Consider the following 72,089-nt stretch of genomic DNA (forward strand, 5'->3'; position numbering starts at 1 on the left):
TTTTTCTATTCCAGGACACAATATTTTGTATTAGTTCTGATCTGGATGGCAAGGATTGGCCTAATTTTTCCTCTGGCTAGTTTAGGTAGAATTGGGTATGTCACTGTGTCTATAGGATCCTAAAGAATTACAAAACCATTTTGTTCAGGCCCTATCATCTTGTTTCCAACGTATCCTTTGGGCTTGTCCCTGTGAGTAGTGATCATCTGTGGGTCTGCTTGCAGGCAGACCTGTTTTGGAACCACCCTGGTGAGCTTCCTCTACTGGAGCTCTTCTTCCTGGTTCTAATAAGCTCTGGTAGTGTAGGTAGTGGATCTTCTTCAGTGATTAATCACATCCTCCTTTTCATTTTCAGTTGTGAAGGCAAGGGGCTGAGTATCCACGATGAATACCCAAAAAGGGAGTGGAGTCAAATACCAGTTTACCTTTGCTTTGGCCACCGCAAGGAACACTGAGACTTCTGTAGTTGACACACACACACACACACACACACACACACACACACACACACACACACACACACACACACACACAGATGCTCAGGTGCATGCCGGACAAAGGACAGAGAAGCACATTGGCACTCACACTGTCCCTCCACACATTTTCACACATGCATTGGCCACCATGTGATCAGCACATTTGATCACATATTCCAGATTGAGGGAGGTCACTCAGGATAAGGGAACAGGAAGACTGTGAGGTAGAAAGAGAAGTGAAACCCAGTGTCCCACCCTGTCAGCAGTAATTGTGATATAAGGCATGGGTTTTGACAGACACACAGACTCCTGTCAAAATGTCCAGGGAGCTTCTCCTCCTCTGGCTGGTGATGGAGCTCTGGTGGCTTTATCTGAGTAAGTGTGCTGGAGGCTTCCTTTTCATGCCCTGGGGAGGGTAGCCTGTAGGGTAATGGGGTTCCACTAATGCCTGCCTCCTTCTTTACTTGAACATTTATAGGATGTCTTCCTTGCCTTGATACATGGGAATCTTTTTTTTTTCCCTACAGACTAATTTGGGAGTCCCAGGGGTGAGTTAATCTGTGCTTAGGTTAGAAATAACAGTTTAAGTGATGGTGTAGAAGAAACAAGGTGACGAACGAACGTGTGAGAAATTCCATCTGCAGGCATTACAAAGCAAGAGGCAGGGGCTTTGTTCTGCTAAGTTTTTAAAAAAAGTTTATTGTTCCCTTTGCTTTTAGGAGATTTTATTTGCTTTCTATTTTATTTTGTTTTGCTAGCAATAGGGCTGCAAAATGGGTTCTCTCTTCTTTTCTTCTCCCCGCCTCACCCTTTTTATATTTTGAGGTAGGGCCTGTTCTAGAACTCACTATATAGACCAGGCTGGCCTCAAACACACAGAGAGCCACCTGTTTCTGCCTGCCCCCCCCAAGTGTTGGGGTTAAATGTGTGTCCCACCATGCCTGGCCCTTGCTTTTGTTTCTTTGAGGTAGGCTCTCACTGTGTAGCCCAGACTGCTTAGAAGGCAAGAATTACCCTGCCTCAGCCTCCTGAGTGTTTACAGGTAGGTGTTTCTGTACCCAGCTAAGGGGAGGTTTCTCTTTGGCACATTGTTTGCAAGCTTTGTATGACACAGGGTATTCAGCTTGCATGAATACCCTGAAGTGCCCAGCAACCACTCCGCTTAGGGCTGTAGCCCTCCCGGTCACTATTGGTGACAGTGTGAATATGTCTTGCATCATTCCACTTCCCCCTCTTTCTCTCATTCTTGAGGGAGGTCAAGCCAGGTCTCCAGTAGACTCAAGCTTTTTTTCTGTTTACCTCATGTTTCCAGTTTGAGGGGTTTCTGCTGAGTTCTTATCTTTGAGGTTCCCGGGTTAGAGACCTTGTCGCCACACTAAGTGTTCATTCTACTGCCTCTACCCCTAGGTCCTCTGTACCACCCAGGGGGTGGGTAAGGACTGCTTCATCTCCTGTAACTTGGCACTTGATGGCAGGAGTACAGACATTCTAGAAGTAATTCATGGAATGGAAGCAGTCCTTTTTGTTTTCACATCTTCTCTTTAAATTTTGCCTGAGCACTTCTTTATTACTTACATACTTACATTTATTTGAGACAGTGTTTAACAATGTAACCCACATTGGACTTCAAGTTGGGACTCTCCTGCCTCACCCTCCTGGTTACTGGGATAACAAGTAACCTGGTCTAAGAAGCTTTTGTTATATAGCAAAACTACAGGAAATATTGCTGGGGCTTATGTCCTCATGTCCTATCTGTGGCTGTACAGTGACTGATAGGTTGTTCCAGCCTCGTTTGAAGGAGTCAGTGCCTGGTGAACTGATCTTTTTGTTTGCTTATTTCAGTGTTGTTTAGTTTTGACATAAAGCCTTGCTAGGCATTAGGAGCTCCCTCCAGCTTGCAAGGCTCCTGTCTCTACCTACTGAGAATAGGGATTACAGGTGTGTATCACTATGCTTGGCTTATCTATCTATCTATCTATCTATCTATCTATCTATCTATCTATCTATCCATCTATTGTCTTTACTTAAATGGTCAACTGCGAAGACCGTCACCACTCAGAGTTTTCAAGGATCAAAAGTAGATATGTCTGAAGAGGTGGTTCATGACATCTTCACGCTGGCAAAGTGACATTTGGATTGGGGAGGAACCTAAAGCTGGAGAAGGAGCAGGCTGGCAGTGGCTGGGAAGTTGCATTCATACACACCTGTAATCTGGGGAATGCACATGAGAAACTGATTTGGTTGCTGTGATTTCTTTTCTCCCTGGTACTTCCATAGTTGAAGGAAACCATTACCATCCTGTTTCTGTATTTAATGTGTGTGGTTCTTCATTCTGAAGCTGTTAGGACTTCCACGAGGGTTAATTTCTCTATATTTCTTGGCATATGAGCCTTGGCATTCCTTTTGTGGAAAGTACTACCGTCTAGTATTATCACATACTTACATATGTGTATGTATGTGTAGCTTTCTTTCAAGAACCCCAAAACACACACTGGGGGAGAGTGACGCACACAGTGTTGCTCCAATGGGGATTTTTCGGCCACACTAAGTTTCATGCTTCCTTTTTTTATAGTAATGTTTTATCAGGTGAGTAATATGGAAACTTCTGGGTAAAAAGTTTAAAGACAGTAAAAAGTATAAGTCCCTTTTGATCTTTGTGCCAAGTGCCAGTCCTTTCCTTTCATCTGGTTACCGAAGGTACTGGGCACACATGCAATATGTTTGCAGCATACAGGCAAAATACTCATACACATTAAATGAAATCACATAAATCTTTTAAAAAAAGAGTAAATAAGTGAAACAGAATCTGTGACTGTGTGCATAAGACCCACACAGGATCAAGCCAACAAAATCATAGCATGACTGTTAAGCTAGTCATCAAGTACCACCCCTAGTAAAAAAACTGTTGGCAATTGATGACTGCCAGGAGAGGGACAGGGTTGTGGCCCATGAGAGGCTATCCATGCTCTAATAGATGACCCTACATGTACGTACATACTGGCAGCACTATGTGAACATACTTAGGTTTTTAAACAAGAGAGCACATGATGTTGGAAGGGTGTGGGGGCAACTGGGGAGAGGTTGGAGGAGAAAGAATAGACAATTAGATTTTTATCAGAAATACAACATATGCAGGAGAGAAATTATTAAACAAAATTTAAAAAGTATAATAAGTTAGGGTAAACAAGATGGCTCAGTGGGTAAATAAATTAGGGTCAGCAAGATGGCTCTAGGTATATGCACTAGAGCCATGGTTCTCATGGTTCTTCCTAAAGCTGTGACCCTTTACTACAATTCCTCATGGTACAGTGACTCCCCACCACAAAAATCATTTTGTTGCTACTTCATAATTGTAATTTTGCTACTGTTATGAATTGTCATGTAAATATCATATGCAGGATATGTGATATGGGGCTTCAAAAGGGGTTGTGACCCTCAGGTTGAGAACCAATGTTCTAACGCCTAAAGACCTCTGTTCAATCCCCAGAGCCAATGTGACTGTGGAAGGAAGGAGCCAATTCACAAACACTCTCTGACCAGCAAACACTCATTGTAGCATGTATACAACCCCTCCCAAATACACACACTAATAAAATTTAAAAACAGTAAAGAAGTGCATATTCACGAACTCTCCCTAACTTCATATTACCTAGCAGCAAACAGATGATCCGGAGTGAGCAAGTCCCACTTCCGTTTCTGAACATGGAGTAGGAAAATGGAGTCCACCTCAGCAGCTTTCTTTCCTGTCGGAATTCTGTCTGGGCTGGGTAACCCATGAAAGACAGTCAATCAACAGCATGCAATGTCTGCTTAGTGAGATGCTGGGGCTGGCATAGTTCGGGGTGGCTTTAGGTGAAATATATGACCGAGATTATAGGGTGCAGTTCTTCATTTGGGAGTTGTCTTACTCAATGGCACTCGAGAGCAAGAGGAGAGAGAAAAGGTCTTTCCGTGGAGATGTGTTTAGAGATTCCAGACCAGCTGTCAGTAATTTTTGGGATGGACACTTATGGACTTAGGTGCCCAGGGGAACAGGAAAGCACACTGACATTTGTGCTAAAGGAACTAAGGACCCTCCCTCGTCTTCCTGGAAGCCTCTGTTTGTATACAAATGGTGAAGTGTATTCCGGAGATTTTGATCTGCAAAACTAACAGCTCTCTCGTTCTCCCCTTAGCACCAGCTGCCTCAGAGGATAAAGTAATAGGGCTTTTGGGCCAATCAGTGACATTGCCTTGTCGTTACTCATCCTGGTCCCAGAGCCGCAACAGCATGTGCTGGGGCAAAGGCGCATGTCCCAATTCCAAGTGCAGCCAGGAGCTTATCCACACAGATGGAAGAAAAGTTACCTCCAGGAAGTCGCTAAAATACACACTTCGGGGGAATATCTGGCAGGGCGAGGTGTCCTTGACCATCTCAAACACCAATCAAGGTGACAGTGGTGTGTACTGCTGCCGTATAGAGGTGCCTGGCTGGTTCAATGATGTCAAGAAGACTGTGCACCTGGAGCTGAGGAGAGGTAATGGAAACAATGGGGCTCAACCCGAGAGAGAGCTCTGTGGTTTGTGGTATCAGATTAGTTCAGTGGGTGCTGGTGGAGAAGCAAGGTTTACTTGAGCAAGGCGGGGGAGGGGCTGGATTTCAAGTGGTGAGCCGCAGAGTGTGAGCAGGGAAATCCACATATTGATCACAGCCAGGACAGCCACAGAAATGAGTGAGGGGATCCAGCTGATAAATGGAAGAGTTGGACGGAAGACGGGAGGTACTATCTATCTGGGGACAGAAATTCAGTCCAATGTTTTTGGGCCTCCCAATTATGTGAATCATATTTTTTTGTATTGACTGATTTCCACATGATAATAAAAAATTACCATGTTAACTGTATAGTATCCATGGATCAGTTTTAGTCTATGAGCAGATGATTTGTGACTCCTGGCAGAGAGAGGATGGGCATGGCATTGGGCACCAATCCCTGGCTGTTTTCATGCCCTCCTTCTTTCCATTCCTATCAGATGCCTTGGGTTAAATTTGGGATGTGAAGGTACTCTTAAAGATTGGGGCTGTGTAGAACAGGCCACATGGAGTTTATGGCTGACGTCTGTGAACAATAAGCATTTTTAGGAAATAGGTCTTCTCAGATGGCTCTCATGTGCCCTAAATTTGGAACTGGATGATTTTAATTAGTGATCTCCCGTGCATAATTGCATATTTTACTCTTACAGCAACTTTATGATATCAAAGAGGAAAGAGAAATGTATTGATGTTAGTTCAACAAGAGTCATCTCTTTATTGACATGGTATCTTAGCTAGTTACTAGTTTATAAATATTGCTGGCCTTAATACTCTGCAGGAACAATTCCAAGTTGAGTGGAACAAATGTTATCATTTTGCTTCATTAAAGCCTAAAACAACTTGGCATATTCTGGAGAGGGAGAGAGCCATACAATAAACTGCATATAATGAACCCCAAATCTATGTTAATGAAGCAAGAGAGGTTGACACAATCACATAGCAGTCTTCATTCTCACCCAAAGTCACATACACAGGTCTGGCTTACTTTCTTTATGGTTGGGATAGATTCTCACTACATAGCCTAGGCTGACCTTGAACTGGAGATCCTCCTGTCTCAGGTTTCTAAGGATTAGGACTGTGTGTGTGCTCTGTGACTCCTGGCTATGGGCTCACTTCTATGTATTGATTTATTTGTACAAAACCAGACACTGTGATAGGTATTGGATTCATGGCAGAGAACAAGAACAAATGCCTGGTTTCCTTGTGCTGATAGTTTGGTATGAGAAGTAGACATTAAGAATAATAAGCAAATAAATGTGTAGTTATAAAAATACAATAGATGCCATTGTGATCAAGTATTAGGGCATATGGTAGTTAAGACTTGCTACTGCATAAAAGAGAACTTTTAGATGAGATCTGAGAGCACGGTAAGGGCTAGCCTACTGAAGGGGATCAGCAGTTGGAATGAGGATGAGGTACAGCAGCTGCAGGCATTGCTGCAGCTAGAAGGTCATGGTTGCAGTGAAAGAAATACAGACAGGACAGTTGTCTGAGGAGAGTGAGAAGGTTCTCTTCCAGCAATGTGTGATTGAAATGACAGAAGCACAGGTGGCATCTTACAGGGCAACAAGCAGTTCTAAGTGGTTTGTTTTTTTAAACGTGATAGAGGAGAACGGCTGATGAGTTTTATGCAGGGTCATTTCCTGCTTAAAAATATATGCATAGATATATACATATATATATACATACATACATGCATACATACATACATATGATTTCTGTAGCTAGAGTGTGACAAATAGACCGGAAAGTACAGAAATGTAGGCAAGAAACAGCTGTAGCAATTGGTCCAGACCAATGGAGCAAGTAAGGCCAACAGAAGTGGAAAGGTCTTGGGTTGTGTTTGTGGTGTTTCCTACTCCCCATCTCTGCTTGGTGCCAGATGCAGTTTTTTGTTGGTTACAGCCCCAACAACCACAAGACCAACCACAACCACTCGCCCAACTACCACCCCTTACGTGGCTACCACCACAGAGTTTCCAACGACAGTCATGACCACACCTGAACCCACAACTGCAATACCACCCCAGACACTGGCCACCTCTGTCCTCACAACAGCAGCAACCACGTGCCCCTCCACTATGCCTGGCTCACTCTTGCAAGAAACCACAAGTTTTACAACCACTGAGATCTTCACCAAGGGGTCTGCCATCACTGCAGGTAAGAATTGTCCATTCTGTCTCCTCTGCTGGTCAGACATGTAGTTTCCTTGGAATGGATTCTTCTACTTTGGGCAACCCAGTGCACTCATGTGTGTGTGTGTGTGGGGGGTTTCTTTTCCTTTATATTTGTGCAAAGTCAGCATTTTGGGTTCTCCACTTGACCTCTGATGAGTCTTGCAAAATCTGTATGTTGAAGGTTATCCTGGGCCAAATTCTACTCAGAGTTGGGCCTATCCCCTCAGGGATAAAATTCTGTCTGAATGTTTGAGATTTGTTGAAGTAAGATGGATAATTAGTGGCCTTAAATTTTTAAGAGGAGGGGTTTCATGATACCCACTCTTTCCTAGCTCATGGTTGCTGGGAAGAGGCACTTGTTTCAGTAGTGTAGCCAGTGGTAAACTGCCCATGAAGCTGTAAGTGATCTATCACCTATGCTCCCATAAACATCTCTAATTGTTGCAATGGGTTTCTCTCTCTCTCTCTCTCTGCTCTCTCTCTCTCTCTCACAGAGAGAGCAGAGAGAGAGAGAGAGAAGAGGAAGGGGATCAACAAGATTGGGAAGGACATAAGACAAGGTAATGGGGTAAGTATAATCAAAATATATGCACATATCAAAATGTAATAAATCCATTATGTATAATTAACATATGTCAATAAAGCCTTTTAAAAGATGTAAGATATATTCTTTAACAGAAATCACTTATATACCTGTTTCTTAACTTCTTTCTATTTTGTTCTGAATTTTTTCTTCACCATGAATCTTGTAACTCTGGGTGACCTACTCCGAGACTTGGTAAGGCTCCCACAATGCTTCTGATTATGAAGTAAAAATATCAGAAAACCATTGTGAGGTAGCTTCACTGCTTTTCCAGGCAATCCAGCTGTTACAAAAAGGCCTGGATAATTTAGACAGCTTTCCAATATTGAATTGGTCAATTGTATTCTGAATAGTCACTAAAATCCTTGAGCTCTCAATTAATCTAATTTTGCATGTTTTTGTTCCTTTGTATTTTAAAACAATCATCGTGTGTGTGTGTGTGTGTGTGTGTGTGTGTGTGTGTGTGTGTGTGCACGTGCGGGGGGGGGAGGTGCCAGAAGTTGAGGTTGAGTGCCTCCCTCAATCACTATTCAACTTGTTTCTTGACACAGGGTCTCTCACTGAACCTGGGACTCACATTTTCAGCTGGAATACCTGGGAAGCATGTTCCAGGGGTCTGCCTGTTTCTGCTCCCCCTGCCGGGATTACAGGCACATACCAGTATGACCAACTTTTTACATGAGTACCAGCGATCCAAACACAGGTCCTCATGCTTGAGTGGCAAGCACTTTACATTGTCTGAGTCATCTCCCCAATCTAATAATCATCTTGAAACAAAAAAATATAACCTGTTTTTTTTAATTTTAAAATCACCTCTAATTATTGAGGTTTTTAAAAACTGGAGATGTGTCAATAATAACAAAGATGATAATAAAAATCGTCCTGAATTCCATCACCCACCACACTGTTGATGCTATTTTTTTTTTAGCAGCTTAAGAAAAATTTTTTTCCTGCAGAATCGGAAACTGTTTCTTCATCCAGCGGGGTGACAACGTCTGCAGGCGCAGCCTTGCTCATACCCACAGGTATGCAGAACATACTGCTTGTGTCTTCCCTTCCACCTTGGGCTGGGGAGATACAAATGCTGAAGAAAAGTGATCCAGCAGTGACCCAGTCCTTTGTGTCAGCATGTCCACCTGGAGCACATTGGCATCAGGACAGTGTGTGGTTGCAGGGAGGAGGGTAGGTCAAGTGGGAGGAGGGAGATAACGCCCTTTAATCCATGGAGTTTGGAGGCCTGCACATGACACCTCTGTCATATTTACTATTACACTTCTGGCTGCAAATTTAGGAGGACTTCATTCTCTGTTTTTCCAAGGGTCCGAAGCTTGGATTCTTCCATCAACTTCACAGCAGATGACACAGGAAACGGGTGAGTGTGAGACATCTCAGCATCGAGGTCAGAGAGGTCTCTCTGCTTTTTGAGTGGTTTGCCTCTGGCCCTGGGAACACTCTGGTGTCTGTCTGTGGCTCTTGGAATCAGCTATTTTGGTTCCACTGTGGTTGTCTCCCACATCCTCTAGCTAGACAGGAGGAAAGTGAAACACTCTTGCCTTTGCTTTCTCAGGCCCCTCTCTTGTGGCCCTTCTTTTTCCTCAATTTCTGACTAGAAGCCAGGGATAGTAGTAAACAAATCTCCTTTCCATTTGTTAACCTGCCATTTATTTATTTTAAACCATGTGCTTTTGTGAAGGGAGACAGAACTATGTGAAACAAAATTCCCTTACACATTTTATCCTTAATCGCAGCCCCTTCTCCTGACATAATCTATATTACTAGTTAGAACATTCTAGATAATTTTGGGGGGTTCTTTTGTTTTTTTAATTATAGATAATTTTGTACTATTGCCTTATTTATATGTGTATTTTCCTATTGAGAGTAACCTTATAAAATTTATCTCCAGTATTGATGGCATAAACTTGTTTGTAACTGGTACAAAACCCATTATTTGAGCTCTCTTAATTGATTTTTTATTTCTTTCTGTTTCCCACAAAGCCCTGCTATATGTCCATCCAGAAAAAACAAAACAAAACAAAAAAAAAAACCAAAAACTAACCTGGGACAAAAACTGTACATTCTTATACTCTATGCATTAATTAAAATTTTTTTACTTGCTATTTTTATTATTGTGAATAGTGACATGTGTGCCATGGCATGCACACAAAGGTCAGAGGCCAACGTCGTGGAGTCATTTCTCTTCTTCCACCTTTATCTGGGTTCTGGGGAGTTGCACTCATCAAGTTTGTGCTGTAAAGGCCTTTACCCACTAAGTCTTCTCACTGGCCCACATGAGATTTATATTGATTTACACGTATGTGTATGTGTTTGTGTGAATGAATGACATACATGTGTGGGTGCTCATGGAAGCATTGGATCCCTTGAAGCTGCAATTTCAGGAGTTTGTGAGCCAGGAGTGTGGGGGCTGGAAACTGAGTTCAAGTCCTCTCTGAAAGACCAGCAAATGCTCTCAGCTGCTGAGCTATCTGCCCAGCCCTACAAGATCCATTTGTTTGCTTGTTTGATTTTTTGAGACAAGATTTCTCTGTGTACTCCTGGTTGGCCTAGAGTTCTCTCTGTAGACCAGGCTGCCCTCCAACTCACAGAGATCTATCTGCCTCTAACGTCCAAGTGCTGGGATTAAAGTGTGGGCTACCACACCGGCTCTACTAGATACAGTTTTTTTTTTTTTACAAAGGGTCCTTATGAAGATTTTCTGTTGGACTGGGCAAGTTGTCCCTACTCTTTGCTTGTTTCTATTCATTTCTGTCATGATTACCCTCTCCTCCACAGTGCTACACCAGTTCTGAAACCTGTAAAACAGAATGCAGCCTTTCAGCCTCTTCCTGCCTCACACTCTGTAAACTTGACTGCCATTGTTACTTGCTAGTTCTCATTTGTTCCTTTTCCTTGTGTATGTCTTTTTTAAAAAGATCCGCTAATGCCACATGAAGGCTTTGCATCTGGTTTTATTCACTTCCTTTGTACATCAGACCGTTTCCTTTCTCATTCTGTGTAGAGATCTGCCTTGTCACATTAAGCTGCTTTGTGCTATTTCACTACCTGTTGACTGGCACTTCAGTTGCCCAGGTTTTACTATTATACCCAGTGTAACTGTGCACTTCCTTCAGCCCGAGTACTTCCTGAAGTATTTATGCAAGTATTTCTTTAGGAGAGCTGGCAATGAAGCAGAGATGCTATGTTGAAAAATGTGCACTATTAAATTTAATAGCTATTGCAAAATTGTCCTTGGAAAAGGCTGAGGCAACTTGGTTTTCCTCCCACAGATTATCTGCTTCTCCATATCCTCCCTATACTTGATACAGCCATTTGTTCTCTTTGTTCTTTCAGTCCCCCAAGAACATGTCATCGTGTTCGTCTCTTGTTCTCATGAACAGAGTCAGAGCGCCTTTGTGTTTATTAGAGAGAACTTCTATCCTCCAACTGTGTGGAGGAGGCAATGTGGCATCACTCCTGGAGGCTCAGAAGATGGTTTCGGAGGAGGGGACAGACAGTCCTGAGTGGAAGGGAGCTGATGGGTCTTAATGTAGGACTATAAATCGAGAGGAGAGGTGAGGGGGTTCTGATGTTAAGAAGCTCTGACTTGTACCAACTCATGGTGGGGGTGGATAGAAATCTGGACTAGAAGCTGACAACGTAGGGGAGGTTAGCTGTCAAGATTAGTCATTCTTTATTCATGGATTAGGTTAAAGGTGGGTGCTGTTTTCAAGTCAAAGAGAATGCAGGAAGGAGAAATGTGATGGAAGACAGGCAGAGTTGTTCACAAGACTATTACCTATCATTCCATCCAAATCTTAAACTAGTTTATATTGAATTACAAGAGATCAAGATGTCCTCTGATGTTTTCTTTACAATACTGTCCCTGACAATTGTCATTTGACTTCTTCATAGCCAAATCCCAGCAAACAGAATTCTCGCTGCCTTGTCTGTGGGCTATACTGTGAAAGAGGACTATGTTGTAAGAGGGACATATTAAGTGCTGGTTCAACACTAAGGTATTTTCATGGATGACTTCATTTAGGATCTCTTTGATAGGAATTCGGGGTCTAAATGTCCTGAGACCACACAACTCTCAGATTCCCTGTCCTGGAAGTCCATCTCTAATAGTTATCTCTTATTTGCTATTTGTGTTATATTGAATATCAAGTGTTTGGAGGCTCTCCAAAAGCTCATGTGTGAGGGAGCTGTATTCCCAGCTACTGATGCTGTTTTATTTACAAGTGTCTGTGTCTGTGCCTGTGTGTCCGCGTCCGTGTGAGTGTGTGTGTGTGTGTGAGAGAGAGGGGGGGGTTATGTGGGTTCCCCTGGAGCTGGAGTTATAGGAATGCAAAGCCATCCCATTTGCATTCTGAGAACTGGGACTCTGGAAAAGCAGGAAGTACATTTTTAACAGAAAGACTGTCTCCCAGCTCCTGGTGATGCTAGTTTGGAAGGTTCTGGAAATTTTTTTTGCATTTTTTATTAATTTATTTTTTTATATTTCAATCCCAGTTCCCCCTCCCACCTCTCCCCCCACATCTCTCATCTGCTCCTCAGAGAAGGTAAGGCTTCCCCTAGGAAGTCTACTAGGTCTATCTCATCATCTTGTTGAGCAGGACCAAGGCACCTCTCTACCCCTCACACCCCTGTGTCTAGACTGAGCAAGGTATCTCTTCATATAGAATGGACTCCTCTATTCAGTTTGTGCATTAGTGTTAGATCTTGAACCTACTTCCAGTGGCTTCATATATTGTTCCAGTCACACCATTATCACCTACATTAAGTGAGTATAGGTTCTGGAAATTTTGAGCAATGAGAAGTAGCTGGAGGAAGTACGTGGCAGGATCAGGTCTTTGGGGGTATCCCGCCTCTCACCTCTTTGTCTCTCTGCTTACTATCTGCAAGAGATGAATAACTTCATCTGCCACATTCAACTCTCCGAAACTCCTGCACTGCTTCAAACGGTTAGTAATTACAATTCACCTGTGAATACAACCAAACAACAATAAACCCTCTGAAGAAGGCTGCATGTAAGTTTCCTTTGCCTCTCAGATGTAGCTGTTGCAGGATTCTCCAACACTTTGTACCTCATAGCAGAAATGGTCCCTAGTCATGCCTTTGCAGATTCCTCCATCCCTTTCCCCAGTGCTCCTCACAGCTTTCTGAATAGCCTCCAGTAGGGATTAAAAGAGTTCTATGGGAGTCTATTGACACATGGTTATATCACCATTTCATGCTGATTTATTTTCATTTTTAATAATTTCATGTGAATTCCTTTCTTTGTCCTTTTCTAAATCACAGTTTCCTCAAAATATAAAATGTAGATGATAGTGGTGCTTATATCAGGGCTGTTAAGAATGGAAATGCAAGAGAAATGCTAGTGTGTAATTATGATAGTCATCATGAAGGATCCCTTTTTCCTTGATTCTTTACATCTCTGCCACAACCTTCCCTTTTAGGCTGATGCAGAGGGTATGTAATAAGAGGCCATTTACATCGGCTTTTGCTAAGAACATAGATATTTTTTAGTTTTATGATATTTTTAAAACTGCTAATCACATTAGGGGAATAGCAGATGAACGACAAAATTACAAATTCTGGGAGGTTTCAGAAGCCTTTCAAATCTAACAGTAGTAATTCTCCACCATCAGGGAGAGTGAGGTTTTGAAAGCTTTCCCAGCCTCCTTTCTAGACAGCTTTGTAGACCTGTCAATCACTGGTGTCATTGCTGGGGGTGGGGTGGGGCATCTTTAGTCCCCTGTTGCCTCCTGTTTGCTTTGTAGTTTTTTTGTATTTCTCAGTCTGTGGAGGCTCCACTTAACAGCTGAGGAGAGGAAACTAATTCATGGCTTTACAAAGGATCTGCAGTTCAGTCTTCTCTTCAAGGACCTCTAGATTTCTGCAATTTACCTTGTAAGGCAATTCTGTGTACATACATCTTCTAGTTCTGTGTTCTCTAATTTCCAAGTGTTTGGTCTTTAGTGGAAGAAGCCTTACCCAGGATGACACATTCTCGCCTCCATGCTCTTGCTAGGTGACATATACTAGGGCTTGCCCAACATCAGACAGCTACATTAACAGAGAGCTGAGACTTCTGGCCACATTTCAGGGATCTTCTTTTTTAGCCATAGGTCTACGAACACAAGATTGGAAAGTAGCATAGAGGAGTACTATTTGTTAGAATAGTGGAAAACTGATCGTAATGGGGGTTGGTCTTAAAACAAAAAAGAAACAAACCAAAACAAAACCTTTGTAATGTCTGCCTGTGAGAGAGAATGTGAGCATACAAGTGTGTGTGTATATTCCTATGGGGGGGTGTGCCTGTGTATGATGATAACCACAGCTCAGATGTCATCTTCAAGTCTACCATCCTCCTCTTTTTGAGACAGGGTCTCTCATTGGCCTGGAGATCACCAAGTGAACTAAACTGTTGGCTAATGAGCCTCAGGGGTCCTCCTGTCTCTGCCTCCCAGTGCTGGGACTATAAGCACATGCCATCATCCATCATCCATCATCCATGCCATCATCATGTATTCCTTTTTACACAGGTGCTGGGGATCGAAGGTCCTTGCATTTGGAAGACAAGTGCTTTCCAGACTGTCCCCTTCCCCCCATCACTTAGGATTGACCTTTTCCTCTGGGTCTGGCTGCCATTTTTTCCTTAACAGAGTTTTCTTGTGGGTAGGATATTGTATTCATTTCTAATGTTTAATTTTATTATTCTCTCAGCCCCCAAATGAATCTTTATTCTGTTGTTAGTGTATTATGTCAGAAACATAGATGACAGCATCCTTCCACAATGTCAGAATTTATTGGATAACAGATTCACAAGATAAATGTGTTTTGTTAGCTGTAGTTTGCCAAATGCTCCTGAATTCCCATGAGAATTGGCTGGTTGTAAGTCCTTTTATTTTAATTTTAAGCACTAACATTAACTCTCAGTTCACACATTATATATCATCACACAACAAACATATTTACATGTGTGTGTGTGTGTGTTACAGAATGGTTACAAAGGGCTAGATGATGGGTTCGTGGAGCCATTACCATTATAATGTTAAATGTCCTGTTTATAGGTTCAGGGAGGACATTGCACTTGTCATATCTGGTATGTTCAGTAAGTTCTCAAGCCTGTTTTATTTTCTGATATGATTTTAATGGGTCTAATCTGCTTTGATAAGTTTATTGTGCAGTGCCCCAACCTTTAGTTATTAATCTGTCTGGGCCTCATGAGTTGCCTTGGACACTTTGTGCTGTTTACTTGCATGAGGTACGGAGTTAGCCTGCATGACTGAGTCAAATGCTGCTTGTAAAGTGTTGTCTCTCAGGGCATGACACGGGATGAAAAATACATTTTACACAATCCAAAATAAATCAGAACAGGGCCCAGCTTGATCTCAACATACACCTATCACCAGAAGAAGTCAAAGTATTGTGTGCTCAGATAGATTGAGAAGTGCGAGGTCAGTCTAGTACAACTGGCAACAGCAAACACTGTTCTGGTAGCAGCACATCTTTCTTTGCTCGTGATTTTTGCTTGCCTATTCTTGGCTCCAGAGGCCAAGTGTTGGCAAAGCATGGTAAGGGTGCTGAGGAAAATATTTCTTCTTTTTCCTTTTCTTACTGTAACTTTCTTGGTAATGCCAGACAAATTTCATATTTTAAAGTGAGTTTGTTTTCCTTAGGTCAAAGGATTCTCAGAGGAAGGCATGGCTAGAGGTAGAATTTCATATCTTCATCTTATACTTCTACATTTGTTTTAGGCACGTGAAAATAGGCAATATTATCTTTAGTTACTACTCTAAATGACAAAGGGTGTGTAAAAGCAAGTAAGTTGAGACTGAGGTTGTAGTTCAACTGGTAGAATGTTTGACTAGTATGCACAAAGACCCTGGGCTCAGTCTCCATTGCCAGGTATACTGGATGTTGGGATTTATTCTTACAATCTCAATACTCAGAAAGTAGGGACAGCATGAAGTTCAGGTAATTCTTAGCTACATAGTGAGTTCAAGGCCAGCCTTAGAAATATGAGACCCTGTCTTAAAGCAAAATAAAACAAAACAACTAGTAACTCATGGTCACTTTAGTTAAAGGGGTCCCATACTTTGGGGGTTTGGACAGGCTTATGTATCAATAGCAATCATCCATCTTGTTCTGGTTTTGTTGCTGTTGCTTTTGTTTTCTGGAAAGAGTATGAAAAGGTTCACTGGGGCCTAAGAACATTTTCTGCTCTTCCAGAGGACCTAGCACCTACACTGAGCAGTTCACCTTTGCCGGTTGACTTTTTAGGGATGACTCGGGTGATCTGAGACAATGGAGGGCAGGGACCACACCTAGACTTAGTTATGCTTATTTCTTGCCTTAGATTAAAACCTGAAGATGAACTTGAGATGGGAGGAGTCTTCACGTTTCTCTGTCTGTCTTCTTAAATGTGGTCTTATTTTCTGCTTCTTGGTATTAATTTGGCTCCTGAAATTGGCTTCTGAGGGAGGGTGGATGAACTGATCCTGGCTTGGTGGGGCACAGGTTGTGCCCCATATGTTCCATAACACCGAGTCTGATCTTGTGCCCTCTGGAATCCACTCAAGTTTTAGCAACTTTTTCTCTGCCTCCTTGGCTAGATTTTCTTCTCTCCCAAATGTTATTTTCTTGATGTGAGAGAGAAAGAGGGAGTCTTACCTTTGCCTTTCTTCATTATTCTCTTCAACGCCATCTAGTCTTCATCTCACAATATCTGTAGGTGACCCAACAGGGACTTTGTTTAGTCCCCACCTCTGTCTCATATGCAATACAATAAAATGTTTTAAAGTCCAAGTCCAAAGAATCAAAAAGGCCTATGCTTCAAACCGATAAATTTCTTAATCTTTCCAAACCTGTTTCTTCTACATAATAGACAGAACAATCAAATCTTCCCTGTGGACCTAGACAATGCCTTACAATGAAACAATGCATGAGAGCCCTGAGTCCAGTTCTGGTATATAATAAGTATTGGGTAAGTGTCTTATTAGCACCAACTTCCAAAATTGTATCTTGGCCTTGAACTACCTCTTAGGAGACAATACACATGAAAGAATTGGCATTCCAGCAAGCTCTTGCTCAGTATTTAGCCTGTGAGTCATCACAGTAATTATTTTGATCAGAAAGAAGAGCCAGTGATTAAAGGCACACATCCCTGCCTCACAACCAGGTCATTTGACACCAAACTAAAAAGCTTGTGTACAACAAAGAAAACAAATGGAAGAAAACTTTGACCCACTATTATGCAATGACAGATTGGCATCTAAAGTCAAAGGAACTCAAATAACTCAATAACAAATACAGAGTTATCTGTTTATACACTTCTTAAAGATGTATCTATCCATTTCCACAAGTATGGGGAAAATGTTCATTACTATTCAAGGAAACACAGATCCAGACCCAGTGAAATCTTACCTCACATCAGCTGGGATCAAAGCTCTAACATACTGTTGGTGGGGGTCAGTAACTATGCATCCATCATGGAAAATGCTATAGATATTCCTTAAAGACTAAAAATAGAATAGCTTGTGATCCAGGGATCCACTTGAATATATACAGAAAGAAAAAGTGATTCAAATAGTTACCTACATTCCCATAGTAATCAAGAAACAGAGTCAGTCATGGGCAGAAAATTGAAAAAGTAATACCTTGATACTAAAGGAGGCCAGCACGCACTTTGGTATGCTAACAGGCACCACAGATAGACATTTGTCCCTCCTGTCTTTTGGAATTTGGGGAAATAGAGATTCTTTTGGATCTGACACCAGCTCCATCCCAGATGGCTGACATGGCTACATTTCACAGGGCAGAAAGCAACTGCTGATCTGTATCCTGTTGCTGTTTCCTGAATAACACAGTGGCCTTTGCAATACATCCCATGTGGCCTCTCACATTTTATGAAAGTGTGTGTGGGGGGGGGGGGGGAGTCAGAGGGTGCTGTTTGGTATTATGCCCCAGCGCTGATGTTTGCAAAGTGTCTCTTATGCTAGACCATTCCAATTTAAAACAGATTAGCTCTGATAAAATTGACCCAGGCTGGCTTTCTGTATGATGCCCTCAATTTCAAACTGATCCATCATGGATGATTACAGTAAAATAGGATTTTGCAGAACAAAGGTAGGAGTTTTGAATTCTTACCTGCAGTTTCCAGCCATGGGAGAGAGTAACAAAAAACAAACAGCAGCTATAGTCAGTCATAGGGGGGTGACAACACTCTAACTCTCCTCCTTGTATTCTTGTGCTCCCTGGAATTCAACAACCCAGTTTCACCAAAGAACTAATAAGCTCTGTGACACTAATTATGAGTGCTACAAACCTTTCTCCTTTGGTCTCAAGTGTTGGAAAGCTGGGGATTCGGGTAGGAGGACACAAGTGATCGATTTCAGTGATTTTTTTAGACTGAGTACTTTAATATTCAGGTCCCCGTCTCCATGTTTTCTGTGGACACACACGTGACTACATGGGTTTAAGTACCTGTACACTTGTGTATGTGGGGAACAAAACTGGAGGATGGCTGCTATTCTTTTGCTCCCCATTTTGTTGCCTTGAGACAGGGTCCCTCACTTGACAGGAAGCCCACTGGTTCTGCCAGGCTGCCTGGTTGGCCAGCTAGTTGTCAGATCTCCAATCCTGGGGGTTACAGCAATGTCCTGGAGATTTGAGCTCTGGTCCTCATGCTTGCAGAGTAGATTTCCTTATCACTCAGCCATCTCACTGCTCTCTGCTTTTTTTATGTGTCTTACTGTGTTCTTGGATGTTCTTCTCTGCTCTGACTTCTGCACTGCTTTTACTTTTTAGTCTTCCTGTTGGTTTTTCCTGTTTTCTTGTTTTTTTTCCCCTCTTCTACATCCTCAGCTCACCTTCTATTCCTGATATTTGTCAGGATTTCCCCCTTTTCTCACAGGATATGCATTCCAAAGACTTGAACTGCTTGCTGGATATTGATGATTCCCCAAGAGCACAGTATCTCTGACTGTACTCTTTTTACAAAATTGATTCAGATTCAGGTAGATCAGCTAAGTGATGGTACTTACAAGGTGTGTGTGTGTCCTATTGGTATAGTAAATACAGTGCCTCTGACTGTGTCTTAAACCCGTCTCCCTCAAAAACCCACCTCTGTCCTTCCCTCTTCAGAGTCTTCGTCAATAGCTAGTAGCCGTGTGTCTCCAGTGGGAATTTGGAGTTACTTAAGGCTCTTACTTCTCTGTAGCCCATATTTAATGTCCATATTAAATTTTTCCAATCCTCCATCAAACATTTTTGTAACCCGTCTCTTACCTTTTCTGCCTACCAGCACAGGACTTCAGACCCAGAATCAGATGAGGTCCCCCTGGGCTATTTCCTTGTCCTGATTAGGCCCCACCCAGCACAAACATCTCTGTGACTTTTAATGGCCTGAGAACCCAGTGGAGTTAAAATAAAGCCCTCCATAGCTGGGTCCTGCACACCAGGTAATCAATCTCTGACTACTCCAGTCCGGCATGCTCCATCCTCACTGTTGTCTACATGCCAGCCTGGGCACCATACTGTTTTCTGTCTTTATGGTTTGGCCGATTGTGTTCTATCGGGTGAAACACCCCATTGCCATTCCTTGCCCAGTTCGTTTTTGCACAGTCATACCTCCTCTTAGCTGTCAATTTGACAAACAGTTATTGAATACCAAGTATGTGCTAGGTCATGTTGCACAGGCAGATAGGGACTCTGTCTGTAGGGTGTGTTCTCATAGACACATTGTTGACCCTTGACCCTTGAGCTGCGTGTCTTGCGTAGGCCTTCCTTCCCCAGCAGTCTGTGAATACCCATCATTGTCATTGGTCTGGTAGGCTAACACAATCTTCTAGCTTCTGGCCTCTGACCTTTGGCATATTATCGATGTCCTAAGGGACGTAAAGTCTATGGTGCAGTCATCTTGGCATTTTAATCAGTTGGTGCTTAGAATTCCCTGAGGAAAGTTCCCTTGGGCCTCCGCTATTGGTTATGAATTTTTTGTTTCAGCTTCAATGTCTCTTTTTACAGAAGCTTTCCTGACTCTTCAGAACAGTTCACATCTTCTTGATTCACCCTGGGATATCCTGCACTCATTCTTCATGTATTTTTTACAGTTGTTTCAAGTCAACCTTCCACATTGCTTAATGATGAGGTATCTTAAAGTGAGGTGACACTTGTAAGACCATCACAGAGTGGACTTCCAGATTCCTAAATGGTATAGCTTACTGCATGCCTCAGTTACATGATATGTGTACACATCATGTGTACATATACATGGCACATGGTACATAGATGATATATATATGTATATGTGGTATGTATATGCATGTGTACACATGCATGTGCACATGTGCATACACACACAACACAGTATAGTCTGTGAGAAAGAAAACAGGATATCAAACACATGATGGTAAGCACAAGATAGATATATGAGGCTGCTGTTAGAGAAACAGAGTGTGTTGTTCTAGCATAAATATATTTTCTAAGTAGAAAGCCTATATTCTAATGATAAAAGGTATAAGACAGTGAATAGTCCATGGCAGCCATCTGTTATCAAGTACAAAATTGCCTTTGCTGTATACTCACCAATTGGTGGTGCGGTACATTTACAGCAGCAGCAGCAGCAGCAAAGTGAACAATGCATTTTGCAGTGACATTATGCTGGCTAAGACATATTAGATGATAGATTCTTTTGACTCCATTGTAGCTCATGGTCCCATTGTTGGCTATAGGATTCATTACTGACCAATATGTTGCTATGGAAGTTTGATTTTTATGCATTATGTGGTAAGTTCCAAGAGGTCTACAGTATAGCTAAAGGAGTGGCTGATAATAAATTCTTAATAAATATTTGCTAACTGAGAGACAGGTAGCTTTCCTTGCTGGATAAGAATTTTGAATGCACGGCTCAGGCATCTAGAACAATCAGAGCAAGGTCTGTCGAAATGATTTATGGGTAAAAGTACTTGTCGTCAAGCCAACCTGAGTTGGAAAGTCAGGACCAACTTGGTGAAAGGAGAGAAATGATTCCCACATGTCATCCCCTGCCTTTCACATGTACCTGAGTACTCAAGCAAGCAGGTTAGCATGTGTGCATGTGCACACCTCCCCTCCTCCCAACTGCATACACACTAAATAAAGTGCAACTTTTAATATGTTTAGGGGTTGGAGAGATGACTCGCTGCTCTTGCAGAAGACCCAGGTTTAGTTTTCAGAACCCGTACCAGGCAGCTCAAAATGGCCTGGAACTCCAATTCTAGGGGATCTGATGCCTTCTGGCCATGGCTTCCAGACACAGATATACACGTACATGCATGAAGGTATTCACACATACACATAAGATAAAAATAAAGCTCTTTTTTAAAGAAAAGTTGTAATAATTACAAAAAAAGAGAACTGAAGTCAAATGCTTCTTCTCTGGGTCACGTTTGAGCCATCTGCCAAGTGCAGATGTTCTGTCCCTCGGGGGTCATGCTGGAGAGCAGTGGATGTTTGAGTCTAGGGCCATGTCAAAGCAAATCTGCATAGACCACTTACACAAACAGGAGGATGGTGCTGCAGAATTGAATATGTCATCTGGCTTAGCAGGTGGCTTTGGAGACCTATTTCAGTAGGTACTTTTAATTCTACCACAGCAAGTGTAACTATATTCTGCTCTTTGCCTCCCCAGAATTAAAGACAATCAATCCTTTGTGGAGAAAGGCCAAATCATATCAGGTAAAAGATCTATGAAGTACTGGAAGCATTTGACTTCGATTTTAGAAATTGCCAGTAGAAGTTTTCATGGATGAATTTGGGGGAATAGAATATTGCTAAATGGCAAATGCATAGTAACTATTATGAGGTGGTCAAAGATTTGTAAACTTGTACTCTTCATAGAATTCTATCGATTGTTACTTCAACACACACAGATGCTCTGAAAGCAAAAAGAAAAATATTTACAAAACCATGCAAAAATCATTACATGCCCCTTGTGTGAAGCTCAGTGCTATTGATGCAGCTACGGTGCCAGCACCTGCCTCCACCATTGCTCTTGTTTATTGAGGCTTTCTTTTATTTGTGCTTATTGCAAAAATGGCTAAAGTGGCTTTAAGAAAAAACATTAGGCACCACAGATATCTGTGAAGGCAGTCCTTCCTTGGAGACAGTTGTGTCTTCGCTTCTGTTTCTGGCTGATTCTTGTCTTCTGTGTATTGGAGAATGAGAGAGGAAGGAAGGAAGGGAGGGAGGAAGGAAGGAAGGAAGGAGTTGAGCTTACCCAAGGGAAGTGGGTGTGTCCTCATAAGATGACTGAATGCCTGACTCAGTGTAACAGCCCTTTAAATTCCTAAAAGTTTACACTGATATTTTTTAAATATGTACTATTTTTAAACCAAAGATAGCAAACTCACTAGGTAGCCACACAAATCGCATATGTTTTTTAAAAAAGCTAACAGTATCTTTCCAAGTGAAAATGAAATCAGTGGGGAAGATAGTAGTCACACTTTGGCAAATCTCATTTGTAGGGCTTAACTGTGGCATTTAGTTACTGTGGTGCATGATATGAATTGTTAAGTTGGCAGAGTGCAGAATCACTTGTGAGACAGGTCTTGCCTGCCAGGCATTATATTCATTATGTCAACTGAGGTGGTGTCATCACCTATTATAGTCCTGGGCTGTATAAGGGAGCAGAAAGAAATGTTTTCTCCTTCTGGAGTGTGGATGTGATGCAGCTGCTTCAGGCTTTGGCTGCCTTGATATCCTTGCTGTTTAACTGTGAGCCAGAAGAAACCCTTTCTCCCTTAAGCTGCTTCTTAAAGATCATTTATCACAGGACCAGGAAAAAAAATGAAGACACTTGGCTTTGTCATTGTTATTGCCCTGCCAGTATACCAAAAAGAAACAACCCAGAGGATGAGAACATCATTTTGCTCAATGTTTCCTTTCATTATGGCATAGGGAACATGATGGAGTGGAACAGCTCATATCGTGACAGCCAAGAGCAGAGGGGTGGGGGAGAGGGAGAAAGAGAGAGGGAAGAGAGAACATGTGTGCTCTTGGCTTCTTTCCCCCTTCCTCATCTAGCTCCCCAGTCAGGGTAAGTTTTCCCAGCTTAGTTAATCCTGTTTGGAAACATTCTCATGGACACACCCGGAGGCGTGCTTCTCAAATCTCCAACTTCACTGCGATGAAGTTCCCAAGATGAACCATCATAAGGAGACAGAGATGATACTCATGCCTGCTCTCATGTTCTGTGTGATGAGCAATGAGTGAAGCTGCCTTGTGACATCACATACCTTGGGAAATGGCCCTGCAGTGCTCATGAGAGAACAATGATGAAAGGGACCAATCAAGTCTCCTGGAAACATTTTGATGTGTTAGGCTCCCAGACCATACTTTCAGAACCACCCTGACAGAAAATTTGAAACTGAGTTTTGTCTTCCCTTTTATTTTGTTGTTTAGAAGCTTGAGTCAGCCATGAAAAGAAGTACACAGGGAAAGCTAAAAGGCTTTAAGCTGTGCCCAACAAAGAGACTTGACAATGGAAAACACAGCTCACAACATAGTTATTATTTTTTCAATTTCCTAATGTCTGAGCGCAATAGCCCAAGATGCCTGATATCTAAGATGTAGACAAATATGGGGATAAAAATGTTTTGGGTTTTTAATGGGAAAGTTGCACCTTATTTAGAACTTTGAGTTTGTTTTGACTTGGAGACACATCAGGCAGAATATCATGAGCTGTAATGACATCTTTGGTGACTGGAAGGCATTCTTGGGGTAAGAGGTGTCCCGTGGTACCCTCCAGAGATGATAGCATTCAGCAGTGGGGGACCAATCACTTTACCTTTATCTTGACAGAGCAACAGACAGACCAACATCTTGATCATTGCTTGCTGCGTGGGGTTTGTGCTGATGGTGTCACTGTTTCTGGTATTTCTTCTTCGAGGTAAGGTGGGCAGGGCCAGATATAATAGACCTGCAGGGATGGACATTTGCAGGTGGGCTGCAGAGCTATAGTGTCAAGAGAGGAGGGATGTTTCTGCTTCCTCCTCTTTCCTTTTATCCCCCGAAAGAATCAGTTCTCTCACTGTCCTCACCCCAGCCATGGGGTTGACAGGTAAATTCATCACCACCAAATGGCTTTGTGTATTGTCCTCATGGTAAAGTTGACACTTTGATAATGAAAAAGATGAGACAAAGTACACATTCATTGATAGGACGCAGATACCACACATAAGTTGTGCCTAATTTGTTTTGTTTTTATTATTGACTTGTGTTGAAAGTATGGTTGCTCCCCCCCCACCGCCTCAATTCTTTTGAGACAGGGTTTCTCTTTGTAGCCCTGACTGTTGTTCTGGAACTCACTCTGTAGACCAGGCTGGCCTTTAACTCAGAGATCCTCCTGCCTCTGCCTCCTGAGTACTGGAATAAAGGGATGTGCTATCACTGCCCAGTTATTCTCTTTGTAAAATTGATTATTTACTTATTTTATATGTGGGGGTGTTTTACCTGCATATATGTCTATATACCACATGTGTGCCTGGTACCCATGGAAATCAGAAGAGGGCATCAGATCCCTTGGAACTGGAGTTACAGACCATTGAGAACTGCCATGTCTATGCTGGGAGTTGAACGTGGGTCCTCTGGATGAATATCCTGTGCTACTAACCATCAACCCATCTTTCTAGCCCAGTATTCCTTTCTTACAGTTCAAAACACCCCTGGACTCCTGTCTTATATTTTCAAGGAGTATCACAGGAGTAAGTAACACTGTGAACAGATTTTCTTAGGGACCACAGATGGCTTTCGGGAGAGAGAAGTCTTGGAAATGGTTTGCAAATATGTTCATGTGTTCATATCTAATTTTTTTCAGGGAACAGGATCCAATGCTTTCATAAAATTCTGAAGTTGACCTATGATTTATATCTTCCCCACATCAAAAAGAAAACTATAAATCCTGCAAAAAGGAGCTATGAAATAAAAATTATAGTTTTCATACAATGTACAGGCACACAGCACCCAGTACTGTTATAAAACAGAGGAAAATTAGTGCTTCATAGCTGTCAGCCATAAGATGAGATGATTCACCATTGAACCTGTCCTCGGAGAGTACTGCAGAAACTATCCAGAACTTCCTACACTTGCTATTAACACTTACATGAAGCCATAGCTGCTGTTTTGAATGATTCTTGGTATATCTCATAAAAGTATGTTTAAACCTAAATGAGGTGCTGGGGATATAGGTTAATCAGTAAAGTTCTTGCCACTCAAGCATGAGGACCTGAGTTTGATTCTCAGAACCCATGCAAAAAGGCCAAGCATTGTAGCACCTGCTTGTAATCCCAGTGCTGGGGAGGCTGGCACAGGTAGATGGATCTCTGAGGCTCTCTAGCCAGTCAGCCTAGCTCATCAGCAAAGTCTGGGCCAGGAACAGACTCTTTCTCTCGAGAGCAAGGTGGGCAGTGCCTGAGGAACAAAAAAGTTGAGGTCTAGCTTCCAAGTGCATGTACCTAGATGTGTACAGGTGTCCACATGCACATACAAGCCTGCACATGTATGTATATTCACAGACATGCACGCACACACACAAAGTCAGGTGAGCCCTTGTAATGTGGGGTACTAAATAACCCAAAAATGCAATATCTTTTTTTGTTTGTTTGTTTTTTTCGAGACAGGGTTTCTCTGTGGCTTTGGAGGCTGTCCCGGAACTCGCTTGGTAGTCCAGGCTGGTCTCGAACTCACAGAGATCCGCCTGCCTCCGCCTCCCGAGTGCTGGGATTAAAGGCGTGCGCCACCAACGCCCGGCCGCAATATCTTCTTATACCCTTAGAGAAGAGCATTGTTCAACCCTTATCCTTCATGCAGTAGATGGGAAATAACAAAGAGAGCAACTGGACAATGTGCAGAGAGTGACAGACTTTGGAGGACTTGGCCCCAAGAGGGATGGCTACAAACCCCATCTCTCAGGGCTCAGGGCTCTATTTGGAAGAGGAGGCAGGAAGATTACAAGAGCCAGAGGTGGTGGGTGACTCTGAAACAGAGTCTTTCAGACTCAACAGACCTAATACATATGAAGTCACAGGGACTGTGTCAGTGTACACAGAGCCTATCCAGATTCAAGTTGGACGAAAATCCCAGCACTGAGAATGGGAGTAGAAATTAAGTCCCATTCTTAACCCAGAGCTTTTGCAATTGATACCTGCTGGGAAAATCAGCTTTCTCCAATGGAGTATCACTGGATATATCAACCACAGTCTAAGACAGGCCCGATGCCCAGGAACAGCTGCCCAACACAAAATGAATTCCATGCTTTTCTTTCTTTGTTTCTTTCTTTCTTCCCTATCTATCTTTCTCTCTTTTGTGTGTGTACTTTCTATTTTATATTTCTTGTCTGATTACATATTGGTTTTCTTTCTTTTAATATGTCTGTTTTGCTTTTCAGTTTTGTTATTGTGTTTAAGCTTTATTTTTAATGTTTTGACAGAGAGGGGGAGAGAAGGAGGAAGGGAGGGAGGGAGAAAAGGAGGGAGGGAGGAAGGGAGGGGGACAGAGAAAGAGAGACAGAGACAGGGCAGGGGAGAGAATATGAATATGAAGTTGGATGGCTAGGGAGGTGAGGAGGATCTGGGAGGAGTTGGGGGAAGAAAAGAAACGATCAAAATATGTTTTATGAAAAAAACATTTTTAAATGAAAATGTATTTAAAGTATAACATCACCATAGCCACAATGCAGGAGTGGCTTTGAGATCAACATTTGCACTGAAGGTCGGAAGCAGCAAGCTGTCCCTGCCGATGCTGGTCTATTTGGGAGGGGTGGGCTTCTCCCAGCAGTCCACAAAGCACCTCTGCTCACATCCCAGCCTTGTCTTTTCAGGGAGAGTCACAGAAGCCAATTGTTTGCAGAGACACAAGAGGTAATTCATCTTGCATGGCCGATTGTTGCGATGATTATACAGGCTGCTACACATGATTAGATACTACTCAGTGGTTTAATGACTTGTGCTTATGTTCTGATTAAACACAGGGCTGGAGAGACACTGCATTAGAGGCAGAAAAGGCTGTGGAGTTTTAACTCACATTAACCTCTGTCTCAGTTAACATTACACGTGTGTCCAAATAGGACTGAGGAAAGCAGGGAGCGTTAATGGAAGTATAGCATGCGAAAGATGATGCATGTCACAGTATTCTCTGCTTGAAGCTCTTTAAGCACTGAGTGGCTCGTTTTAAAAGCACATTGTTTGAATGGAGTCACTGAGAAGAGGGTTAGCAATATGGAAATTAGGTAACATGTTTGGAACATTATTCCTGGGACTTGGTTCCTTTGTCCCGTAGACCAGCATGTGTCATTACTTGCTTTTATTTTTTAAGAGTGTGTGAAGAGTCTGTGGGATCAGATTTTGAATATCTGTTCTATTTATAGCTTTTAGTGTGAAATAAATGAAATGATTTGGTGTAAATCGTTTCAATAATTAATTGCATCAGCACCATAACATTTATTAGCAATGGCACATTATTAGGTGGGGGGATCTGAGGCCCTGAACTCAGAGTTCAAAGCTGGGGATTCCTTGGGATATCAATGCATTTAGGTCATGATTTTATAATGAAAGCAAGTGGTATTCTCTTTATTGTAACAGGCTGGCAAAAGTCCTCTGAGCTCCATAGCCTCAGTTTTTCCATTTGTAAAATAGGAGGCTTGGGCCGGATGGAGCACCCTTAACCCTTGTTTTTTTCTGTTTTTGTTTGTTTGTTTGTTTTTATTTCTTGAGATGGGTTTTCTCTGTGGCTTTGGAGGCTGTCCTGGAACTAGCTCTTGTAGACCAGTCTAGTCTCGAACTCACAGAGATCTGCTTGCCTCTGCCTCCCAAGTGCTGGGATTAAGAGGCATGTGTCACCACCGCCCGGCTTCTGTTTTTTAATCAGCCTTTTCCTCTCTTTACAGGCCAGACAACATTGAAGATTGTAAAAGTGTCCTCAATGACATGTCACATGGAAGGGATGATGAAGACGGAATCTTTACTCTCTAATTTTCCACCTTTTCTTAGGATTAAGCATGGGGGATGATATTTGAATTGTCAAAATAAGTTTGGGGACATTGCAATTTTCTTTTAAAGCATCACTTTTTTTCCACTGATGCTATGGGTCCAGCCTCATTTTATCTTCCCACACGAAGGTACTTTAGATACACATCTTCCCTGCCTAGTGCTTTAGTCATCTCTGCAGATTTGTGGCTAGGGGATCCTTCTCCACTGGGCTTGTTACTGTCAGTGATAGTGAACTCATTGCCACAGTGGTGGGAGTCCCTTCAGCCACCCAACAGTAGAGGGAGTTAAAAATACTCTAAGCAAAAAATATTCTTTTTGCAGATAGCATCTGCCTGTTGGTGGTTGAACTCCATTTACACAGCACTCATTTAATCTGTCTGGCTGCTTCCTGGTATCTAAGTTGCCTTTCTTCTGAGACACAAGTTCAGGTCCCTTTCCTACCTCAGTTGCTTTCCTCTTACACATGCCTGTGTCTCCATTTTTCTGCCAGCTTTCTGAGTTCAGTGCCCGTGCTGGATATAGCATGAACATCCTAATGCTTTATTCGGGATGCAGGTAATACCATGCAATCACATCAAAAGTTTGACTTGCTTCTAAAACTCCTAATTTTTTATGATATGAATTTCTTTTCATATCTGAGTGTCTTAAAAGATGAGCATAATGCCGTCTGAACTCTCGCCAGAGAAATTAAATTTTGGAAGCTGCCAAGTGCCCATCAGAGCGAGGGTATCAGATAACAAGGATTTTTGTACAGACGGAAGCTGTCCAAGTAAATTCCTCTAAGTATAATTCATTGTAATTGCAGCCCAGGAAGAACAGATTTGTCTTAAAACTGTAATAATTACTAGTATGAGGAACCCTGAGAGAGAAATAAAAGCAAAGAGCTATTGAATGAGAAGGTATGTCTGAATGAAGATGCTTCTGGCTGACTACTATGGAAAACTAGCTAGATCTGAATGACATTTCTCAGACTTTTCTCATGCTCAGGGCAGTAGTATCATTAAAGGAATAAGACCATGGCCCTCTATCTAATGCACCTTTGCATTTCTACCTCCTTAACATTACCTTAAGGGGCAAACAGAGACTGTGGGATGGATCAACTGGGAAAGGAGCTTGCCGCCAAGCTCGATGACTTAAGTTTGATCTCTAGGACCCATATGGTGGAAGAAGAGGGCCTATTCCCTATTCTTGCAAGTTGTCCTCTGATGTCCACACACATGCCATAGCATGCACCATGCACCTTCATGTATTATGCACATGAACATACAGATAATAAATTAAAACACACAAGACAAACAAAACTAGCCTCATGGTGAAGCCTATAGATCTGTCACCCTGTAGCCTAGTTGACCTGGCATGATCCATTTGGTAAGAACCCATGTCCAACCTTCTCACCAGGGCATTTGTTCATCCCAGTTCATGCTGTTGTATGGAGCAGAAGAGATAGGAGCCATTAGCCACAGAGCCAGTCTGCCTCTGTTTCCTTTTACTCATCTTGAGGCTAGCTTAAGCTACTGAAGTCTGTCATTTAGAAACTAAGGTGTGAAATAGGCCTAAAGTCAAGTTCAGGGACTCAGCACTGTCACAAGGAAAGTAGAGTTTGACCACATGACTTAATATAGGTAATCAGTTTTGAAACTGTGTGAGTCAGTGGTACCCCTCCTCCCATCTTAGCTCCAGCTCCGTATCCATCTCTGAAAACCACTCCCACCATCAGTCATTAACCCTGACTAGAAAGAAAACAGGAGGGTGCTCCCAAAGAGCATTTAACTCTGCTTAATGACTGTTGTCAATCATTCCCCAATAGTGGTCTTAAGATTCCTGGGTCAGAATGAGCCATGTTTCTATATATACCCATGGCATTTTAGATATAGTGATGACCTCTGGGAGTCTCGACCCAAGAATCCCCAGCCTCAGGAGAATCTTGCAGTTAAGAGGGGAATTTTTCAAATTGGAATCTCTGGGTTCTGTTCCTGAAGAGATTCTTTTGTGGTTAGCCCAGGGTGTCAGTTGAGCATCTGATATTTTTAAGGACCCAAAGAAATTCTAATATGCATTCAGTGCTTTTACCAGAATTTTGGGGGTGAACCCCCCAGAGCTGCCACATGTTACTGGGGACATTGGGGACTCTGAGTTCTTAGTCTAGTTAATAAAAGAATTTAAGAATGGACACAAAAAGTAAGCTTGAAGACAATTTTATTATATATACTTATTTTACATATATATTAAAAAATAATGGTGGTGGACAGACAGTTTTAATCCCAGCATTGGAGAGGCAGAGACAGATGGATCTCTGTGAGTTAGAGGCCAGCCTGGTCTACAGAATGAGTTCTTTATTATTGTTATTATTATTATTATTATGTTTCTATTTAAATTAGAAACAAGTTTGCTTCACATGTCAATCCCAGTTCCTTCTCCCTCTCCTCCTTTTCCTCCCCCCTTCAGCCCTTCCCCAACCCCTCCCCCAATCCCCACTCCACTCTCCAAGGAGGGTGAGTCTCTTCATGGGGGAATCTCAAAAGTCTGCCATATGATCTGGGGCAGGGCTTAAGCCCTCCCCCATGTGTCCAGGTGGAGACAGCATTCCTCCACGTGGAATGGGCTCCCAAAGTCCATCTGGAGGACAGGGCTAAATGCTGATCTATTGCCTGAGGCCCCAAAGAATGCTGAAGCCTCCTCACTGACACCCACGTTCAGGGAGTCTTGATCGGTCCCATGCTGACTTCTCAGTCATCAGTCTGGGGTCTATGACTTCCCCCTTGTTCAGTTCAGCTGTTTACAGAATGAGTTCTAGGACAGCCAGGGCCACATGGAGAAACCCTATCTTGAAACAAACAAACAAACAACAAATTCCCAAGCTGTGACTCTCCATGGCTGTCTGGAGGAAGGAGACAGAGGATGAAGAGACAAGGAGGATGAAAAGCCCTTGAGTTAGGCCAGCATGCAGACCAGCCACATAATGGACAGACAGCCACATACTAGAGAGACAGCCTCATAGGGAGATGTGCTTTGAAGAAAGAGAGGAGGCTAAAGTGATAGGGAAATGGTGCTTAGAAAGAAGCAAAGGGAAAAGGTATGGTTTTTGAGTAATTCAGAGAAGTGAGCAGACTTAAGAAGACAGAGGAATTCTGGGAAGGAAGAGAAAAATCCCATTAAAAGGATTGATCACTTTCCCTCCCTTCTCTTTAGCATGGCTTACAGCAAACCTGCCTTCCTAAAGGGTGGTCCCTTGACCAGATGACTGACCAGACTATCTGGATTCACTCTCACGGGAGCAAAGGCTATCTCCACCAGTGGTGGATTCCATTCTGTAAGGTGAGAGGACCACCCACCCTTGTGCCACCCTGGCTGTTTTTAAGCTATGAGCTTCTGCCCAGCAGCCACAGTGGCACCTGAGCTTGTCAGGAATGTAAATTCCTGCCTTCATCCTGTACCTGCTGAACGAGAAAGTGCAGGGAGAGCCAGGGGCCTGGGGTTTTATCAAGCTCTTATAAAGTAATAGCTCCAAACAGGTGAGCGTTCCCTCTCTTAGACTATGTGGTAGCAACCCGATAGAACAGAGGTTAGGAGCTTCCTGAATCAGCCGGTCACTTTAGATTCAACTCTTAGATATCTGCCTGACCTTTGAAGAGTCTACCTGCTATACCCTTTTCCCTGCTAACGTTTTCTCCATGTCTCTCCTCAACACAAGTCAGAGGTTCCTGGTTCCTGACTTTCAGCTCTTTTTTTTTTTTTTGGTTTTTTGAGACAGGGTTTCTCTGTATTGTTTTGGAGACTGTCCTGGAACTCGCTCTGTAGACCAGGCTGGCCTCGAACTCACAGAGATCCGCCTGCCTCTGCCTCCCGAGTGCTGCGATTAAAGGCATGCACCACCAACACCAGACTTTCAGCTCTTAAACCCACAGAGAAGTTCTTGCTGGGGCAGATGACAAACTAATAGCCTCAGCCACCAGGAAGTCAATGCAGTGAGTGGAGGAACTGAAGGCAATTGTGAACAATGACAATGTCTCTATGTCCAACTAAGGACATAAACATTTAAACTACGTCCCATGCAAGCAAACATATGGCTGCTGGTAAGGACAAGGAGGCCAGCTTTAGACTGAATTTATAGAACGATGAGCTAATTTAAAAACAAACAGGGAATGTAGCTCAGTGGTAGAGCATGTGACTAGCATGGGCAAGGCCCTGGGTTTGATATCTAGCACTGCTTAAGTGTCTAAGACTCCTCGATCAGAAGTGGCTTTTGGTGTAGTTGTTGATTTCATTCTCTCTGTGTAGTCAGCATCAACTGGTAGCTGTGTGCAAACAACCTTCTGGTATCTATTTTATGCTAGAATAGGAGGGGGGGAATTGTTACTAAGGAGTTTAACATCTAAATGAGACAAAACAGAGCTAGTAAAAGTGATGGACTGGAATCCTGTTGTTTCCCATTTCCATAAAGAAAAACTGATCCACAGTGCTCTTACAGCTGATGTGTACAGAGGAAAGCCACAAGTTAACCTTGAGGATTTATAGCAACCTAGGGTTTCAACCTTGGCCTTGAAATGAAAATGAAATAGATAACACAACCATCAGTGGTCTATCCTGCATTCTGGACACTCAACTAAGGGTTCCAAGTCAAGCATCAAATCTGGAAGCTCAGCAACATTGGCTTGTTACTCAGTATTCGGAGCTCAGAAAACCCAAGCATAGAAAAGAACTCACTCAAGGTCATGCATTCCAACCCCTGCAGCAGAGCCAGGCCTTGAACAAAGCTTGAAGGAACCCCATCCTCTTCGTTTTGCTTTTTTCCAGATAGGTTCTTGTGTGTCCCGTGCTGGTTTTGAACTTGCTATGAAGATGACTTTAAAGTCCTGACTTCCGGTGTCCATTCCCCAAGTGCTGGGATTATCCGATGCTCTAGTTTCTACCCTGAGCTTTCAGTGGCTTCAAGCACTGTTCCTCCTGCCTTGACCTTCATTGGACCCAAATGGACTTTAGCTTACTAGGATCACTGGCAATTTGAATATATTGACTTTTCTCTAACTGCACCCCCTTTGCAGCTCAGTCTTCCTTGTCCCTGTGTTACTGACTCAGAACCCAATTTGCATTTGCAGGGAAAGCAGCAGCAGAGTGAAGAACCTGGCAGGAGCCTTAATGAAGCCAGGTGGGACACATTAAATGGGAATGTGTGGAAGTAACTCACAAAGAGCCGAAGCCAGCTGTCAGCAGGCTTAATGAAAGGTTAACAGGAATTCTGCAATGGCTGGCTGGGGAGACTCTTTGTCTCTCTAAAGAAAACAGAAAGTTGAGAAGTGGGCTCCCTGGGTGGACACAAGAGCAGAAGGAGGAAGCCACTTGAAACCACACTGTAAATAGAGTTTCATTTAGCCTTGTAAACATGCCTCAGTCTTTAAAGGGAAAAAGAAAATGCCTTGAGTTCTTGTTGCTCTAAGCACCAGAGGACAGCAGGGGGAAGTGTTCCCCAATAAAAGGAATGCTAGGGCTGTATTGAAGAAGTCTGGGGAGCCCTGAGATGATTACTCATGGAACAGAGGGGTGGTGGGAGCAAAAAGACTCTGCTCTGAACCGTTGCACATTATCCATACTGGAAATGGGATAGCTGGGCCCCCTCTACTGCTGTCATCTCAAGCCCTATGACTCAGCTGAAGAAACTGCAAGCACTCACAGACCTTGCACTTGACTGTCTGAGAGTGATCGCTTTTTCCTGTGCTTCTGCGGTTGATGAGAATCAGTGTCTGAATGGACGACTATCTGATCTAGATTCTAGAACCTTCCAGTTTAAAAAAAACTGTGGGGCTCAAATCATCTCATTGGAATGCAGAATCATGGGCTCCACTTTAATACGATTGGATTAGAACCTTTAGTGTAACTTGTAAGATCTTTAGCTGACTTACACAAATCAGCTCTGAAGGCATTGATTTTCCAACTTGGCCACAATCATCTGGGGGACTGAAAAGAGTACTGTCATGTGGTCATGTGGCTTTTCCTGTGAGGTCCAGATTTGATTGGCTTGGGAAAACCTGGCTGTCAGGCGTTCTGAAAGTAGCAGTGCTTGCAGACCACTGTTCAGACAACGGTACCTTTGCCCCAGACAGTAATGTCGATTAATCAGTGTAAGGCTTGGCCTGAAGTTAAAAGGTTTTGTGTTTTTAGTGCTCCCGAATGATTTTGCTCAAAGAAATGATCAATAAAATGCTCAGAAGAAAAATCTAAGAGACAAGATAATGACCACTTATTATGAAAGATTCTCATTAAAGTAAGAAAAGCTGAGCTGGGGAGATGAGTCTGTGCATGAAATACTTCTTGCACAAGCATGAGGACCAGAGTTCAAGTCCCAGAAACCATATAAAAGCTGTCTCTAATCTCTCTGCAAGCAGAAGAGGTGGAGGTATCAGAACCAAAGCTACTAGCTAGTCAAGAAGAATCCAGTAATCTCTGGATTCAGGGAGAGACCCTGCTTCCAAAAATATGGTGTAGAGTTTGAGAAAGAGACCCAGCATCAACCTCTGGCCTTCACACACACCTGTACACATGTGCCCAGCCCACCTACATGCAAACATTCAGACACATATACATACACACACAAGTAAAAGTCAAGACCTAACATATGCATATATGTATATTATATATGTTTTCTAATATATAAGATCTACCCTCTTATATATGAATATAATGGAAGACCCTCATTGATTAGAAAATATTATCTTCATGAGATGTATTCAGTTGCAAGGAAGAGAACACAAAATGAGTGACTAGTTAATTCAGACTGGAATGATTTTATGTAAGTAGAAGTTTGAGAATAGGGCGGTTCCAAGTTTCGTTTAGCGGCTTCATTGAGTTGAATCATGACTCTATGAGTTTCTTGGCTCTTGCCTCATGGTTGCAGCATGGCTGTCACAGCTCAGATATGCTTTCACACGAATGCATCATGAACAAGGAATGGGGTGGCTAATGGGGATTTTCCTAAGATGTGACTCTGTGTAAAAGAGGACTCTCTCACATAAGTTACTATGTAAGAGTCCTATATGTCTCATTGTCCAGAACTGGGCATGTACCCAGTCCTTGACAAAGTGGTTGACACTGTACAGGCTCATTTACATTCATCAACCCTTTATCTTCCAGGATCTGCATATGGCTATTCAAAACGCACTCTGGTTACTATGGGTGAAACTAGGAGACTGCTAGATAACCTTGACTTGGCTATATACATTCATCCACCAAGAGTGTACTGGTTGGCTTCTATGTGTCAAATAGCCATGCAGGGTTTTGGGGTTTAACAAGAGCAGGAAAGCTCCAGGCCTGGTTCTTTAGTAGATTAAAGGCAACAAGACCATTTTTTTTTAATTTTTAGAAGTACTCTTATTTACATATCCATCCCCCATTCCCTCTCCCCCCATCCATCCTCCCATGCTTCCCACCGACCCCCCCAACCCACCCATCCACTTCCCAAGGATAGCCAGGCCCTCCACGGGGTCATCAAAGTCCATCACATCATTTGTGGGAGGGCCCAGGCCCTCCTTTCCATATCTGGGCTGCAATAGTACCCCTCCATAGGGAAAGGGCTCCCAAATTCCATTTGTGACCTAGGAATAAACTCTGGCTCCACTGTTAGAGGTTCCATGGACTGCCTTGGTCTCCTTATTGGTACCCACATTCAGAGGGCTTGGTTCGGTCCAATGCTGGTTCCCCCGCTTTATGACTAGGATCTGTGTGCTCTCACTAGGTCAGGAACAAGGCCATTTGTTTTTTTAAATCTTTATTCTCTACTTCATGACTCCAAGTGTTTGGAACATTTGTGATGTCCCCAAGGGACAACAAGAGAAAGAAATAAAACTTCAGAATTCTGTGTATGTATTTACATGAAACTTTTGATATAGGAACACTGGGGTGTATTTTTAAGAATGGAACCATTCTTGGAGAGCTAGGACTCCAGAACCTCAACAGCCTTCAAAGCTGCCCAGGCCTAGTGACTTTCAGGTTCTCATCTCATGGATTCCAAGAATGAAATTCACAGACCACAAAGGGCATATTTAAGAGAGAATATTTAAAAGGAGAGAGGAGGGGGGAGGGAGAGAGAATGCAAAAGTGCAGGTATATCAGGAAGGGTCCCAAGAGATATAGCATCATCAAGTCACTAGTCTGGGGATTTTCAAAAGCACTTATGACAGAAAATAAAGTGAGGAATAGGGAGGCTTACAACCCTCCATCTATTTGGCCCAGTCAGGTGTCCAGGTGCCTCCTCTGGGTTTCAGCACTTTAGGAAGAAGGACTTACTTAGGAAGTAACAAAGAAACAGGAACAGAATGCTCTTCTGGCATTTCTCTTCTCCAGCAAGGACTGGACATTTTGGGGGGGGAGGGGTTTGAGGATACTCTCTTTTTTTTAATCTTAGAAGTAATCTTATTTTATATATCAATCCCCTCATTCTCTCACCCTCCCATCCTCCCATGCAACCCCACGGACCCCCCAACCCACCTCCCACCCACTCCCCAAGGATAGTGAGGCCTTCCATGGGGGATCATCAAAGTTTGTCACACTGGAATAGTATCCCTCTGTAGGGAATGGGCTCCTAAAGTCCTGTGACCTAGGGATAAATACTGGCTCCCCTATTAGAGGTCCCATAGACTGCCCCAGCTTCCTAGCTGGCACCCACATTCAGAGGTCTTGGTTCGGTCCAATGCTGGTTCCCAGCTTTACTATTAGGGTCTCTGTGCTCTCACTAGGTAGGTAAACTTTTTCTGTGGGTTTCTCCAGCATGGTCTTGTCTCCTTTGTTTATCCCTCCTCCCTCTCTACAACTGGATTCCAGGAGTATGGCTCAGTGTTTGGCTGTGGGTGTCTGCTTCTGCTTCAATCAGCTGCTGGATGAAGGCTCTAGGATGGCAACCAAGGTAGTCATCAGTCTCATTATAGGGGAAGGGCATCAAATACAGCTTCTCTACTACTGCCTAGATTCTTAGTTGGGGTCATCCCTATGAATCCCTGAACATTTGCCTAGTGCCAGATCTCTCTCTAAACCTATACTGGCTCCCTCTATCAAGTTTATCTCCTTTCTTGCTCTCCTCTATTCCTCCCCTGTCAGTCTTCCTGATCCCTCTTGTTCTCCTCCCCCACTCCTATTTTCCCCTTCTCTTTTTCCTACCTCTTCCTCTCTCCCTCCATGCTCTCTATTTGCTCGGGGGTCTTGTCCCTTTCCCCTTCTTCGGGGGATCATGCGTTTTTCTCTTGAGGTTCTTCTTGTTTCCTAGTTTCTCTGGTGGTGTGGATTGTAGGTTGGCAGTCCTTAGCTCTATGTCTAATATCCATATATGAGTGAGTACATATTATGCTTGTCCTTCTGTGATTGGGTTACCTCACTCAGGATGGTTTCTTCCAGTTCTATCCATTTGCCTTTGAATTTCAAGATTTCATTGTTTTTTTTTTCTGCTGAGTAATACTCCAATGTTTAAATGTGCCACATTTTCTCCATCCATTCTTCAGTTGAGGGGCATCTAGGTAGCTTCTAGATTCTGGCTATTACAAACAACACTACTATGAACATAGTTGAACATATGTCCTTTTTGTATGAATGTGCATTCTTTGGGTATATGCCCATGAGTGGAATTGCTGGATCTTGAGGTAGACTGATTCTCGTTTTCCTAAGAAACCACCATACTGATTTCCAAAGTGGTCGTACAAGTTTGCACTCCAACCAGCAATGAAGGAGTGTTCTTCTTTCTTCACATCCTCTCCAGCATAAACTGTCATTGGTGTTTTTTATTTTATCCATTGTGGCTGGCGTAAGATGGTATCTCAGAGTAGGACAGGACATTCTTGGAACAGCTAGTTTTGAGTCTCTGTGACCAGTTTTGCTCTCCTGCTCTCATTACTTTGAAATCATAATTTTGATGTGTAACGAGTGATTGGCTGAATAGGCTAAACGTTTAAACCTAAGAGGGCAAGGGGAATTCCAGCAAGAATTCTTAGCCATGGTAGAACATTAGAAACTCAGCAGAGAGTAGGTGGTTTCATCAAATTACAAAGTTGGAAGACTAGAAACACCTCCCTCCCTTTACTACTGCTGTGCTGCATAGTGTCTAAGTATTTTAAACCTGTCACACTCTGCGTCAGAGGAAGGATAGAGCCTCATTTGATTTGGGGCGGGGGTGAGTGGGATGGAAACATGCCATAGAATCAAAGCAATTAACTGTGGTTCAACAATAGCAAACACCAAGCATCTTGAGTCCTACTTCGTCCAATAGACCAGTATCTCCTCTGTGGGATGCTTGTGTGCCTAGCTGTGTGCTTGCTTATCATAATACTGTCAAGTACCATCACCAGGGTTATGTGAGCATTTAAAGTAAACCAGACATTTCTCTAAGCTGTGGGGATCTCTGAACATGGCAGCCAGCAGAATGTCAGTCTGCCACAGGCAAGAAGAAAGTCCCACTCAATATGACTCGGTAGCCAGTGTTGGTTCAAGCTTTGAGAGTCTGATATGGGATAGTTTATTTCATGCATATTTAAGCACAGCAGAATTTGGAAAAAAAGTTTCCTGGTGATAATTAACTCAATCTCATGCGTACAACAAAGCTTAAGACATGATTACATTGAAACTCTTTGTAAAGTACTTGAGACAGACCACTTCCACAAAGATGGGTTCTAGAGATTAATTGTGTGACATTTGGTGGTTTGGGTGTGTGTGTGGGTAATCTTGTGTGGTTTTGGCCATGCAGATAGCACAAAGGTCATCAGGCTATTACTACCTCTACTCCCAACCTTCTGAGCAGGAAATAGATCTCCCTTTGAAGAGACAACCCTGCATGTTTAACATTCCTGGTTTCCCTGGTGCTTATGTGTGAGCACAAGGTCCTCATGTCCCAGACATTACTATTTTATTTTTTAGTGGTGGATAGCAAACCCAGGGCTGGGCACATGTGAGGCATAATACACTCCGTCACTGGCTACATTTGTACTCCATGACTTCATTACTACTTTGAAGTAGTTGGTGGTTTCACTCTATTTATTTGACAAATGAAGAACTAGGAGTTGAGACAGATGCCTAATTGGCCCACAGCCAAGCTAGAATTTAAACTCTAGTGTTGTGCCATCTCACAAGTCTTTACTCTTGAGCCTCTTCAGTCATATAAACATTCTTCTGTGCCAGGTGCAGCAGAAAGTGCTGTCACCCTAGCTGCTTGGAGCCTGAGATAGGAGGTTCGCAAGTTCTAGGCCAGTCAGGAAAACTTGGTAGATGTAATCTCAAACTAAAATTAAAAACAAACAAACAAAACAAAAAAACATGGGTTACATTCATATAGTAATTGAGTTCTTATGGAGGAGAGATCCTAGGTTTAACCTCCAGTAAAAAGAAGAAGGAAGGAAGGAGGGAAGGAAGGAAGGATGGGAGGGAGGGAGGGAGGAAGGAAGGGAGGAAGACAGAAAGAAAGAAGAGAGAAACCTTGGTAATCTATTGATGATTCCATTCCTGTCCTGCAGAAGGCAGGAATGACTACTCAGTCATGAGTTTTAGGGTTCATCCATTCCTCTTTAGTTATCTAAGCAAGATGACTTGGTTTTCTTTATCCCTGGTTTTTCTGAATCCTTCCAACCTAGGAACTGGGGGAGTGGTGAAGAGCACAATGCTAGGAGGATCTAGGCATTCCTGGGTCTTACATTCTTGTGGAAAGTCAAGCTTTCACTTACCTCCAAGTGAGGCTGTAGATTTGGGTACAGAGAAGGGATGGTAAAAATTGAACATTTAAATTCTAATACAAACCTAGCCACCTTTGGCTTTGAAAATTATACCTTGAAAGCCTTCATAGGAAAAGGAGGCTAGGATGGAATAGTTGGTAAAGCACCTACATGTCAGCATGAGGACCTGAGTTCTATCCCCAGCACTCAAGGAAAAAGTGGGACAAGTCAGCAAGCATTTGTAATCTCAATGCTGCAGGGTTGAGACAGGTGGGTCACAGGCTTTGGTGAACTCTGGGTTCTGTGAGATCCATTCACAACAAAACAAACCAAAATGTCAAGGTAGATAACAACTGAAGGAAACCCTAGAGGTTGACTTTAGGTCTACACATGTATGTGAAGACACCTGCACACACCATGCTAAAGCTAGAGCAAGAGGGGATGGATTGGAATCCACTCTCCTGAAGAGTATCTTTTTTTGTTTGTTTGTTCACTTTTTTGTTTATTTTTAAATTTAAATTAGAAACAAGGTTGCTTCACATGTCAATTCCAGGTCCCTCTCCGTTTCCCTCCCCTCCTCCCGTGCCCTTCCCTCAACCCCCCCCAATATCCCCTCATTTCCCCAGGGAGGGTGAGGCCCTCCATGGGGGTGTCCATAATCTGTCATTTCATCCAGGGCAGGGCCTAGAACCTCCTCCAAGAGTTCAGGGTGAGAGTGCATCTCACATTGTTGGATGGAAGTCCAAAGTCCATTTGTATACCCGGGATAAATACTGATCTACTACCCAAGGCTCAGTAGATTACCTAGGCCCCTGAAGAGTATCTTGACTGGCAATTCTCCTGCCTGGCCTTGTCTTTATTCTGCCTCTTACCTCTGATTCTACCCTCTGTATCACAGTGGCTCCACTCTATTCCTCCATCTCCCTTCTTTCCTCCCTCAGGGATGAATGTCTTATCTCCCTTCCACAGCCCCATCAACAACACCCTATCCTTTTTTGGTCTTCTAATTCATGATGCTTCCCCTTCCTTTTAATCTGTTCTTCTGTGCTTTGGCATTCAATCTCCTCCTAGACTTAATCTCAGGCAATTTATTCCCTGAGATCCAAGGAGATGCCTGGAGGAGATTACAAAAACTGCAGATACCTTCTGGGTAGGGGATCAAAATCATTAGAAAAGACAGTAAAGTCTTGCTTCACCACAATTCCCTGTGTTTTCCATAGTGAATGAAGTTTCTCAGTTAGCCAAAGACTCAGCGTCAACTACTGGTAGAGCCACCTTTAGCGTTTTAAAGGCTGCTGCTGAAAATATTTGCTGCATGTCAGTATACAGATAGGGAATAGAACTTGGAGTCAAACTGGTCTAGATCCTGAAGAGCCCATTGTCCACTGAGGTAGCCCCAGAGAATTGTTTCTTTTTCGTTGGTTCCCTTTTATCATTTCCAGTGAATATGCAGAAAGATACTGATACCCTCTGAATAAGTAAGTCATGGACAGAGTGATGCCGACAAGGCTGTCAGTATGGTACCTGGTCCAGGGAGGGATTCTGTGATGAGCAGGTGTCTATGTTAGTTGCCTGGAGTCACCATACATGTTTATTGATGTGTGCTATGTGGTTTCCTTGAGGGGAAGTGTGCACCTGCTGTGCTGAGAGAATAGGAAAGTTGAACCTGGACCTTGTGGGTCTATCTCGGAAGCTGAGTTCATGTCCATAAGTCTATAGTCTCGTACGTTTGAGAATACTAAGATCACAAGAGAAGCACATATCTGAGCCTGGCACTCAGAGGTGCTGATTTGATGAATCTGGGAAGGGAATGATAACTCTCTCTATTAGAGCTCTGCCTCATATGTCACAGGAACACAATCTTTGATGCCAGCTCGCAGTGCTCATGTCAGCCTTGCTCATCTCTGACCATGATCATCTTTCCACCATTTCCTGAGCTTTTGGGTCCTGTGCCTTGCCCAATTTAACTCTTTCTTGTCCCACTGTGTCACCCCTACGATTTGTACCCTCTTCATCTCTGTGTCTGCCCCTTGACTGTTACTTCTGGCTTATAGCTAAGTTTCTGGAACATTCCTATCGTCACTGATTTTACCTTAAATTCTTACACTCACACACACACACACACACACACACACACACACACACACACACACCTCTCCACCATATCCCTCCAGTGCTTTTTGATGACATCCTTGGTTTTAAAACTCTGGGAAGGCTACAGGTGAAGCAGAGGGCGACCACAGACAAGTGAGCACACCTCTTTGCAAGGTTTGGTGCCTGAAACTGTGCCCTGTGGGATCATGGAGAAGGCCTTGGGCTTTGTGGTGAGATGACTCAGGGGAGGCTCCTGGACTGAAGTCTCCACTTCTCACAATCAGAGTAGCCATGTTGAGTTCAGAAACCTGGGAAGGGGCTACCCAAGTGAACCCTTCCCAACTGCATCTACTCACAATGCTTTCCTGCCTGCCACACCATCCTCTGTTGACTCTCCTTTATGACTGGTATCAACCACCAAACACTGGGCTTCTAATACAGAGGAAAATCTCAGAAGACGACCAAGTGTGCCATTCTGTACCCGAATAAAGGTTGCAAAGCGCCGGATATGTAGGATGTAGACAATATGTTGAGAGTTCATAATCTCTACTATAATATATTCTAAATTGGGCAGTGGTGCATGCCTTTAATCCCAGCACTTGGGAGGCAGAGGCAAGCAGATATCTATGAGTTCAAGGTCAGTCTGGTCAGCAGAGCTGGTTCCAGGACAGGTAGGGCTGTTACAGAGAGAAATCCTGTCTTGAAAAACAAACAAAAACGATATATCCTAGAAGTCATTTTTATAAAGATTTATTTTAATTTTATATGTATTACCATCTTGCTTACATGTATATAGGTGTACTGTGTCTCTGCTTGGTGCCAGAGGACAGTGCTGGATCACCTGGACCTGGATTTACCGAGTTGTGAGCTGTCATGTGAGTATTGGAACTGATTACAGTTCCTCTGGAATAGCAATAGTGATTTTAACTGCTAAACCTCCTCTCTAGGTCCTAGAAGTTATTTTTTACATTTCAATATTTTAGATTTAGTTTAGTTTTGTATGTGTTTTCCTGAATGTATGTTTGGGCATGCTTGGTGGCCACAGAGGTCAGGGGAGGGTGCCAGATCCTTTGGGGCTGGGGGTACAGATGTTTATGAGCCAGCACATTCGGGGTCCTCCAGGAAGGTAGAGCAGGGGAAGGGCTGGTCCAGCCAATCTCTTCCCGGGGCTGAGCAGGATGGTAAGTGTGGATCACTCAGACCCTCCCTCCATTAGTAACCAGGGGAAAAAATACACACTGAGTTGGGAGTCTGTCGAAGCAGGATCTCGATTTATTCCAACAGGCAGGAACTTATATAGGACTGAGGTAGGGGAAGGGAATCATAGGCAGGTAGTTAGGGTAGTTATGCTGGGGGCAGTCTTACATCAGGTCTGGCTGAGTCACCCCCTTCGTGGAGGTTACAAGTCAGAGACAGGTTGCCAAACTCAAGTCAGGCTCAGAAGCTTACACTGGGCCTCCCATCTGAGCCTTTCTTAGGCCCAGCAAGCACATACATGCTGGGAACCAAACCTGGATCCTCTATAAAAGCAGTAAGTTCTTGCAACTGGCGAGCCATCTCTCTGACTCTATATTTCAATTTTAAATCCATCTTACACTTCAGTTCACTGTGGAGTTTCCCATTCCTACTAAAGGATAGAGAAGATAAATGTTCTGGGTTCTGTCTGGAGTCTGGTTATTTTAGGTTTTATTATGGGTTGAATCAGATATCATGCCATTATTTAAACCTACATTTCCCTGGAGACCTGAATAGTGGAAAATCACACATAGGAAAAATCCTACTTTAAAAGGACAGACAAGCTGGGCATAATGACTCTGGCCTTTAGTCCCAGCACTGGGGAAGCAGAGGCCAGCCTGGTCTACACAGTAAGTTCCAGGAGCTAGTGCTCCACAGAGGGGCCCTGTTTAATAAACAAACAGACAAACAGAAAAATACAAAGACAAGCATTTCAAGGGCTGGGAGAAATCAGACCCCTTACACACTGTTAGTGAGAGTGTAAGGTGGTATAAACTCTTACATGTATGTCTAAGGCAAAATTGGGCTTGTATTACTATTTATAACCACCATCAAGTAGAAACAATCCCATCATCTGTGAACTGATGATTGAAGACAATAGATCTGTGCAAGTAAGCAAGAAAATCCCATTCAGTATTAAAAAGAGGAAAGGTAAGAAGAATGAATCTGAAGAAATGCTAAAGAAGCCAGACTGGAAAGTTGACCTGTGTAGCTTCATTTACATGAAAGATCTGCATATGCAAATCTGTAGCATCATGCTGAGCTGGGGTAAGTGCAGGAAGTGGGTATGATTGCCAATGGGCACTAGGGGTTTTTTTTGGGTGGGGGATGTTCTAAAATTAGCTTACCATGATGCTTACATAATTCTGAGAACATGAGAAAACCATTGGTCATATTCTTATAGTGGGAATTTATAGTATGTACCCTATAGCTCAGTAAAGTTTTTAAACATGTTGGATTAAGTGACTGTGGGACCATGCCCACCTTAGAACATGTTTGCAACTAGAGACCATGATAATTTTGAACAACAATGTCTTGCCCAGTTGCTTCATACTGAATTTGTATTGATTAAAGTTTTCCTGTCGTATATTTCTGCATATTGTTATAAGAATGACTAAGAGTATTCAGACAGTACTTGTAGGAGTCAGCCTTGTTTGTGTGTGTGTGTGTGTGTGTGTGTGTGTGTCTTTGTACCTGTGTGTGCACATGCCACACAGGGAGGAAAGGAAAACAGAAAGGCAAAGGAAGATTGCTGTGAGTTTGAGGCCAGCCTGGTCCCTGCAGTGAGTTCCATACCAGCAAGGGCTATATTTCGAAGACCTGTTTCAAAACAAATGGGGCTGAAGAGATGGATCAATGGTTATGAGCACTGGCTGCTCTTTCAGAGGACCTGGGTTCAATTCCCAGCACCCCCACGGCTGCTTACAACTACCTATAACTCCAGTTTCAGGTGCTCTGACACCTTCACACCGATGCATGTGAAATAAAGTTAAATAAATTTAAACAAACAAACACTGTAGTGACCAGTCCCCCATTTTAGCAGCCATTGCAGGCTAACATGTGCTTGCATGATCTTGCTGCTCCTGTCCTGGTCACTGGGAGGTCAGATGCCCTCCTTGTAGCAAGGAACCAATCAGAAGTTAGCTGGTGGGGCTGTGCTTTATGGCTCGAAGTGTGCTTTACAGACAGTGCACAACAGTGACACACAGAGCATAGCAACCACCCTGGGAGGACCTATGGGTCGTAACAACCAATTGAACTATCAACACAGAGAGGGTCACCCAAACCTGGAAGTGCCCCAATCCTGAGACTGTTTCATACCCCTAGACACTCCCCAAACCAAAAGAAAAAACACTAAAAGCAAAAACAAACCAACAATCAAAAAAACAAGAACAAAATAAATCAAAGACAAAATGACAGATGAAAAGCTTAAAATCAGTGTTAGTGGCCTTATTATATAAAAGTAAAACAGCATTTTGGTAGGAAGTTGCTGGCCTTTCTCTGAAGGGTCTTCTCTGCTTGAAGATCCAGGTCTTTGTGGGGCTATTGTGTTGCACAGCAATTTAATTCAGATTAAAACATCCTCCAGGAAGGAGAGGGTAGTTTTGTGACACACAGGAAATAGCAAACACATGTCTGGGAAAAATGACCTTAGAAGATTCCTGAGGGCTCCTCTCTAAGGTGATGGAAGCTGCAGCAAACAATGTAAGCTAAGGAGCTTAAATTCTTCTGAGCAGCTAAGCCCCTGTACAGAGCCACTCTCAGACCGGTGAGCTGCCTGCATGTCTTGCAGAGAGCCATGGGCTTGTAGCTTTTGAGTCATCTCCAGGGTGGCTCTTGGGTGACTCAGCTGTATGCCAGCCAATCATCCTGTGCCTGTAAGTAACCCCTTGTCAAGTTGAACTTGGATAGAATCATTATCTGGTCTCTCGTGGGTCCTACTGGGGTGAGTGGATGAGTGTGTGTATCGTGTCTCCCCAGAAAGAATTGAAACAATATTTTATCTGCCAAGTTACTAGTAGCACAAACCTGGGAGTCAAGCTTGGTGACACCAACAGTGAAGAAACCCTGCTCTGGGCGAAGAAAGGAGATCTGTTAATCAGACACATGTGAGGGGAAAGACCACCAACCCAAATCATCATGGCTAAATTGATTAGTTAAAGCAAGCTTGTCTATTCACGTACACGAGCTGCCTCTCCCTAAAGGCAGGGCTCTAGAGATCAACATTGGACACAGGGAAGATAAGGGTTTTTGCAGTTTAGGAGTAGAGAGTTTCCAAATGGGGGATTTGGTGGGCAAGTAGGCAGGGTTACAGAAACAGAACATAAGCTTAATAAGTTGGTCATAGTAACCTCCTGGAACAAAGACATGAGGGAAACAAAGGCATAGTTGCCATTCCCGGAACAAGCAGTACAGAACCACATATGTAGTTAAGGTTGCAGGTGGAGCATAGCCCAATCCTTGAGAAATAGATTTAATCACAAACAGGAATTAATCTTCTTTGTCTTTACTACAAGATGGCTTTCAAACCTAAGAAGGAGGCAAGCTGGTTTATAACATCTACATGTGTGTTCCTTTTGGGAAGCAAGAAAACCTTCCCTGACACTTTCCACTCTAAGTCAAATTTAGGAGGCTGAGAGCCTGTGTGTTTTTGTATTAACTGCAGTGAGTTCTTGTCACTTTAAGTCTCTGGTTAGTGATGAGTATCAGATTTAATTTCCAGAATTTTGATTATTTAAATTGTTCAAAAAGCTTAATAAACATTTGAATACAGAGTTAAATATTCATATTTGTTATTTGAAATTTTTGGGTTTTTTTTAGAGACAGGATTTCTCCGTGTAGGCCAGGCTGGCCTTGAATTTACAGAGATCCACCCTGCCTTTGCTTCCCGAGGTCTGAGATTAAAGGTGTATGCCATCACAACCTGGTTTAAATATTTTTAGTATTTTATCCTTCTATTTCCTCTTGCCCAGAAAAACCTATGCTTGCCTTTTGGGGAATTGTGTGTCTAATTTAATTAACAAATAAGCAAAATGTATATGTTAATTTTTTCTATTATTCACAAAGGGCTACACTGTACCAATTTCTGGGTATCTTGTTCTATTCTCCAATAAGATGAATGTTGGAGATCTATCTACCTACGTACTTATGTATCTATTTTATTTTTAAGCTTAAGGAGCATGATATTAGAGTATGAGAGAACAAACACCAGGGCAATCTGGAATCCTAGCAGTGGCAGAGGAGGGAATTGGGTAACAGCCAAAGAGACAGTTATGCCTATAGAGTTATGTTTATAAGCGATCTTATAAGGTCAGCACATTAAAATACATTTCATTTATTTATTATTATTATATATTACTAACATTTAACCATTGAACTATTGGTACTTCGACTGTGACAAGTTCTTTGATATTAAAATTTACACTACAAAGAATATTATGTAGTTTCTTTAACGTGTGTGTGTGTGTGTGTGTGTGTGTGTGTGTGTGTGTGTGTGTGTGTGACTGTACATGCATGTCATGGCATTAATCTGGGAGTTAGTGCTCTACTTTCAGCATGTGTGTCTTAGAATTGATTGACCTCACCGTGTCAGGTTTGGTAGCAAGCTTTAACTCTTGTGAGTTAAAGACACTTGCTGGCCCCAGTGTCTTTTTAAAAGAAAATTATTTATTATGTGTATGTGTATAACATGTAGTCTTCCCACCAGTTGCTTGGGTCCTGCTGCTGTCTTAGCCCCAAAATAACATACAGGATGCTATATTAATTATAAAGCTGTTGGCTGTTTGTTATGATTTCTTATCGGCTAGCTCCAAATTAATTGTTAACCCATAATTGCTAATCTGAGTATTTCTCTTACCAGAGAAAAGGGTCTGGACCTCTTATTCCTCTGGCATCCTACATCATGACTAACTGTGCCTCTGTTTCCCAGAATCCTCCTCAACTCCTAGTCCCACCTATCTTGCTTCCCTGTTGGCCAACAGTGCTTTAAAGATTCAATAACTAATAAGATAATCATATGTGGATGGGTGTAGGCGCAATCTGCCTCAACATGCATGTGCAGATAGGAGAATGACTCACAGGAATAAGTTTTCACTTTCCACTGGGTGGGTTCTAGGGATTGAACTCAAGTTGTGGGCCTTGGCAACAAGAGCCTTCCCAGCTAAGTCATCTCATTGATCCTAAGTGTAGATACGAGGGGTGGGAGTATGGTAAATTCCTAGAAGTAGAACTTCCAGCTCAGAGTGTATGTTTACTTAAAACTTTGATAGATTATTATTGGTTTTGTCTTAGGTTGTCTCTGACTGTTGGCTGCTAGGCTTCTATCACTTTGCTTACAGCTCCATGATACAGCCAAACAGTTCAGTTATGCAGATATTCCTTCCAGATTGGAAAACACTTACAAGACAAGTGTTCTGAGTTCTAGACTTAACTTAGTTGTTTAGCATTTTCTCTAGTTCTGGGTAGGTATAGCAATTTTTAATTATTTTGTCAGTCCATTGACTTGTTAATAATAACTTGATTATAGGGGCCAGGGGACATGGACAATTGCCATAGAACAGTGTCTTCTGGACACAACTGGGATGTGACACTCATGAGCCTCAGCAGCTGTGTTTGCCTGTGTAAGCCCTGCACATGGTCACATAGACAGCATTCTAGCATGGCTGGAGGAAGTGTTCACAAAGTCCCTCCCCCAGGTGAGAAGCTGCAAGTTGTAAATGGTTGTTGAGGGAGGGAGAGTCGGGTTCCTTCAGGAACTGCCTGTGCTCCAGTGGTCAGCGCTACACCCACATGTTGTGGGTAACACTAACTGAACTCAGTAGGTTGAATAATAATGATGATAATGACAACAACAATAATAAATATAGTAGAAGAGGACATGAGTTTGAGAGAGAGACTTGGAGGGGAGGAAGGGGTTGATATGATGTAATTATATTGTACTCATGTAGGAAATCCTCAAAAAAAATCTGGTGTTTTGTTTCAGCAATAGGCTCTTTGGCCCAGATTACCCAGTCAACATCAGCAGAACTGCTCGCCCTTGGCAGTGCATGATTCCTAAGGAGCTTTGTTAAAGATAACCCTTATCAAATTTATAAAGCAAACTATTTTCTTCAAAGCAGAGATAAGCAAGATAAACAGCAATGTGATGCCTTTGTCTCTAATGATCCATTGGCTCCAGTGTCCCTGAGGATGCTAGAATCAGAAGATACTCAAGTCCCTTATGGAAAATGTTGTCACATTTACATATAACCTCCGTGTGGTCTCGAAATACCTTAAGTCTTCCATAGACCATATGGAAGTGGATGATCAGCCTATAGACCGGGAAGGAGAGAAAGGCAGGCTGTCTGAAGGGCTGGGCTTGAGGACACCCAAATATATATACTCTGTTTCCCCGAAGCTCTTAAACTGTTTCGAGCCTTGAGGTACCCAGCACCTTGTACATGCTACAAAAGTTCCCTTTCCCTCCAAAGTCCTTTTATGAGCTGGGCATAAATTCATGCAGATTATTAGGTAAACTCCAGTGGATTTGGTAACTGCAAAGGGATTCTCATGACACTAGATTGTCCATCCTTCAGGGTCCAGTGATTCATACCCAGGCAAGGGAGGCCTTATAAATGCAGACATTCGCCGGGCGTTGGTGGCGCACGCCTTTAATCCCAGCACTCGGGAGGCAGAGGCGGGTGGATCTCTGTGAGTTCCAGGCCAGGCTGGACCGACAGCCTCCAAAACAGAGAAACCCTGTCTCGTAAAAAAAACCAAATAAATAAATAAATAAATAAATAAATAAATAAATAAATAAATGCAGACATTCATAATGCTTAATCTTGGAATGAATTACTTATAGAAAGTTGGATTATTCGCTTTGAACTAAATTAAGTTATCTCATTTACACAAAACAAGGCTCCCTGACAAGATGCGCAGCCCAGCCTGAGCTGATTAATGAGTTTCTTTGTCGGGATGAATTATCGATTAGACCTCTGTATCAACTGCCTAGGAGACGATGGAAAGTGATTTGATTTAAAAGATTTTTAAGTATTCAGACATCTACATAAATGAAGTTTTGAGTACTGTGCTTTTAGCTCTCTATACTTAATCATCCTGTGAATATTTATGGAAACTCAATTTGAGTTTGTATCATGGTGTTGAGCTATTTTTAGGTCAAAATAAGTAATATTCTCCACCTGTGGATTGAAATGTTTTTCTCTTTTGGTAGTTCTAATTATATATGGTTTAGGTCCAGATGTTTATTTTTTAAAGTAGGAAAATTTCCTTTCAAATCACCTGGAATGCCAAGTACTTAACCATGATGACTTACATTTCTAAGAGGTGTTTAATTCTGCAAAATGTTTCCACCCATTTTCTGCAGTGCATAATAGTTAATTAGCATTTAGTATGTGCTGAATACTTTTCTGGGGATGTTTTGTAGCTATATTATTCAATTCTTACAGAATGATACAAACTAGCTACTATTGATATCCTCATTTTAATGAATGAAGAAACTCAAATGCTGGAATGGATAGATAGCTTTCTCAGAGCTACAAGAAGTCAGAACTTAAAAATACATGGTTTAACCTGGAACCTAAGCCTTTGACCTATATTCTAAACAACCTCTGCAAATCTCACGGCATTACGGTTTTTTTTTGTTTGTTTGTTTGTTTGTTTGTTTGTTTGTTTTTGGTTTTTCGAGACAGGGTTTCTCTGTGGCTTTGGAGGCTGTCCTGGAACTAGCTCTTGTAGACCAGGCTGGCCTCGAACTCACAGAGATCCGCCCGCCTCTGCCTCCCGAGTGCTGGGATTAAAGGCGTGCGCCACCAACGCCCGGCCGGCATTACGGTTTTTAATACAGCCACCTGCATAGCAATGTGGGATTCTACCTATGGTTTTAAGAAGTCACTGTATTATTGTCTCCATTCTTCAGGAGAGGAAAGTAAAGCATAGACATAAAAATGACAGGACAGGGGTCACACTACTTTATATTGGTTGTAAAATTATTTTATTACCACATGACATTAAAGTATTATCTCCAATTAGATGACTTTCACTAATGCAAGGAAACCTTTGAGTTCCTTTATAGTACTTCACAGGTCTAATGGAAATGGCAAAAAAAATTAACAATAGTGTTAAAAAAAGAAAAAGTACTTATTTTATTTTCTCTTAATCAGACCCTAAACCTACAAATTGGTGGACTAGAGGAAAATAACTTTTACTCAATTTGGGAGACGTTCCCCCCTTCTCCGGGGTACACTTTAAAGTTTTAGTAGCCAGGAAGTAGAGGAAAACATGTTCATTATTAGTCCTTCACAGAAGTCTCCACCAAACCTCAGTCATGGAGGAGTCTGGTAAAGATATCTGATACTTATGCAGAAAGATTGTATCATAAATATTTACACAGATGGAACACGTGATCACTAGAGGCAAGCCCCACTGGTTCCTGAAGCAGATGTTCTCTCTGCTTTTTTTTCTGTCTGTCTGTGTGTCTGTCCGTGTGCATGCGTGAGTGCGTGTGTACATGTGTGCATGTATGTGCGTATGTGCGTGTGTGTATCTATGTGTCCCTGTAGAGACCACCGCGGGAGGCACTCTGTATCCTGCTTTGAACTCTGGTTCTCATGCTTGAATAGCAAGTCCCACCCACTGAGTCCTCTGTAGATGGCACAGACAGCTTCAATTCTTTTTCACTCCTGATCCATCTGCTCTTTTGTTCCCCCTTTCTTCTGGCTTTAAAGGCATTCCCCTCTTTCTGCTCTTCCTGTCACACCCCATCCCCACCCCAAGTTTCTCACAAAGATAAGGTTCTAGAACAAAAATGAAGAACAACGAAGATCTGGTGAAGTCATGCCCTTGACTTTGTATCAAGAATTCCAAGGGGAATGGGAGGGTGAATATTCAACTACTTAGTTTAGGAGTCATAGCCAGTCAGGAAGCCTGTGCTCACATCTCAAGACATCATCTTGTCTCTTAGTGCTTTCTCTTCTGAGAAGGGAGCCAGCACCACCGTTACAACTGAGCTCTCTTTTTGCCTGGACCACGGATATTCAAGAGATATTCTTTAAAAGGATGCCAACCCACCAAGGAGACATTGAACAGTGTTACTGAGCTTGATGAATAAAAAAAAAAACCCTTTTGTAGAAGAGGGGGTACTGTGAGGCTTAAAGACAAAGAAGTGTCTAGAACAGATAGCTGTAATCCTAAAACGAAAGAATTTTCTAGAGCTCAGGTAGAATGTATGAGTTGTCATGGAAGCAATTGCTTTTCCTGGTGGAGATTTTCAAATGCAGACCTGGAGGTGACCTGCCAGTACATTGTAATTTATATTTAAGTATAATTTGGGACACTTGTTTTAGATTTTGTGTACGGTGCTGGGGTTTGAACATAGGCTCTGGTGCATGCTAGATTGATGCTCTGGCACTGAATCACACTCCCCAGCTATGATACCTGACATTTAAGAAGAATTTCTTTTCCTGGGATTCCTGAGTGTGTGAATGAGTGGGTCTCTGTCTACATCTGTTCCTTGTACCTTTTCTTAGACTCTTTTCTTTCTGTTTGTTTTACTCTGCTCTGATTTGTTTTTGTTTTATATTATTATATTCTATTTTAATTTTAAAGAAGAAATGTTTGTATCTAATTTGGGGTACTCTTGTAACTGTTAATTTTCATGGTAGGTAGGTAATAGAAGAACACAACCAATAGTGGGGTTTTGATTATCCTTTGTTGGTTTGGAGAGGGAGTACTTTGAAATGGATTGAAACTTTTTAATGGGAGGGTAATACATGCCTGCCTTTTGGGAAATGTGTAACAGATGCCAACACTACAGTGTGTATTTCCTCTGTTGTGTATGGTGATCTATTTAGTTACCATCCAACTAGGTAAAAAGAAAAACAGTACATTTATAAAACAAAAGTATAAATATGTAATATGTATGGATACCTCTTAACTGGCCAAATCAATATGTAGGGTTTTTTTGTTTATTTGTTTGTTTTTTGAGAAGGAAAAAGGCAGAGAGGGTGGGTGGGAATAATTAGATGGACCCACAGCCTGCAGAGGTTGTAGACAATTAAGATGGTTAATTCTACATGGTGTTCTGACCCTCTGTGTTTAGTATCCTTCCTTCTGAGAAGGAACTTGACTGTATGGTGAAAGCTCAGAAGTCCCAGGCAGCTGTTTCTCTAGAGTTGCTCATTAGATTCACTTAGGAATGTCCAGGGGAAAAATAGCCAGCTGTCTTCAAGGTAAGCAAGAGGTCTTTTGAAGAGGAGTCTGGTCTAATCCAGTGTTTAGTAGAAGGACAAGACTGTAGGGAAGTGGTTCTCAGCCCGTGGGTCGTAACCCCCCTTGGGTTTCACACATCAGATATCCTGAATATCAGATAATTGCATTACAAAGTGTAACAGTAGCAAAATTACAATTATGAAGTGGCAATGAAAATAATTTTATGGTTGGGGGTCACCATAACATGAGGAACATGTTGAACGGTCACAGCTCTAAGAAGGTTTCGAACCATTGCTGTAGGGTATTTTAATCTGTGATCTGGGACATCACAGAAGATTCCATTCTTCTCACGGATGGACCTGCAGACTGTCATGGCTACCCAGGAGGGTTCTCAAATGAAAGTCTAGTTCTAAAATGTCTGGGTGACGTGGGGAAAGTGTGATCTGAAAAGGACCAGCAACTTGCTGTCTGAGGGCTTGGAGTCTCAGCCTGGAGCTGAGCCTTCCTGCTGCACACAGTGAACCCAGGTGTCCTGCCTTTCTGCAGGGGTGTTTTCCCTGAGCAGGGATGTCATGCCACCATTTGAGAAAATGATGATTCTCAAACACTTTGTAGCGTAGATGGAAAAGAGACACTCTTCCCTTGTTGTTTGTACCCAGTGCAGCAAATAAGTCCCACCACTGCTACTCAATAACATAAGTACTTAAATTGTATATGACTGTGAACCTGCCCTGCCCTGCCCTGCCCCGCCCTCCCCCGGCATTCTTGTTAAAACAGATCCACCATCCTGCATCTCTAACAAGCTCCCTGGTGATACTACAGTACTGACTCCTTACAGCAATTAGAGGAAGGGAAGATGTAGTCACAGCATAGGTTCTGTTGTTTCTAGCTTTCCTTGGCTACTCCTAGGCTGCACTGCTTCTGCCTCTCAGTGGCCTACACCTGATTTGAGGCAGGCCCGCACAGATCTCATTACAGGGAGAAGGCGGCCGGTGAAGCTACTTCCAGGCCTCTTTCTTTCCTGCACAGAGATTATGACCCAGGTCAGAATTCAGCACTAAGTCTAGAGGACCCAGCTAAAGTTATTTGGCAACTGCTGCCATCACAGGTGATTCCTACTGCATTTAACTTCAAGTCTCTCCAACACCAAGGCTTGCCGATGCCAAGCCAGTGGAATCAGGGTAAGTTCCAAGAGAGAGACGTTGGAGTCTTCCTCATTGCTTCTGAAATCCAAATTGAGCCTCTCAGACCTTCATGCTATGAATGCTTTGCCTTCCTCTCACTGCCCTCCACAGTCTCCAAAGAAACCCCATTTGCAACTTAGAGAAGTTATCTATTGCAATTCATAATTCATTATTTAACCTTGGTGGATGGCAGGGAATGCAGTTTTGAAGAGTCCTGCTGGAATAAGAATCACAGGGTTAATAATTTCTGCTCTTTGTAAGTAATTGGAAAAATGGTATCCTGGTAACGAGACATTAGCTGAAATGAGGTTTTTTTAAATCAATTTCTATAGGATATAAAATGGTAAGGAGTGACTAGAATAATTCCATCATGAGTCTCTTTTCCCTTGATTCACACAGCACAGAGGTAAGTAACTGCTTCCTGAGGTTGACCTTTTATAATTTGAGAATCTAGGTTTCTCTACTAGAGCTGTTGGTAACAATACCAGCATATAGGGCCTGCTCCTGAGCTCCCCACCCAGACTGTGATTTGTACTGCCTCATTCCTAGCTGCTTCCATTAACAGTGGGCAGCAGCTGTACCTGGTCAATGCCTGTGGGTCTGTCTTACTGGTTTCAGGTGTCAGATAAGGCTCAGCTGCGTAGAGAACCTGCTTGCCCCAAATTGATCAATGATAGAGATTTGGGGTGGTTTCCAGTATCTATAATTCTAGGATCCTAAGGATGGGGGAAGGGGAAGGGGAAGGGGAAGGAAGCTCCTGGTTCTTGGTGCTAGATGGGACAGGGCGTCAGAGAAAGTGAGCCAAAGGTGAGCAGCGGTATCTCTTGTTGACTTTTTTAGAAATATTTGTTGGGAGGAAGATAGTTCTCTGGAGGACAAAGAGGAACTAGGCAATAATCTTGACAGGGGAATGATCAACCAGTGCTCAAACGTGAGACTGGCCCAGAGGAAGGAGCACACAGTGAAAATGATTAGGAACAAAAGAGAACTCCCTCCCATTTCAGCAGCAGTGTTCAAGAGAGTGCAGTTCTTGCATCTAGAGACAGACGCCACAGGGTGGCAGGCTACCCCAGCAACTGGCTAGGCAGCACTGGTGCTGAGGAACTCAAGCATAAGACTCCACTAACTGAAGAGTGCAGAGCTGTTTCTAGACATGGTTGACTAACCAGGGCAGGTCCAAAGAGTCATTTTCTCTTGCTTTCTTCCCCCTCCCCCAGGTTGACTGTATGTATGTATTAGTCAATAATTTTCTCATTCCCATGACAAAATGCCTCAAAGAAGCAAGAATCTAGGGTGGGAGAATTTCTTTCTCTCATAGTTGGAGAATGTACAGTCCATCCTGGCAGGAAGGTATGGTGGGGTTCGTGGCTATTGGAATGTGTGGGGAGGACTCCTCAGATCTTGAGAGATGAGGAAGGGAAGGAGAGTCAGAGATTCCTGGGGCCTGAGGATAAACCTGATGACCCACTTCTGGTAAAACTTTCACCCTAACATTTCCATAGCCTTCTTAAGCAAAGCTACCACTTGGGTACCAAACTTTCAAACACAGATGCCCATGTGGGATACTTTACATCCGCAGCTGTGTGTCTGGTTGAATAACTGAATCCACTATATTTTCAATACTGCTATATGTTTCTATCTCCTGTCTAAATCAAAATTAGTGTGAACCTAGAGGAAATTTGATGAATTTTACCCAGTTCTCAGAATGTTTGCAACTGCTCAGTAGTCATTTCCTCTCTTGTATTTTGATGGCATTTGGAAGTCATTGTGTCCAAGCAAGAGTTGTACCTTACTGTCTGTCCTCACCGGGCTTTGCTGCATCTATGTCTGATATCATGGTTGCCTGGCCTGCTTTAGGCCCTCATAAGCACTTGCCTGTACCATTGCAGTGATCGTTCTGTCCAGGACATTCCCACTGTGGTGTCAGTGGGGACCAGTAGTTCCAGAAAACTTTCTAAGACAAAACTCCAAGTAAAGCCCATACTTGTTCCAAAACTCAATGGTTCATCATGCCTGGAGGACAACACCTCTACTGGTGCTTAGTTGGGCTCTGAGAGTGAGTGTGGTTCCCCCATTTCCCCTACCCTGCCTAGCCCTTTCCCAGGCTTAGTTCTCATCATTTCCCTGGGCAGCTTCTATGTTGACAAAACAGTCTCAAATGCAGATTGTCCACAATGCCCTTCCACTGTTGTGAACACATTTTCATCCTGTTTTGTTTATTCATTTATGTTTAATCTCTCTCTCACTGTGTGTAGGAGGGGAGAGAGGGAGATGGGGAGAGGGAGGGAGAGGGAGAAGGAGAGGGAGAGGGAAAAGGAGAGGGAGAGGGACAATCTTGAGTGTTGGTTCTTACCTTCCAGTCTGTTGGAGACTGAGCCTCTCTTGTTGTTAGCCACTGGGTGTGCAAACCTAGGTCATACTTAAACTCCTGAGGGTTCTCCTGTCTACCTCCTGCCACCCAGTATGAATTCTGGTATTACAGACATGAGTGTCTGTCTGCCTTTATGTGGGTTCAGGGAATCTCAAATCAGGTCATCAGGTTCCTAAGGCAAATGATTTACCCACTGAGCCATATGCCCATCTCCTCTTCATCCTTAATGCAAAATAGCTTAAAAACCAACCCCACATCCTTCTCAAACCAGATGACAGCATGTTCAAGCAAACTATCGATGTATCAAGGGTGTATTCATGAACACTGCTCGGCCTCAGAGGGGAAGTAATTGAGTTGAGTATGAATTGTATTGATTTTTGTCTGTGCGCTTCTTTGATTAGCTGCCAAGTTTGGTTTTGTCGTTTTCTTTTTCACCAGCAGAGTATTTCACTTTGCTATTGTGCTTTGTAGGCAAAAGGGAGGGTAGACTGGAAGGGTAGGGAAGGGATTCTGCGTTTCTCTACCGAATGACTGCACCAACGATAAAATCAGATTTATAATTCAATCACATCTAGACCTTTCTCTCTGTGTGTTTTACATTTTCCCATTGGAGCAACTGATATTTATATGCAGAGTAATTTAAAATACTTATGACTAGCTTTAAGGCGTACTGGGTAATTTTATTTTCAGGATCTTTTTTTCCCTTTACCTTTTGTGATTGATTGCTATTTTTACTCTTCTTGTTAACAGTAAATTTCACTATGCTATTTTCTTGTTTGCAACAAATAGTCATTGAAAAATGAACTTAGTTAAACATTTTAGGCAGCTCTTAGCCTTACAGAAGGAAGGGGGACCTGGTGTGGTAACATCTATCTATAATTTCATGATTCAGAGAGCTCCAGTCAGGGGGATCATGAGTATGAAGTCAGCAGGAGAAGAAAAGGAGGAGGGAGAGAAGGAGAAAAGGTAGAGGAGGGAGAGGGAGAGGAGGAAGGAGAGGAGGGAGAAGAGAAGAGGGGAGTAAGAGGAGGAGGGAGAGGAGAGATTGGGGAGATCACTCTTGTATGTATACAGCAAAATTTAAAGAACACATGGAAATTTATTCTATTTGCAGAGGAATTCTGAATGGCAAGGTTTCTGGAACTGGAAACACATATTGACCCACTTTTGACAGGGGAACAGGTGAAGGGCAGAATATTGTTTTTTTTAAGTGACTGATGTGATAAGAAGAAACATTTAAAAATATACATACATATATTCCTGGACAACAAAAACGTAACAGTATACAGATAAACTCAGTGGCTCCTAACAAGCTCCTAGTATCACTACTGAAAATATGAAAAAACAAAACAAAACACCAGAAAAGAAAAAACCAAAACCTGCTCTCCCATTGCCATGGATTCTCTTTAGGTTGTGCATAGCTTTCCTTTCCCCTGATAACTGTCAGGGAAGTTGTATTTATTTTTTAAATATTTTTGCCTAAGGAGTATCCCAATTTATTTAGATTTGACTTTTGTTTATATTGTGTTAAACTTCTGAGCCAACCATTCATTCTTTCTTTACTATCCTCATGCAGAAAGTTTCTTTGGGCACGTGAAGTAGCCTTGCTATTAAAATGCAGTTCTAGACCCACTGGTGTTCCAGAACTCTGAGAGAGACTGAGCACCACTTGCTCATTGACCACGTGGCTTTGTCTAACGTGAATCTTGGAAGAGACAGATCTGTGAAAAGCAGCTTCCAAATTGCTCCGCACATGTCCAAGAGCACAGAGTCCAGAAGGTTCTATCCTTTTTCACCTTTGGAAAAAATTGATGGGTCACGCATGTGTGAGCGTGAGATGGCTCCTTCATAGTTTCTTTCCCTGTGACTTTGCCGTCTCAGGACAGTTCGACACAATCCCGAATGGAGTGACTTTTTTTTTTTAAATATACCTGCTTATCTTTTCCACTAGCACTTAATAGTAGATGCTATCTGGGGAGCTACAATAGGGAAGATATGAGCAGGATTAGCCACAGAATTTTATTACTGCTACAAACAGGCTCACCTCCTGTTAAGTAGCAGAATCATGGGAGAGGAGCAATGAGTGAGAAGACACACATTGACCAACCAGGGCTATAAATGCCACAGAGGACAGGATTTTATAGGCTAAGTGGTTTCCTGGGCAGCTGCAAATACTTGATCTCTGTCTTCTAGTTATATTCCCACTAGCTCATCTCTGCTCCTGGAGAAGCAATAGATGCATGCCCTCATTGGATTCAGTTAGGCTGTTCCCTGTCCAGTAACAAACACAAATGTGATGTTATTTATAATGAAGACCTCTATGAATCTGAAGGAAGCTGCTCACTAGAGTGAAGAATCCTATGTGTGTAATTAAATTATAGTTGGCAGGTAGTGCTGGTCTTCATGTGTATAACTTGGTCCTAGTTTTATAATAGTGCTAAGTTATAGAATTGAAACGTAGATCTCAGAGATGAAGTAAGGTAATAGAAAGGTCACTAGAACTAAATGCTACCAGCACACAAACTGTGTTGCTTCAGAGCCATCTGTAGCCCTAATTTGCTTGTGTGACCTTGGGAAATTGTGCCACATGTCTGAATCTCACTAAAACCATGATTAAAAGAAGTTCAATTCCAAGTCAGTATTGGACCTCTTCATATGACTAAAGGAAATGCCTGTTACAGTGATGGTAGACCATACTGCTGACAGTTAGTAGGCAGTAAATGCTGTCAGTGCAGTGAGCATTCAGGTCCTTGGAATTATCAAATAGACTAATAGCACCCAGCCGAGAAACACTGTTCTTCTTGGCATGTATTATAGTTGTAATGAATAAAAGTGTTCATGAGAAATGGGCTGAAAGGGACAAAACAAGAAGCTATTGCTAGCGAATTTCTGCTACTAGTTTTAATTATTTAATTAATTAAGGCAGGATCCTGGGTAGCCTAGGCTGATCTCAAATGTGTTATGTAGCCAAGGATGATCTTAGCCTTCTGATCTTCCTGCTTTAATCTCTGACATACTGAGATTATAAATGTGAACCACCACTCCCAGTTTCTCTGGTGCTGGGGATGGAACTCAGGAATTTGTGCCACTAGACAACTGAACTATGTCCTCTACTCTTGATTTTCATTTTAGTATGTTGTTTTTATAGGTTAGGAGGAAATACCACTTTGAATCAGCCTGAAGTTCCTGGCAGGTTGTTCTGGCTTCTGAGACATTTGGATATGTTCTTTTCCCATTTTCTTATTTCAAGAAGCACCTGGATTCCTTCATGAAGGACATGTAGCTGTGCTACAAGGCAAAGCATGCCTCTCCGATGACTTGTCCATGCCTTAAGAGCAGAGGCTGCCCAATAGTGGGGCTTAATGAGAAAACAGTGTAAATAGCAGACCCCTGCTCTGCATGTGGCTGAGGGATTAATGTTCCCAGAACAAAATCAAATAATGCTCTGTGAAAACAGACACATTGTCTCCAGAGTAGCAGACTCAAAAAAAAATATTCTGTGTGTGTGTGTGTGTGTTGTTGCTGTTGAACAGAGAATTTAGCAGAGGATCAGCATAGGGAAAGTCCACTGGGAGAAGCCCATTTTTGCAATTCACAGATAGGAAGACAGAGGACCTGCTAGAGATCACATGATATGTTTGTTGCTGAGCCATGTTACAGCTACCAGGGTGTAGAGTTCCCTTGTTATGTGTTAGATCTGTCTCAGGATTCTCCCAGGCAGAAACCAGTTACAGGTACAAGGCTCACATGTTTACCAGGCAGCAGGTATTGGGAATTTCCTTGGTGTAGACTGAAGAATAAACCATATTGCCTTTTAATGGTAATGTACCCCTAATGTACCAGTCAGCCAAACAAGAAGAAAACAAACAAGTCTATTATCCTGTGGAAGGGAAAGTTCCGGAGAAAGAATAGTTTTCAATAAGCCTTTGAATTCAAGTTTATGTGGCATTTTTCTTTTTTTAAATTTAAATTACAAACCAGCTTGCTTCACATGTTAATCCCAGCTCCTTTTCCCTCCCCTCCTCCCCCACCCCCCTACCAGACCCCAAGTTCCCCACCCAGTTCCCACATCCAGGGAGGGTGATGCCTTCCATGGGGGATCTCCAGAGTCTGTCATTTCATTCAGGGCAGAGCCTAGGCCCTCCACCAAGAGTTCAGGCTGATAGAGCATCCCTCATTGTGAGATGGGCACCCAAAGTCCATTTGTATGTCAGGGTTAAATACTGATCTACTACCCAAGGCCCCATAGATTGCCTACGCCTCCTCACTGACACCCACATTCAGAGGGTCTGGGTCACTTTCATGTTGGCCTTCCAGCCATCAACCTAAGGTCCAAGAGCTCCCCCTTGTTCAGGTCAACTGTTTCTGTGAGTTAAACCAGCCCAGTCTTGACCCCTTTGCTCATTAGTCCTCCCTCTCTGTAATTGGATTCCAGGAGTTCAGTTCAGTGTTTAGCTGTGGGTGTTTGCCTCTACTCCATCAGTCACTGGATGGAGGTTCTTTTTCCTAAACTCTCTGGCAGTGGGATTTTAGGCTGACACTCTCCTGATCCATTTCTAAAATCCATATATGAGTGAGTACATAACATGTTTGTCTTTTTGTGACTGGGTTACCTCACTCAGGATGGTTTCTTCCAGTGCCATCCATTTGCCTGAAAATTTCAAGATTCCATTTTTTTCCTACTGAATAGTACTACATTGTGTAGATGTACCTATGTTAGCACATTTTTTGGTTTGTTTGTTTTTGAGACAGGGTCTGTCTATGTAGCACTGGCTGTCCTAGCACTAACTATATAGGCTAGAATGGCTTCAAACTCACATCGCTCTGCCTGCCACCAGCCCTGACTGACGGGGCAGCATTTTTAACACCAAATGGTGTGCTTTAGAGCATTGACAGGCCAAAGGAAAATGACTTGGAAGTCTGTAGGAATCAGGGATTGGAAGAGGGCAACAGGTGGCAGAGAGAGCTTAGACAGGAAAGTTCCGCAGGGTTGAATATCCCAGGTGCTGTCCCCAGAGCTATCTACAGTGACTAACTTTGATATTCCCCTGCCAAAGGGAAGAAGCCTAGGGTAGCTCCTGTCTCTGCAAATCTGTGCTCCAGAGATGACTAGAGAAGGAAGGAAGGGAACTATTTCTAGACTAGGGAACTGTTTCTTCTTTCAGTGCTCTAAACAACCCCTCCTATTTGGCGAGTGGCTCAGTTCATTCTCCCACACTGGTTGCCTACTATGGGTTGTGGAGTTATCAACCCTCTGTGATTGCTCAGTTGAAGGCTATTATATTTCTCATGACTCTTGCTTATAAATGGCAGAAGTTTAACAGCTAAGGTTTATTGGTGTAGCTAATCAGGAAGGGTGATAACTACGCTAGTGGCAGGATCTGGAGTAGGCCATCAAGACTCGCAGATCTCACTTCTCTTCATACTGTCGCTCCCCTAGCTGCAGGGGAGCTGCTTAAGGCTCTGCATGAGCACACCTGGCAAGAATGTTGTTGATGCAGATGGGTAGCCTTCTAGTGCTGTCCAGTAGAGATCACACACTTAGGATGTGATCTTACGGCTTAGGGTCCTTGTGCCATCTCTTAACCTTCCTTTCTTGTAGCAAGATTTTCTCCCAGGGCAAGCCTGAATGTTTCCTTAGAGGTTAGTGGACAGTGTGGGAGGGCATTTTTCATATCCATGATCATCCCAAGACACAAATTTTAAAAATGTACACGCACTTAATTATGATATATTCATATGTTTGAATAGGTCTAAATGGGTGCAAACAGTGGATAGATGAGACTCAAAGTTGAAGTTTAGTGGGGCATTTTTGAGGTACTGTGAGAATAGGATTTTCTAAGGATGTGTGAGAGATGTTTAGGGGTATTAAGCCTCATGGGGGGTGGAAGCTGCTATTACATGGTATTCGTCATTATAAGGGTTATGTTCTTCTTTTAGGAACATAGCAAGCTCTCAATAATTTTAGCTAGATAAATACTAATTAGTCATCATCACCTTGACTAATGTGACATTTTAACAAAGGGGTTGGTACACCTTAAAAAAATTTTTTTAAAGGACCAGGTAATACTTTTATATTTTCAAGCCAGACAACTCCTTGGGGGTAACCACAGATTGTCCTGACTTATGAGGGTTTTGTCCCAATAAACCTGTAGTGAGCTAATAAATGCATTTCTGAATTCAGTATTAATGTATACCACCTACTGAACATAACTTATCAACTCTGTGTACCATAGAATATGGGTCATTCTGATTGTGGGGACTGCCTGGAAGTGGCTCTGTTCAGCATCATGGGGTGGGGAATCAGATTGTTGTCACTGGCTTAGAAAAAGACTAAAACTCAAAACTGAAAGTATGGTTTCTACTGAAGTTTTGGCTTTCCCACCATCAGGAAGTTGAGCCCTTGAGGAGTTGGGTGCTTTCTGAAACCAAACCTACTGCTATATTGTGAGGTCAGCCATAGCTTGTAAACAAACTACCATGCAATATCGAAATAAAACTCTAGTTCTGAAAGCAGATAATGCCTTTAAACTTAGCTCACAGTCTGAGGTTTGGTGACTCCTGTCGCCCCACTCCTTTCCTTGCTCAGTCTTGACAAACCTGGTGCGTGTCAACTGCTTCTTTTGGGATTTTCACAACTCTGTCCTTCCTGAGGATATTGCACCTTAATCTGGAATGTTCCCCCTTCTTTGTTCCTTTCCTTCAGTTATGAGCTAAGTAGGACTTTCTCATAGAAGACATCTGTAATGGGCAAGGCCCTTCAACAGGGTCTCTATTAACATCTCTTTTTCATCTTGGAACATTTGCCATAATGTGTGATTATGAACTATTTTGTCTCTTTGTCTTTTCATTAGTTTACAACTATAGCAGAGCAGGACTCGTGTATGCCTGGATCACCCATCTGTTCCAGAGGCCTACAAGAACATAAGTTAGCTGCACATACTTGAGATTGGAAATAAGAATATTGTTCTGTAGTTTGACTTCAGATTCAAATCAGGTACTGTTCCACTGATAGGAACTGGGGTCTCTTTGTGTGCCCAGGGTAGCTTGCTCTCATCTGGAAGGTCTCTGCAATTTGGGGTTTACTTCTAGAATTATTTCAAATGTACAGGAAAAGATAGCTATGTGTCCATCATCCAGATATTTGTTATCAGATTCTTCCTGTGTTATAAACATTGTAAGTTAAAACGTTTTAAGCATTTATATGTTAAAAAAAACTAAAGTTCTGGTTGGATTGGGTATGTATAGACCAGTTACTGGCATGCTGGCCTAGCACGCATGAGTTCTGGATTTGATCCCCAACATTGTTGTGTGCCTGTAATCCTAGGTCTCTGGAAGTAGAGACTGGAGGTTCAGAAGTACAAGGTCATTCTCAGCTACCTAATGAGTATGAATCCAGCCAGAACTATGAGACCTTATCTAACAACAGCAACAAACACCTCCCCTCTCACCTCCATACAAATAAACAAAACGAAGCTATTTATCTTCTCCTCAGGCTTTGTTTTCTGTAGCATGTGTTTTCCCAGGCTGCATTCTCTCTTTCGCCCATCATCTTTGCATCATAATTAGTGAGTTTACTTCTGTCCATTTCTCAACAAGCATGTGAAGCCAGACCATAGCCGGGCACAGTTGCCTCACTTTGGTGTCAGTGGTATTGTAAGGAAGGAGTAGTTTGCCCCAAATCAAGTCTGAGGAGATAGACTGAAATAAAATATAAAATTTAACTGAGTTTTCTTATAGGCAAGGTAGGAACCAAAAACCATGGCCACCTTTCATAGTCTCATAAAAGCAAGCACGCTGCTTCTGTGTTTTCTCAGTGTTTCTTCATCATCTCTGTGAGCAGCCCGCAGCCTCCTTGCCTAACTCAGCCCTGCTTGCTTTTTATCTCTCCATCCTCACAGTGCAATGTCAGGACAAAGCTATCTGATTGGCTCCTGTCTGTCCATAGCCCTGGGTATCTGAGATCTATAGAAAGGTTACTGTGTGTTCCCAATGTAATGAGGTGATTTTTAAGACATTGGATCCTTAAGCCTCACAAAGCCTTCCTGAGCTATAAGAGGTCAATATTTAATATTCTCCTCATTTTAGTAGATAGCAGAGTAAACTACCCAGCAGATGTGGCCCTCACAACTCAGAAGTGACTGTCAGAGATTTTTGATAAGTCTTCAGCTGTCAGTTCCAAGGTGTCTGTCTGTGCCTGGGGCACCTTAGATAAACTCTATAAACAGTCTGGTGTGTACTGGGAGAAAATCTTTTTATCACTGGTGGTCTCTATTGTGAATTATGTGTGTGGTACAAATGTGTATACAGGTTCACATGCACATGTGTGCATGCATAGAGAGGCTAGGAACTGTCTGTCCCCTTTGTTTTTTGAGGCTGGATCTCTCAGTGGGACCTGGGCTTGCCTATTAGGCTAGGCTGACTGGCCGGCCAACATGCCCCAGGGATCTACTTGCTTCTACGTTTTCAACTCTGGGATTACAAGCAAATACCAGCATACCCAGCCCTTAAATACATTTTACATGGATACTTAGTCTTCCTGGCTTCACCAGGAGGAGACTGACTTTACAGAAGTTCCTTCTCTGGACTTGATCTCATCATCCATAGAATGGTAGGTGTTAACTGGAAGGTGGGTAGAAAAGGCCAATCAGTTGGCATACTTAGCTTTGCAGCCAGTGTTAGAAAGTGCTCAACCAATATCAGTCCCTCAGGGTCCTATATGTATTCAGAGAGAGAGAGAGAGAGAGAGAGAGAGAGAGAGAGAGAGAGAGAGAGAGAGAGAGAGAGAGAGAGAGAGAGAGAGAGAGAGAGAGAGAGAGAGAGAGAGAGAGAGAGAGAGAGAGAGAGAGAGAGAGAGAGAGAGAGAGAGAGAGAGAGAGAGAGAGAGAGAGAGAGAGAGAGAGAGAGAGAGAGAGAGAGAGAGAGAGAGAGAGAGAGAGAGAGAGAGAGAGAGAGAGAGAGAGAGAGAGAGAGAGAGAGAGAGAGAGAGAGAGAGAGAGAGAGAGAGAGAGAGAGAGAGAGAGAGAGAGAGAGAGAGAGAGAGAGAGAGAGAGAGAGAGAGAGAGAGAGAGAGAGAGAGAGAGAGAGAGAGAGAGAGAGAGAGAGAGATACAAAGATCATTTTAGAGAAAAAAACTGTATAACAAGAGTAACATTTAAAAAGTTGTTTTCTCGTCGATGTAATTGTCTTGATCATGTTACTCTAACATCTATCCCCCACAAAATGATCTACATATGTGATTATGCTGACATCAACACTTGGGAACAGTGCTTTTCGTTTAGGGATCAAGTGATCTAATCTTGGCCATGAAGACATGAAGAGAAGTTTCTAGTATTAGTCAGGGTGCTCTAAAGGAACAGAACTGATGCAATGGACATATACATTTAAGGAATGCAGCCTGGGTTCTCCATCAATGGTGCAGAAAATGTCCAAGGATCTGGTAGCTGTCCAGCCAAGTTATCAGAAGGGAGAGCAGGAACCTGTGAGTTTGTAAGCAACATGCTCGAAGTGTAGCTGATTTGGGAAGCCCAGAACTTGTGTTCAGCTTCTGGGGTGAGGGCAGTCTATTCAAGACTGTACCCCAAGCCTGAAAAACGTGACCTACCTTTTGGTAGTCATCGGTTTTTGCTGCAGTGTCTCTTACCTGCATTCATCTGTTGTTAGCACCTGGCCCTATTGAACTTGTCACTGTGTCCCCCCTCCCCCAACACACACTTCATCTAAACACTCCAGTGATAATATTGAATTTTGAATAGTACAGTTTGTTTACATAGCCATAGTATAGTTACCCACTGTGCAAGTGAATTCACTATTGTCATAAAAGTCCTCTTTCAGTGTTGTTATGATAGGTATCTTCTGTTGAAGTTTATCCACCAGCACAGGTTCTAGTCAAGGTCAGGCACTGGATTTCATTGTCCTGTCTCCTTAGCCAACTTTAATTAATGACATTTTGTCATCTTTCCACTAACAGTGTCATTTCATCTTATTTTTATTTTGAAATAATTTTTAGATTTGTGGAATATTTCTAATGGTAGTATAAAATGTTCCAGCACACCGCTTGCTCAGTTTCCCATAACACAAATGTAATTCATGGCTATGGTAACATTTGTCAAAGCTAAGAAATTAATTTCCATGCAATACTATTAGCTGAGCTAAAGATTTCATTCACATTCACCATTCTTTCATCCCTACCCTTTTCAAGATCCAGGATGCCATTGTGCTTGTAGAGTCCTCTTACCCCGTACACATTTGTTTGTTTGTTTTTCTGAGACATGGTCTCTTTATGTACTCCTGGCATTTCTGGGGCTACCTATGTAGATGAAGCTAGTCTCAAACTCAGAGATCCTGCTGTCTCTGCCCCTAGAGTGCTAGGACTAAATGCATATGCCACTACACCTGATTCATACACAGGTTTTAAAGGAGAGTGTTTCTGTGTTTGGATCTAAATTGGTTCCTTGTGATTATATTTTGACTACTCATTCTTGACTGGAACCTTAAAAATAGTCCAGCGTGATGGTTAACATGAATTGTTAACGCAACCCAGAGTCGCGTTAGAAGAGAGTCTCAGTGAGGAACCGTCTACATTGGGTTTGCTTGTGGCAATATCTGTGGGGGATTATCTTAATACAGTTAATTGATATGGCAAGACCCAGGTGAGCATAGGCAGCACCATTCCCTAGTCAGGGGATTGTGAATTCTTTAAGAGCAGGGAAATTGAGCTGAGCACAAGCAAACCAGCTGCCAAGTATGTATGCATTCATGGCTGTTCTTTACTGGATGTGATGTGAATAACTGTTTGCAGCTTCTACATTGACTTCCTGACAATGATGGACTGTAACTTGGAATTGTAAGCTGAAATAAACTCCTTTCCCCCAGAAATTCACAGGTTGCTTTTTTGTCAAGGTATTTTGTCACAGCAAAATGAAACAAGGACACCTTTTCAGAACAATTCAAAAGAAACTGTGTGACACTTAGTGAGGATGTCATATTGTGAAGCATGTGATGCTCTTCTGTCCATTCTTCATGGTGTGTATGTGTGATATGCATATATGCTCACATGTATATATGTGCCTGTACATGTACATAGCCAGAGGTTAGCATCAGCTGCCAATCAGTCTCCATCTTACTTTTTCTTGAGACAAGGTCTTTTACTGAACCTGGAGCTTGCAGTTTTGGTTGAACTGTCTGGCCACTGATGCCCAGAGAACCTCCTGTGTCTGCCCCATACAGTTCTGGGGTTATAGATGTACACTGCTGTACCCAGTTATTATGGGATGCTGAGATCTGAATTGAGGTCCTCATGCTTACACAACACTTAACTAGTAAGCCATCTCTGCAGCCCTCCTTTTTTTAAAAAAAAGTATTTATTTATTAACATCTGGATAGCAGTTTCCTCTCCCTCCTATTCTCCCAGTCCCTTACTGGCACCTCCCCTATGTCTCACCCATGCACTTCTCCATTTCTACTTAGAAAAGGACAGGTCTTCCATGGCTATGAACAAAGCATGGCATATCAAGTTTCAGAAAGACAAAGCCGAGCAAGGCAACCCAGTATGACAGTGGGGTTCCAAAAGCCCGCCAAAGAGTCAGAGACAGCCCCTGTTCTCACTGTTAGGGATTAAGAGGACCAAGCTATACAACTGTTACATATGTAGAGGGCCTAGAAAAGTCCCATTCAGGTTCCCTAGTTACTAGTTCAATCTCCATTAGCTCCTATGAGCCCAGGTTAGTTGTTCTCTGTGGATTTTCTTGTGATGTCCTTGACCACTCTGGCTCCTACAATTCTTCCTCCCTCTCTTCAGTAGGACTCCCTGAGATCAACCTAATGTTTGGCTGTAAGTCTCGGCATCTCTTTCCATTAGTTTCTGATTAAAGCCCCTCTGATGACAATTGGGCTGGGCACCAGTCTATGAGTATAGCAGAATTAGGCATCATTATATTGGCATTACTTTTTCTTCAGTCATGTTTGGTTCTGTCCTAGGTCTTTGGGCTATCCAGCCTCTGGGTCCTGGCACTCCAGGTAGTGTCAGGGATGGGCTCGTTCTCATGGCTTGGAACTTGCCCAACCCTCCTTCTTGTTGGATTTTTCTGTTTGATTTTTTTTTTTTTTTGGTTTTTCGAGACAGGGTTTCTCTGTATTGTTTTGGAGGTTGTCCTGGAACTCGCTCTGTGGACCAGGCTGGCCTCGAACTCACAGAGATCTGTCTGCTTCTGCCTCTTGAGTGCTGGGATTAAAGGTGTGTGCCACCAACGCCCGGCGGATTTTTCTGTTAGTTTGTTCTTATTATTTTTCTTAAATATTTATTTATGTGTATGGGCATTTTGTTTGCATTGTAAGTATACCATTTCATATAGTGTCTATGAAGGCCAGAAGATGATGTTGGATCCCCTGGAACTGGAGATGTAGTGGTTTGTGAGCCTACATGTAGGTGATGAGAATCAAACCCAAGCCCTTTAGAAGAACAGTCAGTGCTTTTAATCACCGAGACATCTTATGCAGCACAGGCTGACCTGAAATGCATTATATAGCTGAGGATGACCTTGAATATTTAACCCTCCTGTTTCTATCTTGCAAGTGTTCTGATGCTGTGGCAGGTCTCTCTCTCTCTACCATATGGATATTTGGAATCAAACTTAGGTCAGCAAGCATCCTTACCCACTGGGCTGTCTTGCTGGCCTGTCTGGCCATTATTAAATTGATTCTGAGAATGTCCCATTGGTGATGCATGCTAACACAATGGGCATTGACTGGGTCATATCCTTCATTGCAAAAGAGGAAGAAATACTGAGTATTTAATATCACTATTGTTGTACCAAACAAAGTCATGGTTCTATTTGAAAAAGTGGGTAATGAATATTGGGCTGAAAAAGCATATATTTGTGTGTGTGTGTGTGTGTGTGTGTGTGTGTACAAATATGTGTGTATATATACATTTTGTTGCTAAGAACAATAAAAATTAAATCTGAGTAGCTCAAAGGATACATGGAATGAAAGGACTTTTAGGAAGTTGGATACCAAGGAATTCTGGGAAATTTAATAGCAAAAATCAAAAAGCCCTCACTTTAGGGAACTGGTGTTTATCAGAATTAGTAGTAAAATAGGCTTCCTATGACTTTAATCTGAACTTTGGTTCTGGAGATAAAGAATTTGGCCATGTCTGAGCTGTCTTGTTTAACTGAGGCCGGTTGTTTTCTCTTGATAGACTCACAAGGCATGGGCATGGATTTTATAGTCTAACCTGCCCTAGCTATTGCAGTTTCTTCTTCTTTTTGTGGGGGGGAAGTGGGGTAGATTTTGAGACAGGGTTTCTCTGTGTAACAGCCATAGCTGTCCTGGAACTCACTTTCTAGATGAGGCTGGCCTTGGTCTCACAGAGATTCACCTGCCTCTGCTTCCCAAGTGCTGGGATTAAAGGCGTGCACCACCACTGCCCAGCTGCCATTACTTGTTAAAGAAAATTAAATTCCTGAGGCTTTGTCACAGAGTGGCTTCACACAAAGGAGTGATGCAGTTTTTGTAGTCTTTCTGCTGCAGATCTGAGTGCTCTCATGGGAATCTCAATTCCTTCTGAGTGGGTTGGCAATGAGTGGTGGAATGTTCATGGCTGGCTCAATGCTTGTCTAACACATGGTGCTTTCAAACAAGCTGGGGACTCATTCAAGTCCTAAGTCTATTAGAATTTAATTCAAGCCTATGAGGAAAACAGTGGGTTTTACCCGTAGCCAGATGCTAAAAATTCCAGGCAGTAGATTTTATATGGATCAGAAAAATTTCAAATGTTGACACAGTCTGTCTGTGTGGATTATCTCAGGATGAAAATGCAACTAAGCATTGTGTCTGTCATAGCAGCCTTTTCCAGTCAAGGAATTAAAGACCAATGTGGCTTTCGGTTGTAAAATTTCATTGTTTCATTGTATATCTTTCTTTTTACACCTGAGTTTTTGAAAAGCAGGAGTCGAAATATCTTGCCATTTGTTGTCTTGCTACTTTTATCATTTTAACACCATTTGATGGTTATAAGTGTCAGGGCTCATGGTATGAACTTGGGCATCTGCCACATTTGGAATTGAGTCCACACTTTACTTCTCATTGGCAATATAACCACAGAGTAATACAACAGATGGATTTGGGGTACATTGGGTATGACAGATACTTAACCATAGTTGTTCTTTGATAGTATATATATATATTTTTTGTGGAGGCATGCACATATAATATCTGTAATACTCTTGTACTGCTTTTATTATATAGCACTATGTCCTAGAAGTCTGTAACAGCCCGTATAAATTAACTTTAGTCTTTTGAATGTCTGTCCAATATTATAGCAGTAAGATTGTATTGTGTTTCCTCATTCTTCTTTGGTGTGTGTTCAAGTTGCTAGAATTTACTCTTAAGAAACTTAGAGCCTCAGATATTTCTCTTTACACATGTGTGTAACTGCACTTGTGAGGACAGATGGCTTGAAATATAATTGTAAGGGAGGTATGACATTTAAATTATTAAGGATACAGTTACATCACCCTTCTCAAAGGTTGTGCTGATATTTCCATCAGTAATTGCATAGGAAAGCCTGTTTCCTATGTCTTATCAACAGTTTCCTAACTTTTTAGTGTTCTTAAAATATTTTAAAAATGTTAATTTCTTGTGTATAGTGTTTTGTCTGCATCTGTACCTGCATGCCAGAAGAGGGCACCAGATCTCATTATAGATGGTTGTGAGCCACCATGTGGTTGCTGGGAATTGAACTCAGCATCTCTGGATGAGCAGTAAATGCTGAGCCATCTCTCCTCCCCCGCAACACTTAATATGGTTTTAAATTTCATTTCTTTACTTCCTAGTGTCTGCTTGAGCCTGTTTTAAAAGTTGTTTATATTTCTTTCTAAGTGTCTTTGAAGAGTGGAAAGCCATTTGTCTCCCAAAACTTATTTGTCCTAATATTGCATGAAGCAAGAAACTTGCTTTTGTATTTTGGTCTATGTTTCTATCAAACATGTCTCCTTATAGCTTTATGGTCTTGAAGTTTTTGTGTAGCTGTAGCCATCTATTTTCTCCTTTGGGGTTTTTTTTAGTTTAAATATTTCACTTAAGCTTTTCTAAATTTGACTTTTTTTTTTTTTTTTTTTTTGGTTTTTACGAGACAGGGTTTCTCTGTATTGTTTTGGAGGTTGTCGGTCCAGCCCAGCCTCAAACTCACAGAGATCCACCTGCCTCTGCCTCCCGAGTGCTGGGATTAAAGGCGTGCGCCACCAACGCCCGGCTTACTTAAGCTTTTCTTACACACACACACACACACACACACACACACACTCACACAGTGCACGCACGCACACACGCACGCACACATGTATGCATGTGTGCATGTGTGAAAGGTTTATTTTAGTTAACAGTTCACTGTACAGTCTGTCATGGCAGAGAAGTCAAAGCGACAGGAACTTGAAGTGGCTCACATGTAGTCTGAATTCAGAAGGGGCGGGCAATGAATGTATGGGCCCAGTGGGCTTTCTCTTTTTAATTCAGTCCAGCATCCCAAGCCTAGAGAATGATGTGGCTGGCCCATGTTTCGATAATTGTATTTATTGATACATATTTTATGCTTTAAAATTTTTTGTTTCATTGTCTCATCCCCTAGAGTTTATTTTAGTATCAAAGTGGGTTTTTTTTTGCCATCTCAATGTCTAGCCAGGTGTTCTGCCACCATTTGCTAAAT

At 42.5% G+C, this 72,089-nt stretch overlaps 1 protein-coding gene across 1 annotated transcript; it reads left to right on the plus strand.

Moving 5' to 3' along the window:
• Window positions 1–769: 769 nt before the first annotated feature.
• Window positions 770–28,734, plus strand: LOC101838220 (T-cell immunoglobulin and mucin domain-containing protein 4). Its single transcript, XM_013114756.3, has 9 exons — window positions 770–851; window positions 4,652–4,993; window positions 6,952–7,206; window positions 8,763–8,831; window positions 9,125–9,178; window positions 21,482–21,528; window positions 23,653–23,740; window positions 26,669–26,708; window positions 27,734–28,734. Exons 1-9 carry the CDS (start codon window positions 794–796, stop codon window positions 27,816–27,818), a joined length of 1,038 nt encoding a protein of 345 aa, XP_012970210.1. The 5' UTR covers window positions 770–793; the 3' UTR covers window positions 27,819–28,734.
• Window positions 28,735–72,089: the final 43,355 nt, after the last annotated feature.

Source organism: Mesocricetus auratus, unplaced genomic scaffold, assembly GCF_017639785.1.
Source record: "Mesocricetus auratus isolate SY011 unplaced genomic scaffold, BCM_Maur_2.0 Super-Scaffold_100007, whole genome shotgun sequence".
Taxonomy (NCBI): Eukaryota; Metazoa; Chordata; class Mammalia; order Rodentia; family Cricetidae; genus Mesocricetus; species Mesocricetus auratus.

Coding starts and splice junctions, on each gene's coding strand:
- LOC101838220 (XM_013114756.3), top strand. CDS start 794: ATGTCCAGGGAGCTTCTCCTCCTCTGGCTGGTGATGGAGCTCTGGTGG. Junction 7,207..8,762: donor GGGGTCTGCCATCACTGCAG/GTAAGAATTGTC, acceptor TTTTTCCTGCAG/AATCGGAAACTGTTTCTTCA. Junction 26,709..27,733: donor TGTTTGCAGAGACACAAGAG/GTAATTCATCTT, acceptor CTCTCTTTACAG/GCCAGACAACATTGAAGATT.